The 72,089-nt window shown below is 37.7% G+C and overlaps 3 protein-coding genes, 1 long non-coding RNA gene and 1 pseudogene across 11 annotated transcripts; 4 read left to right on the top strand and 1 right to left on the bottom strand.

The window, feature by feature from the left end:
* The first annotated feature begins 1,654 nt into the window (after positions 1-1,654).
* On the top strand, positions 1,655-3,503 carry LOC126618103 (uncharacterized). The gene is made up of 3 exons (XM_050286199.1): positions 1,655-2,000; positions 2,139-3,102; positions 3,488-3,503. Exons 1-3 carry the CDS (start codon positions 1,655-1,657, stop codon positions 3,501-3,503), a joined length of 1,326 nt encoding a protein of 441 aa, XP_050142156.1.
* Positions 3,504-6,271, bottom strand: LOC126618403 (uncharacterized). 8 transcript variants are annotated; one of them, XR_007621691.1, is made up of 6 exons: positions 5,664-6,271; positions 5,565-5,614; positions 5,241-5,362; positions 4,980-5,139; positions 4,014-4,087; positions 3,504-3,877 (listed from the first exon to the last, which is right to left on the bottom strand). XR_007621691.1 is itself a non-coding variant. In XM_050286455.1 (3 exons), exons 1-3 carry the CDS (start codon positions 5,691-5,693, stop codon positions 5,037-5,039), a joined length of 408 nt encoding a protein of 135 aa, XP_050142412.1. In that variant the 5' UTR covers positions 5,694-6,271; the 3' UTR covers positions 3,504-5,036. The 8 variants fall into 8 exon arrangements, 1 of the variants encoding a protein (XP_050142412.1); XR_007621689.1 differs by having other exon boundaries at positions 5,565-6,271; XR_007621690.1 differs by having other exon boundaries at positions 5,241-5,614.
* A 26,056-nt stretch (positions 6,272-32,327) lies between these two features.
* On the top strand, positions 32,328-34,831 carry LOC126619888 (uncharacterized). Its single transcript, XR_007622175.1, has 3 exons — positions 32,328-32,509; positions 33,516-33,797; positions 34,000-34,831. It is a non-coding gene; the product is annotated as an uncharacterized LOC126619888 (long non-coding RNA).
* Positions 34,832-44,118: 9,287 nt separating this feature from the next.
* On the top strand, positions 44,119-47,458 carry LOC126618102 (subtilisin-like protease 3). Its single transcript, XM_050286198.1, has 3 exons — positions 44,119-44,994; positions 45,326-45,339; positions 46,432-47,458. The coding sequence occupies exons 1-3, from the start codon at positions 44,119-44,121 to the stop codon at positions 47,456-47,458; spliced, it is 1,917 nt and encodes a 638-aa protein (XP_050142155.1).
* Positions 47,459-54,309: 6,851 nt separating this feature from the next.
* On the top strand, positions 54,310-69,062 carry LOC126618101 (subtilisin-like protease 3; annotated as a pseudogene).
* Positions 69,063-72,089: the final 3,027 nt, after the last annotated feature.

Here is a 72,089-nt window from a genome sequence, read left to right as displayed (position 1 = left end):
GTGTTCTTGTCTCGTTCATCGCAGGAATTTTTGTGTTTACAGGGGCGTTCGCCCCTCCGCTCGTCGAAAAACAAAGGTAGGAGCGACGCTTGAACCCCCCTGGTTCTATCGAAAACTGGGGAGCACCGGGTTCTGAAACCAGAAACAGAGGTAGCTCTCAGGGAAGACGACGGGGAGGGTTTTTTTTTTTAATTTTAAAATCCAGGCCAAAACAACGTCGTTTTGGGCCTGGTAAAAAAAATTTAATTTTTTGGTAAACGGCGTCGTTTTGGTTTACTGAAATAAAAAAAAATATAAACGGGGGGACCACTTGTCCCTATCCCCATCTCAATCCCCATTCCGTTTCAAATTAAAAACCCTTCACCCTTTTCCCCATATCCCATCCCGTTAGTCCCCCCACCTTTTCCCCCCTTTCCCCCCTCCCCACACGACAAAACCTTTTGTAGACTGTAGCAGATTTCACTTTCCATTGGTTGTTGGCCACCAAGACCAGACACATCAGTCTGCAACTACAAGCACAGCCACTCCAAATTCCAATTAAGGTAATTTTTTTAATTTATTTCAAACCCTAATTGATTATTGAATATAAATTTTTGTTTAATTGATGTAGGATTATAGGGTTATACATTATATGGTTATTGATTATAGATTATTCATATGAATACTATGATTATTGATTTTTTTTTTTGAAGTACATAAAAGAAGATTGATACATAATATATACATTAACATAATGAACCCCAATTCAACTAACTAAAACCTCATTCAAATGCATTGTTGGTACTTATTAATTACATTCGTAGTCTACATACTCTACTGTAGAATAAAAATTGATTATTCATATGATATGATTGTTGGTACTGATTAATTAAATTCGTAGTCTACTCTAGGACTAAAAGTCTAAGATATATTTGTTTTTCTTTCGTTATACAGTTACGTAAAGAAACAATGCTTAATTCCTTCTCCAAATATTCCGGATAGTCCTCCTTTTCCTTCAAATATTCCGGGTAGTCCTCCTCCTCCTTCTAGTATTCCGAGTAGTGCACAACAAAGTGAGATTACTGAGTTGGATGAAATATTAGCTAATCTTCTGGCAGACCCTGGACTGAGACGTCGAATGCTTGATTATCCACTTAATTTTCGTGAAGCAATTCGTAGATACTACCTTCAAAAGGAACCTTGTCCACCTAAGTCTCACATCATGCCAAGGAAAGCTAGCGACAATCGATGTTTTATTACAGGTTGGTTTGATAATTTTAAGTGGTTGGAGTATAGTATAGTAAAAGATGCTGCATTTTTCCGTTATTGCTATCTTTTTAAATGTGATTTTGATAAAGTGGGTGGTAGTGGAAGTGATATCTTCACTACAAAAGGGTTTACAAATTGGAGGAAAGGACCCGAAAATTTTCGAGTCCACGAGGGAGGTGTTGGAAGTCTTCATAATAAAGCTATGCAACAAGCTAAAGACTTGATGACACAAAAATAACACATTGAAACATTTGTGATCAAGCAAACTGATGAAGCTCGCGTTAATTATCACACTTTACTGAGTGGAGCACTTGATTACACAAGATGGTTGTTGCGACAAGGTTTGGCTTTTCGTGGGCATGATGAATCTTTGAAATCGAGCAATAGGGGTAATTATATAGAGCTTATGCAATTTCTTGCCGATCATAATGAGAAAGTTAGAAAGGTTGTGTTTGAGAATGGTCCCAAGAATCTCAAGTATACTTCTTCCGATATTCAAAAGGATCTTGTTCGTGCTTGTGCTATTGAAACTATTAATGCAATCACTAAAGATATGGAAGGTACATTTTTTTCTCTTTTGGTTGATGGATCACGTGATGCTTCCAATAAAGAGCAAATGGCGGTGGTATTGCATTATGTGAACAAAAAAGGAGAAACAATTGAAAAGTTTTTGGGTGTTCAACATGTCTCCTCTACAACTAGTAGCTCACTTGAAGAGGCTATTGAGAGATTGTTTGCTACAACAAATTTGAGTATGTCCAAGTTATGAGGACAAGGCTATGATGGAGCTAGTAATATGAGAGGTGAGTTAAATGGTCTTAAAACAAAGATTTTGAACAAATACCCTCAAGCATTTTATATTCATTGTTTTGCACACCAACTCCAACTAGCTCTTGTATTTGTGGCAAAGGAAAATGAGGATGTTGCCAATTTCTTCATCAATGCTAATAGATTGGTGAATCTTATTGGATCTTCGTGCAAGCGTCGCGATGCATTGAGAGAGAAACAACAAGAACAAATTCAAAAAGCTCTTCATCTTGGTAATCTTGAAATGGGTAAAGGGTTAAATCAAGAAAGTAGCCTCATGCGTCCATGTGATACACGGTGGAACTCGCATTATGGTACTATAGTAAGTATTATTGTTGTGTTTGAAGCCGTGGTGGAGGTGGTTGAATGGATTAAAAGTGATCGCAACCAAGATAATCTCGGTGAAGTTACTGGGTTATTCAAAGACATACAAACTTTTGATTTTGTGTTTCACCTTTTCTTGATGAGACTTATGTTGGGAATTACAAATGAGTTATCACAAGCATTGCAAAAGAAAGATCAGGATATTGTGAATGCGATGGCGTTAGTGGAAGTATGCAAGCAAAGACTACAATCCTTGAGAGATGATGACTTTGGGGACTTGTTGCATGATGTAGAAAAGTTTTGTGAGGAGCATGATATTGTCATTCCTAACATGGAGGATTTGCATTTCGTACCTGGAAAATCAAGGCGTAAAGCTCCAAAAATCACAAACTTCCATTACTATCGTGTAGACCTCTATTTTCAAGTCCTTGATATGCAACTAAAGGAATTGAATGATCGATTCAATGAGGTAAACACCGAGTTGCTTCTTTGTATGGCATGTTTGAGTCTAGTGAATAATTTTGCATCTTTTGACAAAGAAAAAATTGTTCGTTTAGCCCAACTTTATCCTCAAGATTTTGATCGTATGGACCTCATGAATCTTCCAATTCAACTTGACAATTACTTTCAAGATATGAACATGCATAGTGAGTTTTCATCATTGAGAGGAATCAGTGATCTTGCAAAAGAGTTAGTGAAGACTGGGAAGTGTGAAAGCTATATGTTAGTGTATAAGTTTCTTACATTGGCTTTCACTAGTAGGAAAAACACTTTGCGCGACGTACGCACCTCGTCGCGCAAAGTCAAAAATTGTTGCCTAAAGGTATGCGCGACGTAACATTCGTCGCGCGCTAACCGTCGCGCCAAGGCAGTGACGCTAGACTTTGCGCAACGTACAACCAACGTGTGTCGCGCAAATTGGCTTTGCACGACGCAGGTTGTACGTCGCGCAAAGTGGCTTTGCACGACGCAGGTCGTACGTCGCGCAAAGCCACTTTGCGCGACGTACGTCCTGCGTCGCGCAAAGCCCGCTTGTTCGTAGCGCAAACCTCTTTTTTTGGTCAAAAATGTATTTTTTTTTAATTTTTGATAAATATTGTAATTAAAGTCTGAAGAATAATTAGTTAACCAAGCAAAATTATTTAATTATAAAATATATGAAAATGTATATACAAGATGTCCGAACAAAAAAGAAAAAACTACAAGTGTACTAAGTTTAATACATCAGGCTACTAGGTATTGGCACGACAAGATGGCTCTGAGGTCGAAGGTGGAGCAAGATGAGGTGGTGGTAGCGAGATTTGGAGGCCGGACATCTGTATGTCTTGTACAAGGTCTCTCACCATCCCGGCATAGTTCCTCATCTCCTCGTCCTAGGCCCTCAGCTGCGCCTCAACTGCTCTTCCTAGATCGCAAGCTGACCCTTTAGCGTTGTCACTTCCTCCTTTAATGCATCAACCTCTGCACATATACGTGTTTAGGCATATAACACCACATCCTGAGGCATTCATTGCAAAGAGATGTATATAGTTAACAAGTACTATTATAGGACACAAAATAAATCCCATATTATATGATAGAGAGTGAGAGAAAAGGGGAGGAGGAGGAGCAAATCTGCTGCGAAGAATTTATACCTTTTCACAAAATAAAAACCCACGTCTATCGCTTTCAACTGATTAAAAAAAGATCAAAACCCTTCAACCAAAAACTGCAAAAGAAGAAAAAAATCAAATTAATAAAAACCAAACTAAACCAAATTCATAGCTTCGTTTTCACATTTTAATTTGTACAAGAAGAACACCTCCATGTTCATACACAAAACACACATACAGATGAACAAAATTGCAAAACTTTGTGAGAAGACCGAATGAGTCTGCGTGTATATACTGAAAGATGACATTCTGTTCTTTCAATATTTTATAGTGCACATAGAACAATGTATAAGCAAAGATGGCATTCTTACATCCTTCTAATTACCATTCAGCGTTTGATCAGATGTCTATTTGGTGTTTAGAGCAAGTGCAGAATTTTAAGAAATGCATTCGAGTCCTTCTGTAGCTATCATTTTCTCCATTGCTTCTCCTTAACAGAAATTATCACAAAAAAATAACTGAAAAGTTAACCAAGCCATAAGTATGTCTACGAATTTCATATCAGTCCATATACTCTGCTTCTCCAACAGATTTCATAATAATATAAAAGTTGATCCATCACTTCATAAATTAACAACACTTATCATTCGTCAAAATTGAAAAGATGCAAAACAATTTCATCATGGTCTTTCTATAAATGCCAACAAAGTGGGATCTACTTTATCTCCAAAATACCATGCTGTAAGACATATTACAGATTCCTGTTTTCCGAATTGACAAATTTGGAATTGAGAAACACCAAGTGAGGTTTGGAAAAGCATCAAACAAAGCATAGAGCTGTCTCCACGGCCCAATACTAGGAAGGTTTGCATTAGAATGTATCAGATTATACAGCTACCTCAACAAACATCATAAAAAGAAACTGCTATTATGCTCTTAATGAAAGAAGATTAAATCCATCCACTAAAATAAACAAAAAAAAAACTCCAAAAGAACTGGTTGGTTTACCTTGAACAAATTCTTTCCAGAGAAAACAAATTCTCCAAAAGAACTGCAATTATGCTCTTAATTACTCATAACGAAACAAAATTCTTTCCAGAGAAAACAAAGCAGTGTCACTTGCTCATTTACATGTGAAAGTAATCTGACTGAAAAAGAGTCCTGTACCCTGCCAAGGTGAAGGAAAAAAAGTGCTAAATAAAAAATCATAACAAATTTTCAACATAGGAAACTAACGAGTCGTATATTGCAATGTGAATTAATAATAACTTCTGCAGATGTTCCACGAGCATCACTTCAAGCAGATCAACACATGCCAGGCTGTTAAGGTGTTTCCCATCTGGAGCATTACACATTTCTTGCATTGTGTTGATCATGCCAACCCTCTGAGCCTGTTTAAATGGAAATGTTAATTAAAGATAACATAAGCAGAAGCCGCTTAACAGTGTGCTCAAATAAGGAAATGTAAAGGAAATATAGTGAGGACTCGTCTTTTCCCTAATTTGAATATTACTCTGACTGAGGAAGATATGGACTTACCTCGTAACCCCACTCTTTGTTCCTAATTAGTCCCTTCCTTACCCATGGACTTACCTCGTAACCCCACTCTTTGTTCCTAATTAGTCCCTTCCTTACCCATACACCTACAGAAGAAAAAGAAGAAACCAAAAAGTCCCTTCCACGGCCCAATACCCGATTCGACTCGTTCCGAGTCGGACTCATTGTCGTGAAACCCAGCTGCGGATGAGCTCGGAGAGGCAGGGGGAGTCGTAGTCGCCGGAGTGCTCGCTTCCTTTGCTGGCGTCACTAGGTCCGGAGCTGTATCCTCCTACGAGTCTATCTTTCACCCGGTCGTCGAGCGGCTAAGTGACCCGTTTCGATCTCGTTCTAACAAAACCAGTCATTGATGATCAAACAGTTTCTCCTTCCTACTTTTGTTTCAGTAAATCGAGGGAAAGAAAGAGGGAAAGAAAGAGAGGGAGATTTTGGGTCTGCGGTGAAATGTTCAAGATTGGGTTCGAAAGAAGGGGAAAGAAGGAGGGAAAGAAAGAAAGGGAGATTTGGGGTCTACGGGGAAAGAAGGAGGGTTCAAGATTGGGTTCGAAAGAAGGGGAAAGAAGGAGGGAGGGTTCAGATTGATCACAACTCAGAAATAAAGAGGGAAAGAAAGAGGGAGGGTTCTGGTTTGGGGAGAGAAAGACCGAGTGAGCGAACGGGAGAGAGAGGGCGATATGAGCGAGAGGGAGAGAGAGGGTGATTCACCTGCGTGAGAGAATGAGGGAGACCGAGTGAGAAGAGAGAGTTCGAGTTTATCACAGATAGCGAAAATTTAAACAAAGCGCCTATTTTTAACAAGTGCACCGCCAAAATTATCACACATTGCGCGACGCAGGTTTACCTTTTGACGTCGCGCAATGGGTTTTTGCGTGACGAGTGCACGTGGCGTAGGTAAGGTATTTTTTTTTTTTATAAATATTATAAAATGTACTGAAAATGTAATTTTACTGCCTTCAAATTCAATATTTTTTTACATAAAGCCCACAATAATATATTTTTGGGTAAAAGACTGTTTACTACCCTCATGTTTCGTGGTTTTCAACATTTAGTACATCATGTTTTTTTCGTCTCAGAGTCATACCTAAAGTGTAAATTTTGGGACAATCTCATACATTCGTTAGTCAAACTGTTAAGTTTTTCGTTAACTGTGACGTGGCGCACTGACTGGGCGCCACGTGTCATCCACGTTTTTTTTTTTTTTTTTTTTTTTTCTTTCTTTTCTTTTCTTCTTCTTCTTCCTCCGACTGCAACTTTCTGTTTTTTTTTTTTTTTTTTTTTTTTTTTTTGCTTCTTCCTTCCTTCCTCCTTCCTTTCCCTTTCTTCCCCTTCTTCCTTCTTCTTCCTTCTTCTTCCTCCGAAATCTGGGGAATGTTTTTTTTTTTTTTTTTTTTTTTCTTTCTTCTTCTTCCTCCTTCTTCCTTCCCTTTCTTCCTTCTTCTTCCTTCTTCTTCTTCTTCTTCCTCCGAAATCTGGGGAAGTTTGTTTTTTTTTTTTTCTTTCTTTCTTCTTCTTCCTCCTTCTTCTTCTTCTTCTTCCTCAAAAAAAAAAAAAAAAAACACTTTTATCTTTTCTTCTTCCTCTTCTTCTTCTTCTTTCTCTTTCCTCCTTCCTTCTTCTTCTTCTTCTTCTTCTTCTTCTTCCTCCGAATCTGCCCATATTCAATTTTTTTTTTCCTCCTTCTTCTCCTTCTTCCTTCCCCTTCTTCGTTCTTCTTCTTCTTCCTCCGAATTTGGGGGAAGATGAAAGTGTTTTTTTTTTTTTTTTTTTTGAAGAAGAAGAAGAAGAAGAAAGAAAAAAAAAACATTCCCCAGATTTCGGAGGAAGAAGAAGGAAGAAGAAGAAAGAAAGGGAAAGGAAGGAGGAAGGAAGGAGGAAGGAAGGAGGAAGGAAAAAAAAAAAAAAAAAAAAAGCAGAAAGTTGCAGTCGGAGGAAGAAGAAGAAGAAGGAAGAAGAAGAAAAGAAAAGAAAGAAAAAAAAAAAACGTGGATGACACGTGGCGCCCAATCAGTGGGCCACGTCACAGTTAACGAAAAACTTAACAGTTTGACTAACGGATGTATGAGACTGTCCCAAAATTTACACTTTAGGTATGACTCTGAGACGAAAAAAACTTGATGTACTAAATGTTGAAAACCACGAAACATTAGGGTAGTAAACAGTCTTTTACCCTATATTTTTATAACAATTACAATAAATTTAAAACTACTAATAAATATACATGTTTTTCAATTTCTTAAGTGTTATACGTATAAAATAAATAAATTTAAATTTACTTAATATATTTATACACACATACCATTGAAATTGATGAGATACGCATTGTACGAAACTAATTTGAACGATCAAACCGTCAAACTTTTTTGTATATACTTCGAGATCGCATACACCAAAAATTGCAAAAAAAAAAACATTAAGAGATTAAGTAACGGGACAAAACTTTGCGACGGTTATAAACGAAAAATCACGATTTAACGGTAGTTTTAACTCCGATTTTAATGATTTTTTACAGCTACACTCATTGATCCTATATGAATACAATGAACTAATTCGATCGTCAATTTAGAATATTTACACAAGTGGATACCACAAAATCTTTATGTTATACTTAATGAAAGTATAAATAAACTCTAAGTGTTAATGAATCTATCATTTTGATGGGATACGCATTCTATGAAGCTAATTCCAAGGATCCAACCGTCAAACTTGTTTGTATATGCTTTGAGATCACATACGCAGAAAATCGAAAAAAACAAACATTCAAAGGTCGAGTAACGGGACAAAACTCTTCAACGGTTATAAACTAAAAATCACGATTTAACGGTAGTTTTAACTCCGATTTTGATTATTTTATATACCTACAGTACTTGATCCTATATGAATATAATGAACTAATTCGATCATCAATTTAGAATATTTACACAAGTGGATACTACAAAATCTTTATGTTATACTTAATAAAAGTATAAATAAACTCTAAGTGTTAGTGAATCTATCGTTTTGATGGGATACGCATTCTATGAAGCTAATTTTAAGGATCCAACCGTCAAATTTGTTTGTATATGCATCGAGATCACATACACAAAAAATCGTAAAAAAACAAACATTCAAAGGTCGAGTAACGGGACAAAACTTTTCGATGGTTATAAACCAAAAATCACGATTTAACGGTAGTTTTAACTCCGATTTTGATTATTTTTTATAGCTACACTCTTTAAATCTATATGAATACAATGAACTAATTTGATCGTCAATTTAAAATATTTACACAAGTGGATACCACAAAAGAAAAAGGCAATGTAAGAACCCAAAAAAAAATAAAAAATTAAAAAACAGAAGACTTTGCGCGACGTAGGTACCGCTGCGTCGCACAAAACGGATTTGCGCGACGCAATTATACCTACATCCCGCAAAGTCTTCTGTTTTTTTTTTTTGGCCCTTTTGCTTATAAGTACAAAATAAATAAATGAAAATATACTTAGTAAATACATATACCATTGATTTTGATGGGAAACGTATTGTACGAAACTAGTTTGAACGATCCAACTGTCAAACTTGTTTGTATATGCTTCGAGATCGCATATGCCAAAAATCACAAAAAAAAAAATTTAGAGATCAAGTAACGGTACAAAACTTTTTGACGGTTATAAACAAAAAGTCACGATTTAACGGTTATTTTAACTCCAATTTTGATGATTTTTTACAGCTACACTCTTTAACCCTATATGAATACAATGAACTAATTCGATCATCAATTTAAAACATTTACACAAGTGGATACCACAAAAGAAAAAGGCAATGCAAGAACCCAAAAAAAAAAAAAACTGAAGACTTTGCGCGACGTAGGTACCTCTGCATCGCGCAAAATGGCTTTGCGCGACGTAGTTGTACCTACGTCGCGCAAAGTCTTCAATTTTTTTTTTTGGCCCTTGTGCTTATAAGTTATAAGTACAAAATAAATAAATGAAAATATACTTAGTAAATACATATACCATTGATTTTGATGAGAAACGCATTGTACGAAACTAGTTTGAACGATCCAACCATCAAACTTGTTTGTATATGCTTCGAAATCGCATACGTTAAAAATCACAAAAAAAAAAAACATTTAGAGATCAAGTACCGGGACAAAACTTTTCGACGGTTATAAACGAAAAATCACGATTTAACGGTTCTATTAACTCCGATTTTGATGATTTTTTACAGCTACACTCCTTGACCCTATATGAATACAACGAACTGATTCGATCGTCAATTTAAAATATTTACACAAGTGGATACCCCAAATTCTTATGTTATAGTTGATGAAAGTATTAATAAATTCCAAGTATTAGTAAATCTATTGTTTTGATGGGAAACACATTGTACGAAGCTAGTTTGAACGATCCAACCATCAAACTTGTTTGTATATGCTTCGAGATCGCATACACCAAAAATCGCAAAAAAAAAACATTCAAAGATCAAGTAACGGCACAAAACTTTACGATGGTTATAAATGAAAAATCACGATTTAACGGTTATTTTACTCCGATTTTGATGATTTTTTTACAGCTACACTCTTTAACCTTATAGGAATACAATGAACTAATTTGATCATCAATTTAAAACATTTACACATGTGGGTACCATAAAAGAAAAAGGCAATGCAAGAACGAAAAAAAAAAACTTTGCACGACGACAATCTTCGTCGCGCAAACTGCCTTTGCGTGACGGAACTTTGCACGACGAAGGTTGGCATCGCACAAAGCCACTTTGTGCGACGTAGGAACTTCTGCGTCGCGCAAAGTTGTTTTGCGCGACGCCAACCTTCGTCGCGCAAAGTTCCGTCACGCAAAGACAGTTTGCGCGACGTTTTGTGTTTTCCGTCGCCCAAAAATACTTTGCGCGACAAAATTTTCTCCGTCGTGCAAACATGTTTTTCTACTAGTGTTTGGTGTTACCGGTTTCAATCACTTCGGTGGAGAGAGCTTTTTCTGCTATGAAGATTGTGAAAACACCATTGCGTAATAAAATGGGAGATCAATTGTTGAGTGATAGCATGGTTGTTTACATTGAGAGAGATGTATTTGCTTTTATTGATAATGAGCCTATTATGCGACGTTTTCATGATATGAAACCTCGTCGACAACAATTGTAATTTGTTTTTATTGATTAATTATGGAAAACATTATTATATACAAAGATTTAGTTGTTGCTATTTTTTTATAACCTTGCACTGTTTTAAGTTCGCCCCTCCCCCCGAGAAATCCTGGCTTCGCCACTGATTCCACTCTATTGATGTTTAAACAAACACAAACATCTCATTTGTGTCCTTAATTTTGTGCCCAAAGGCCATTTTTCTTGTAGTGCTTGCAGTTGCAGGCTTTGCCTTTTAGTTTTTTCGTTTCATCTTGGGAACCACTTAAGGTGACTAAATCCGGCTTTTCTGTTTCAGTATATCTGCATTGCCTATGTACTCCTACTCTTTATGATCATACTACGCTTTTTATGTTTACTTTGTATTTGTGTACTGTTTACATGTGGTGATATTATCATACCCTTTTGTAGTTTTTACTTTAGATTGCAATGTTTTGATTTTATATTTATAAAACATTGAAAACTATGGAGGAAATGGGTGAACTTACACGAGAGTGTTTTGAAATGTCCCTTTAGTAGGTTTACTTATGTTTAAATCTTTTCTTTCTGTATGCTTTCTTCTCTTCATGTATTTTCTAACCACCACACACTACATCTGGTAAATGGTTTATTGTTATTTGCAGGACCAAGTATTTTCTGAGAATGATGCCTTCTTTGCATGGACTTTTGTAAAACGAAGGCCTCTCTAGCAAACACTTCTTTCATTTGTCTGGCCGATGGTTACATTGGCAATATGCTTGTTTCCTGTATTTCCGCATCGGTGCAAGCTACTAATACTCTACTCATGTCTCGGGGTCCTGCTACTTTTTTTTTTCTCTACTAGTTTGTAAGTTCTGAACTTCTGGTCATTTGTTTTTAGTTTAAAATATCATTAGGAACTTTACATTTTCTTAAGTCTTATTGGTTTACAGTGATGTGGATATTAGAGTATAAATTATGTTCATACCACCCCTATTCAAAATGGTCACTATTTTATTACACTTACTGCTATGTTGGATATAGCGACAATTTTGCACATTAGTGATGTGGTGGACAGCAATATGCCTTGCAATTGACATATCGAATTTCAGGGTGTCAGAAGGTACTAAAGGGAAATCTAGTCTCTACGCTCTTATTTTTACTCAAGTACTCAATTTCTCTCCATCTCTATGTCCCTATTCAATGTTGTCTCTGTAATTTCTTGAACCATTGGTTTTTTAAATAATCTTGTATTGAAATATCATTGCTCTAATTAAATGGGTTTAGTTATTTTCTGAGCATCATATTTAACTGGGTTAATGTGCATTAACTTTTCAAGTAATTTATTAGTGAATTTTGTAAATACTGTGAAGTTCTGGATGTATTTTGTAAGGGATGTTGATTTGGATGAAGGGGTAGCGCAATTTGTAAGTTTGCGGAGCATTGAGATCCTGAGTATAATCCGCCTGTCCAAAAGGGCGAAACTTCTGTAAGTTTTTTACTTGAATCACTTGTATGAGGACTTAGCGTTACGAAATTTTTGTTTCAAGTTTTAAATGTGTTTATGGGTTTGCATGATGCATACATTATTTGTTTATCTTTCTTTAGCTACATGCTTGCTTGAGAGTTATTAGAGGATGAGTTTTGTCTCATATTTGCAATGCGCCTATGTCGTAAGATACACTTTTAGGATTAGTAAGCAGATTAAGGCAGATTTCCAATATATAAATCATGTACCAATTGCCAACTATGACGACCTTTTATCCTTTCGAACTTTCTTTCTACCTTAGCTGGCTAGGTATGAACTTGATGATATTGTCATGATGTCAATCAATTTAATCATTGAATTATTGCTTTTATTTCAAATGGTAGCTACAAGCCAACCTTATCTTCCATGTAATTAAGCTTTCAGTTTGCTTTGAGAACTATTAAATGTAATGAACTTTGGCATTGCCTTTGTTCCCTTAATATGTATATTGCCTTTGTTTCCTATATCTTTTCTGCAACCTATTGGAGTCTAAGTGAGAAATGGCTCAATTATTACGTTTTATCACATGGCAGCTCATATTTAGAACAAAGAGGGTGTGTGGTTTTGGTGTAGTGATATTTGTATCATAATTAAACTTGTGGTTGTGTGGTTTTGGTGTAGTGAGATATGATGAGTGATGAAGGAGCTACATAAACTGTAGCGAGCTGCGTGAAGTAGTGAGATACATGAAGGAGCTATATGAAGGAGTGATGAAGGAGCTTCATACATTGTATGTACAAAAGGGAAGATGCTTTTATCTGCACGTCTTTGAAAGAATTCAAGTTTGTATTTTTGGAGTTTGAGGACGTGTGTTAATATATTCAAACACATATCTTAGGTTTGTAATGAATGTATTGGCTTTACCACATCGATCTTATATGTATTTGTTTTTATTAATGATAATACAAAATATTCATTAAACAATGCTTAGTGGAAATTTTACCAAAAAACATATATTTCCTGCCTCAATTTCCATTGGTTTATTAATTATTGTGTATAATTTAATTACAATATTTATTAAAAATTAAATAAAAAATATTTTTGCCTAAAAAAAAAATTGCGCAACGAAGAAGTAACCTACGTCGCGCAAACCCTATTGTCACTGCCTTGGCGCAACGATTGCCGCATGAGGAAGGTTCATTAGGCTAATTTTTGCGCGACGTTTTTTTAACTTTGCGCGAAGAAGAACCTGCGTCGTGCAAAGTGTTTTATGTACTAGTAATGGGACGGAGGCCCACACTGTGCTGAAGCATAACGTTGGAGTACTAGTGAGGACTACTTGTCCTACAGAGTGGGAGTCTTGGAAATTGGTGTTAGTGTAGTTGAAAAAGTATTTGTGGGATGAGTTAGCAGTAAGTGCAGATTAGTAAATTAATATTTAATTTTGTTAAATAGGGAATGATTGATTAATAATTAATTTTTTTCCATAACATGGTAATTATGTTATTGATGAAATCTATCCAAAGCTGATAAAGTTCATCGACAACATGTGCAAGGGGTATTTTCGGGAGTGAAAGTATGATGTCGAGCGACGTGCAGAGTTAGACCAAATTTCCTAACGTACCACCACAATAGATGTGTTATTTTATTTTTATGGACGAATATTAATTTTTTTAAAGTATGCAATTGCGGACAATATTTTGAAGTATTTCTTTAATGTTTTCTTTAAATAAGTGAAAAGAAGTAATTTAAAAAAAAAAACAATATATTAAGTGACGAACCGCGCAAAGGGACTAAAGCGCCATGATAATTGTGTAGCGCAATTAAAACACGAGAAGCGAATGATTGGCGCCAAAATTTTTGAGGACATATGTTTTGCGCGACGAGATCTTCGCAGACTGAGTAGTATCCCACAACAGCGGGGTGGGGGTTGGTCCTTAGCCTTATATGTACATGCTCCTCTCTTCTTAGTATGACGCATTTTGAGTAGTGAGATTCTCTTATCCAGGAACAAATCCGCGAGGGCGTGGCCCAAAGCGGACAATATCGTGCTATGACGGAGTCGAAATGTGACAGACTGTCCCTCTCACTTCTCTCTCCTCCCTTCTCCCTTCTCCAGCAGCGTGAGAGGCAGAAACTGCAAAACAAATTTCAAACTGCTTCTCTCCTTTCTCCCTTAACTCTCATTGCCCTCTATCTCCCTCTCTTCATCTCCTCAACCTCCACCTCCATCTCCACCTCATATCATTTCCTCGATCCATCCGGCTATATTCAGTAAGGGATTTGAATTTTTAAATTATGTTTTTATTTGTGAGAGAAAACTAACAAAAATAATTTGTGTTGTATAGGTGTTGTTTTTTACGATTACAGGTGATAAACAAATTTGGAGTTGGGTATATTTTCTTGAATAATTTAATTTCTATTAATTTTGTTAATTTGTGTTTAAGAATTTATGTGATTTAATTTATTTGTATGCAAACATTTTTGTACATGATGCACAAAAAATGTTGTTTGTTGTACGAAGTTAATAGTACTTAACTTTGTACGTTTTTTTTTTCTTCCATAAAAACTTAGTTTCCCGTTTGAGAATTAGTTGGATTTCTCGCATGGATTGTAAGATCCCACATCGCCTAGGGGTGAGGATGTTATAAGCCTTATATGTATATTCCCATCTCTACCTAGCACAAGGCCAAGCTAGGCTTAGGGGCTACGACCCAGCGACGTACTTGTGAGTGGGCAGTTGTTTTATACCTATACATATTTATAGTTTCCATAAATGCGTATTTACTTCACTTTTACTCTTGTTTTACCAAGTATCGTTATTGTGATATATATTGTGATAAATGTTGCTATATGGTTGTGATAATATTGTCATGGCATTCATACATATTTGTACATGCTCATCTTGCTGCACTTGGTGTTAGTACTCGCCCTAGGGCCAGGGCCAGTCCTTCACGTGTATGTTCACATCCGCACCATTCACTCGCCTTGGATCCAAGTTAGGTGCCAGTCCTGTCGAGTAGATTGCACTAGGCAATCCGACTTATATGTGATATGCTTTTGCACCAGTCTTCACATGATCGTAGTACTAGAGCATATTGATTACACCCAGTCCTGTTTGTGTCAGAAACCATATGTTCGAACTTGTGTGTCAGCTTAGATGGATGAGCACTTAACTATACTTGATTATCACATGATTATTACTGTGGCATTCGATACATCATTACTTGGCATATTTCTGATTATTATACTGCTTTAATATTATCGAATTATCGTTTATATACTTGAGTAGTATGTTTGAGGAAACTATACTTGTTTTACGACTAGGGGTTAGTATTTTCAAAGTTAAAGGTTTTCTTATAAGCATTGTTTTGCTGACCCACTCAACTTTGTTTTTCCACCCCTTTAGGACCTAAATAGTTGTACTCTTGTGGCACTCGAGGAATCTCAGCAGTTTTGACATTTCCTTCTGTTTTAAACGTACGAACTTATCACTATTATGTAAAAAGTGTACTTTGATTGCTTTGACTACTCTTACATAGTCTCACTGTCTATTATGCTCTGAATAATTGTAGTGGGTTGAACCCACGAATTGCGCACTCTTTCACTGTTTAGTTCTAACTAGTTTTAATTTTATGTACTTTTTGCATCACTTACACTTATGGTTACTTCACCTCACGGTGATGGCCAGCACGCTTCGACCTTTCCAGGTCGGGATCTGTTAGTTTGGTATCAGAGCATAGGTTTAGACAATCCTGCACTTCCTAGTGTGTTTTAACTCTTGTTTTCTTATGTCAGAACCATGCCACCTCGTAAAGAGCCACGTTCTCCAGCTGAGAATAACTTTCTGGACTTTGGACAGTTTGGTGAGGTTATCGCCACTACTATTCAGTCTTCACTCCGTCCTACCCAGAGGAATACTCTGGATATTGTATCTCGCCTGAAGATTAATGATTTCTTTGGTAATGAGGGATCGGAGAAGTTAGAGATACGGTTCGATCATGTGGAGAAGACTTTTCGAGTTATGCACAGGCAGGGTAATCTTTCCCTAGAGAGATGGGTCTAGACAGCGACCTGGTTTTTTTCGATTAGGAGGAGAATCTTGGTGGGATCATGAGAGGAGATTCTTATCTGATGCGGATGCTATAAATTAGGATGTTTTCAAATGGTTATTTCAGACCAGATTTGTCCTTCATGAGTATTTGGATAGTAAGAAGAATGAGTTCACAGACCTGAGGCAGGGCAATATGTCAGCCATTGAGTATCATCGAAGGTTCACAGACTTATCTCGTTATTGCCCCGAGACCGCTGCTAATCCCCGAGAGATGCTTCATTTGTTTAAGAGGGGAACTTGCAAGAAATAGATTACTATAGCAACCTCTACTCCCTATGCTACTTACCAGGAGTTCTTTGAGGTCTTACTTCGGATTGAAGATTTACATAATGCTCCTAACGATAAGGATGAGGATGTTGGCGGGAATGTTCAGAGGTACAATAACATGGGGCGATCGTCACTTGGCCTGAGAAGGGCTCAGAATTTTAAAAGGAGTGGAAACAACTCTGGATCCTCGAGTGGGGGTTCTAACTCAGGTACACCTCAGAGAGGAGGCAGATTCGCTGGTGGTTCTCGTTTCCAGAATCAAGGAAACTCCAGCAGTTCAGGTGTTCAGTTCTGTCGCAGGTGTAACACCCGTCACTACGGCGAATGTAAGAGAGGAAGTAGATGATGTTTCACTTGTGGACAAACAGGGCACATGGCTTATAATTGTCCTCAGAATCAGAAAAATCAACCTGCTAATCTACCACCTGCAGTCCCTCTACAACAACTTCCAGCACCTGGTTGTCAGCAGATAGGCCACGATGGAGCTTTCCACTACCAAGGGGGCGTAGTCCTGAATTAGGGAGGACCATACCAGTATACACTTAAGGTTCCCTACTATCAGGGAGGCTATCAGCATACTCAGGAGGTTATCCATAGTTCTAGGGAGATTATACGCCTTATCAAGGCGGCGGAGCACATATGTATACTGGAAGGTAATATCAGAACCTAGACGTAGCGTCTAGCAGTAGAGGTTCAGGCAGACAGGCAAATCCACCCCAGCAGAGCCGAGGTAATCAGGGTCGAGGTAATCTGACTTAAGCAAACAGGGGTCGTGGAGGCAGACAGCAAGTTCAGGGAAGAGTTAACAACATCACCCTTCAGGATGGTCAAGCGAATCCAGACTTGATCATGGGTACGTTGAATGTTCTAGGCCATTTTCCTAAAGTTTTAATTGATTCTGGTGCTACACATTCAGTTATTTCCCATAAGTTTGCTCAAACGACTCAACCACATCATACTTCACTCGACTACAAGTTGGAGTTCTCGATGCCTAGGGGTGAAATTTGTTATGTTAGTTGGGAATATCAAGGATGTCCCATCCTTGTCGAAGATGTAGTCATGACGACTAATCTTGTTCCTTTGGATATCGTTGATTTTCATGTTATCTTAGGCATGGATTGGTTACACTACAATCGTGCCAGGTTGGACTGTTATGAGAAAGTTGTTACTTTTCATCGACCGGGCATGCCTACTGTCACGTTTATCGGTGAGCACGGTGGTTTAAAACACAGAGTTATCACTGCCATAAGGGCGAGACGACTATTGAATAAAGGTTGTCAAGGTTACTTAGCTCATGTTGTGCTAGCTTAGGAGACTACTGCATCTATGGTGGACGTCGGAGTAGTTAGGCACTTTCCCGATGTTTTTCCTAGGGAATTACCTAGCTTACCCCTGGATCATGAAGTGGAGTTCACTATCGATCTACTTCTAGGTACTAATCTTATTTCCTTTACACCTTACCGTATGGCTCCTACAGAGTTAAGGGAACTTAAAACTCAGTTGCAAGAGTTAGTTGATAAGGGTTTCATTCAGCCAAGCACTTCCCAGTGGGGAGCTCCAGTTCTGTTTGTAAGGAAGAGAGATGGAACTTTGAGGTTATGCATCGATTACAGACAGTTGAATCGGGTGACGATTAAAAACCGTTATCTGTTACCTCGTATTGATGACCTCTTTGATCAGCTTAAAGGTGCTTGTGTGTTCTCGAAAATTGATCTGAGGTCTGGTTACGACCAATTGAAGATCAGAAGCGATGACTTTCTGAAGATAGCTTTCAGAACTCGATATGGTCATTATGAGTTCCTAGTGATGCCATTTGGATTGACTAATGCACCAGCAACTTTCATAAACTTTATAAATCGAGTATTCCATCCATATCTCAACAGGTTCGTCATTGTTTTCATAGATGACATTTTGGTTTATTCGAAGAATGAAATTGATTATGCCAGGCATCTGCGTTTGGTTCTAAAGACGCCAAAGGCAAATCACTTATATGCTAAGTTCAGCAAATATAAGTTTTGGCTGGATCAAGTGTCATTTTTAGGGCACGTGGTATCAGCTCGGGGTGTGCTTGTGGAACCTCAGAAAATAGCAGCTGTGGAAAATTGGGAACAACCTCGGACAGTTACGGAAGTTCAAAGCTTTCTTGGTCTTGCTGCTTATTATCGACGCTTCGTGAAAGACTTTTCGACCATAGCACTACCTCTGACAAAATTGACTAGAAAAGACGTTCCTTTTGTGTGGAGTAATGAGTGTGAGCAGAGTTTGCATCAGTTGAAGTATCTTCTCACTCATGCACATGTCTTAGCACTTCCCGATAATGGTGGGAACTTCGAGATCTATAGTGATGAGTCTCGGAATGGTCTTGGTTGTGTGTTAATGCAGCATGATAAAGTGATTGCTTATGCATCGCGATAGTTAAAGCCCCATGAGAATAACTATCCTACTCACAATCTCGAGTTGGCAGCAATCATCTTTGCCTTGAAAATATGGAGGCATTATCTTTATGGGGAAAAATGTAAGATCTTCATTGATCATAAGAGCCTTAAGTACATCTTCAATCAGTCGAACCTCAATCTTCGGCAGCAGAGGTGGGTAGAGTTGCTCAGTGATTATGACTGCACCATTAAGTATCACCCAGGTCGTGCTAATTCAGTAGCTGATGCTCTTAGTATGAAGTCTCATGGCCAACTTAATGCTCTTTATGCTAGTCACATTCCTCTTTTGACTAACCTAAGATCCACTAGAGTAGCATTGAAAGAGGGTCGTTGGGGGCCCTAATTGCCAATTTTCAGGTCAGACCGGTTCTGTTGGATCATGTTCTCGAAGCCTAGAGGAACGATATAGAATCTTAAGAATTGATATAGGCGGTGTCAGACGGGAAAAAGAAGGACCTATAGATTAGAGATCATGACGGCATGCTTATGCAAGGTGATCGGATATATGTACTGAATGTTGAGGAACTGATGAGAGACATATTGGATGAAGTGTATATTTCTGCTTATGCCATACACCCTAGGAGCACCAAGATGTATCATACCATCCGACACTTCTATTATTGGCCAGGTATGAAAAGAGAAGTTGCAGAGTATGTTAGTCAGCAAATTGCCAGCAGGTTAATGCAGAAAGGAAAAAGCCATTTTGATTGCTACAACCACTCCCGATACCTCATTGGAAATGGGAAGATACTAAAATGGATTTCGTGTACAAGTTACCTCGTATGTGAAATGGTTACGATGGTATCTGGGTGGTAGTTAATCGACTTACCAAGTCAGCGCACTTCATACCCGTTCGTGAGAATTACTTGTTAAGTCAGTTGGCCGAATGGTTCATCTCTGAAGTGGTTAGGTACCACGGAGTCCCAGTTAGTATCATTTCTGACCGGGATCCCAGATTCACTTCAAAGTTCTGGATAGCTTTTCAGGAAGCTTTGGGATAGAGATTACTCTACAGCACCGCCTATCATCCTTAAACTGATGGGCAGTCAGAGAGAATTATCCAGACTTTGGAACATATGTTGAGATCGTCAGTTCTATAGTTTGGAGACGCTTGGCACAAGCGCTTACCGTTGATAGAGTTCGCATACAACAACAGTTTCCATTCTAGCATTGGTATGGCATCGTTTGAAGCGTTGTATGGAAAACCATGTCGTACTCCACTTTGTTGGTCCAAGGTTGGCGAACGAGTTTTAGTGGGCCCTGTGATCATGGAGGAGATGACACAGAACATTCAGGTGATAAAGGTTAACCTGAAAACGGCCCAGGTACATTGGGTATTCTTGAAATTATCATCGTGGAAAGGTGTTGTACGATTCGACAAGAGAGGGAAACTCAGCCCTAGGTACATTGGACCGTACCAGATTGTTGAATGAGTTGGCGAAGTTGCTTATCAACTTGCCTTGCCACCAGAGTTGGCGAGAGTGCACAATGTGTTTCATGTGTCGATGTTACGGAGGTATGTTTATGATCCATCACATGTAATCCCTCCTCAGCCACTGGAGATCAATCCAGATTTGACCTATGATGAGGTTCCAGTGACTATCCTTGATTGGAAGGATAAGGTTCTTAGGAACATGACCGTGCAGTGGAGGAAGCCACTTAGGAGACAGAAGAGCATATGCGAGATATGTATCCACATCTATTTTATGGCTTTGATGGTAGTCAGTATTGAAGTTTCGGGGACGAAAGTTTTATAAGGGGGTAGATTGTGACGACCCGTCCCTAATTTTCATATGTAATTTCTCCCCGAATATGTACTTTGGCGATTATGCCCTTATTGGGAAGTGACGTGGACTTATCCCTATTGCTTTCCATTTTAGTTTTCGCTATCGTATTTAAATTGTACACGATAGTACGAGTAGGCGTAGATTTTAAAATGTAAAAATATCTACTTCGGATAGATTTCAATTTCCTTTTACTGTAGGAAATCTAAAAACCTATCCATTAGATCCCCTTTTTATCCTACCCGTGCACCCCTCCATTATTTCACTCCCTCACTTATCCCATCTCTCCCTTATTTTTCAGTCCCTCAATCAGAAAAAGATCATATCTCTCTCTCTCTTCTCCCTCTCCCTCGCCGCACTTCTTCTTCTTCTTCCTCTTCCTCTCTGCAACCTTCACAAAAACACACCAAAACACTCAAACATGAAAAACAAATTACACCATTGTGATCATCTCAGTCCCTCGATCACAATCATGTCCTTGAAATCTGGTGTGGACGAGTTTTGACTCACCAACTCGGAAGGTCGACTCGGCGAGTTCGGCATATCTATTTTCAAGCCATTCATGGCTTAGGTAAGCCTTGAGAAACCCTTAGAACCTTCATTTCACTTCTATGGGTTGTTATTGATCTCTTGTTTGTCTTTTGAACGTATGGTTTTACCCAGAAAACGCAAGAGGAAGAAGAACTGCACGTTTTCATTCAAGAACCGTGACCATTTGGTCACTTTCTGGTCAACCTCGACCACATCTGGGTTCCTACTGGTACAAACTTGTTCTCTATATTCCTAACTTAAAAATTTCTTTTGAATCACTGAGTTTGGTTAAGTAACGAGTTAGAAATCAACTCTGGAAGTTAGGAAGAAAATTTCAGTTTTCTGGAAAATTTCAGCCGTGGTCATTTGGCCACTTTCAGGCCAAATTTCTGATTAACACGGACTATATTCGAACTTTTTGTGAATTGGGATCGGTACATCACATTCCTAGCTTTAATTTGGCTTTTGTAGAAGTGAATTTGATTGAGAATCGAGCTTGTTAGGAGCTTTGGAATTTGGCCCAAAAATTTGCAAAAACTGCAGAAAATCGCAAGAAAGGCGAGTACAGTGTACTCGCGGGCATGTAGGCGTTCTATGCAGCCCCTTAGGGTAGCGCTTGAGGGCGCGTCCGGCGTCCTGCCGGCGTGTGGTTGACACGTGTGTGTTTGTGTCGTCGAGTAGATCGATTTCATATATTTAAACCCTAGGTTTGAGCAAACTATGGGGGTTTTATTTAGGTTTCCGTTATGTGTTTTAATTAATGTTATTTTAGCTATTTCACATATAGGGGAGAAACTTATCTCGAGGATTTACGAGGCTTTTTGGGAGCTCACTGGCTTCGGGTTCCGTAGGAACTCCGAAGTTAAGCGAGTTCGCATTAGAGCAATCCCATGATGGGTGACCCACTAGGAAGTTCTCGTGTGAGTTCCCAGAAATAAAACCATGAAGGCATGGTCGGGGCCCAAAATGAACAATATCGTGCTATGGTGGAGTCGAGCCTGGGATATGGTGGGGGCCCGGGCCAGGATGTGACAAATTTGTATCAAAGCCTAACCCTAGCCGTGATGTGCCGACGAGGTCGTCGGGTCCCTTAAGAGGGGTAGATTGTAAGATCCCACATCTTCCAGGGGAGTGATCCTTATATGTATATTCTCATCCCTACCTAGCACGAGGCCTTTTGGGAACTCATTGGCTTCAGGTTCCATCGGAACTCCAAAGTTAAGCGAGTAGCGCACGAGAGCACTCCCATGATAGGTGGCCCATTAGGAAGTTCTCGTGTGAGTTCCTAGAAACAAAACCGTGAGGGCGTAGTTGGGGCCCAAAGCGGACAATATCGTGCTACGGTGGTGGAGCGGGCCCGGGATGTGGTGGACCCCAGGCCGGGATGTGACATGGATGCGGTCTAATTAATTCTTGAACTGTCCCATTTATTGGATAGTTTGGGAATACAAAGTTACGTGTCGTAGTTTGCGGTTTACGGATTAGATTTTGATCATGGGCCACCTCATGCACTTGAAGAACTATAGGGAGACGCTGCCGAATTTTTCAACGTCGAAATCTAATCTGACGGAGCCGTTAATTACTTCACATAACTCTGCATTGCTGAATGGTATATGATCTTTACTGAAGGCATAAGGTGGCATGTCGTAGTTGAAGTTGTTCCAACCATTGTGATTTTTTTATGTGTGCATGTGATATGGATAGACAATGAATAAAGAATCCTAACAGATGTGCTGATGAATACTTAGATGGAGTGAATTAGTTCATTGATTTCGCCATTACACACAACTGGGGTTCAAATCTAATCCATTGTCCGTGTAGGAAGTGTAACAACTTAATGGTTGAGGATTATGACAATGTTCGAGGCCATTAGGTAAGACATGGTATGATGGAGACCTATACTACTTGGAATCATCATGTGGAACGATTAGAACATGTTTTATCTTCACACGTGGCCCAATCACTTGAGATAGTTGAATCTAATGTGGATCCAAATAACAAATTATGGATATTTTAAATGACACTTTTCCAAATGCCTCGACAAATTTGTATCAAGAAAGGGAAGATAACGCCCCTCCAACCATGGAAAGTGAAGCATTTGAAAAATATAAAAAATTATTAAAAAGTGCTAAGCAAGAACTACACCCCAGTTGCGAAGACTTTTCGATGTTGACTGCTATTATGGAGTTGATGCACGGCAAAATAAATTTTGTATGTTGAATGATCTCATCAAGATCACTTGGATCCTCGACATCGGACGGCTGTCACAAAAGAGCAACACAACTCCTTGGTGTACGACATTAGCTCGGTTGTTAAGAGCCATTGCCCTATCCAGTGAGAGTCTTGGAGAGTTTTCTCGACTAAGGTCAAGGCCTCGGTTCTTACTGCCTACATATCTTCACAAAGGAAAATCTAACCATGGGTGTAGTTCTATGAAAGAATGGCGTGAGCCATCCTTGACGAATATCATATAGCGAGGTGTTGGGGGATGATTTCTCCATGGATGTATCTACGCATAGACAGAGGTGTAATGGTCTCTATTAGGCATAGAGACAATATATGTGTAGTAAAGAATATAAGACTTAGAAAGAAAAGTCGAAGGGAGAGAGATGTGATGTCTATAGGTCTGAGAGAGAGAGAGAGAGACAGAGAGAGACAGAGAGAGAGAGAGAAGTCGATGTATATGGTAATCTTGTAGAGAATAAAGTGGTTGTCCCCCGATAAATATCCAATCTAGTGTATTTATAGGGATCTTGATTATGTTGCCCAATCCCTAAGATATCTAATTTAATTTTAATTCCTTACTTGGGAGAAAAGTAGTATCTTTAATAGACCTACCATTTAGTACGACTGTATAGTGACATTCCTTTTCACTTATAAGTGAGAGGTCTTAGTTTTGATTCTCGCCAAAGAACATTATTGTTAGCTCATTGTGAGGCTTAGCCCACTCCCCCGCTCCCTTAGTTTAGATAATATCATTTGTTCAAAAGAAAAAAAACCATAGACCTAAGTCTATCCTACCGGATTATGCTCCACAGGCTTTGGGCATTCCGGTCGTTCTTTCTTCGCATCATGGGCCCAGAAAATCATGGTCCCACAGCGTAGATATTAGCTTTAGCTCGAAGGGCATGGACAAACCCCATCTTATTCCAAGGTGATCGAAGGATTTCCTTGACCACACCCTGAGATGGCTCATGGTCAGCAATGAGTCTTCCAACCAGATGGATGGTGTTATCAAAACGCTCCTCCAAAAATCGAGACTATCTTCAAGAGTGATGTTAAGACAATCCATAATTTCCTACTCAAATTCCATGATTAGATGAAAATAGGCAAAAAAAAGCACACAACAGACACTGGATATAGAATTCAATAAGGATACGAAATACAAACTCACGGAAAGGATACCTAAGTTACCACGAGTGATGTCAGAGCTAATCCCGGCAAGGGGGAGATGTAGCTAGGGGCTTGGGCAAGCCGAATCGAATGTGATTGGTGGATTTGGTATTGGTTTTTTACTTTTGATTTTCAATAACATGAGTTTGGCTGTCAATCGGTTCTGATTAGACCTAAAGTGAGAGGATTTAGGGTTTAGGTGAATACTATTTGCTAAAATTTTTCCTCATCGATCTTTTTTTTTTTATCAAAGCTTTAGAGAGCAACATTTATTACAAACCAAAAACACAAACTTTGCAAAACAAAAAAACAAACACAAACATAAACCATGGACCTTTTGTTACAAGCGCAAAATATTGATTGACCTCATCATCAAACGAATTGTCCTTCAAATGTTTGGAGCAATTCCATAATCTAACTTACTATACACTTTTCTATTTTTGTCTCCCACACTCTTAGATTTCAGTTTCCACAATTAACTCCTTCCAAAAAAATGTTAGGACCAAATCAATTTTATAACTATAGGGAAGTTAGTACTTGTAAAGATGTAGCTAAAAACTCTCTATCCTTAACGAATGCTGCCTGGAAACAAAAAATCACATTAGTAGTGGAACATGCCAATTTCCAAAATGTAACATTGGAAAAAGAAATACACCTAAGCTGTAACATCCCACATCGCCTAGGGGAGTAGATCATGTAAGCCTTATATGTATATTCCCATCTCTACCTAGCACGAGGCCTTTTAGGAGCTCACTGGCTTTGGGTTCCATCGGAACTCCGAAGTTAAGCAAGTTCGCGCAAGAGCATTCCCAAGATGGGTGACCCATTGGGAAGTTCTCGTCTGAGTTCCTAGAAACAAAACCATGAGGGTGTGGTGGGGGCCCAAAGCGGATAATATCGTGCTATGGTGGAGTCGAGCCCGGGATGTGGTGGGGGCCCGAGCTGGGATGTGACATAAGCACTAAATTTGGTTTGTTTTCACTAGTAGAATAAAGGGTAACTTACACAAAACTACCTTCATTATGGGTCGAACCACATTCTTATACCTCATGTTTTAAACATTGCAATGTCATGCATCAACTTATGAATTTGTTGCAATGTCAAACCTCCGTTAAATTTTTTTATCAATTTGGATGTTAAATGATGATGTCGTAGGAGGGGGGACCCACTCTTTTGTCAACTAGAATAAAAAATTAATTAATTATTAATAAATTCAGAATTTTCAATTAAAAATTAAAATTAATTAGTTAAAAAATTAATACTTTTTAATTAATTTTAATTGTTGTAAATTAAAAAAATATTAATTTTTTATTAATTTATTAATTTTTATTCTAGCTAACAAAAGAGTGGGACCCGCTTCGTCGCGTCATCATTTAACAACAAAATTGACAAAATTTAACAGAGGTTTGACATTGCAACGAATTCATAAGTTGAGGTATGACATTGCAATGTTTAAAACATAAGGTATGAGATTGTGGTTCGACTCAAAGTTGAGGTAGTTTTGTGTAATTTACCATAGAAAAAACTATTTGCGCAATAGATTTTTATGCGACGAAGCAAAACTCGTTGCGATAGAGAGTTTTGCGTGACGAAACTGTGACACCGTCGTGCCAAAATTGTCGAATAACGTACGATGGAACACTTTGTCGCACAAATGGTCTTTGCACGACAAAAATTGTCTACTATAAATATCTATTTCGCTTTCCCTATTGTTCAAACTTTTTTTCCGGATGATAGTTCCACTTGTTATTTAAATTTGAGTACGATGGCCGACTCAGGTGCTCATTCGTTGAAGAGAATTGAGGGCGAAAGGTAGTACCCACTAAATTTTGCGTTTTGTATACAATATATATTTTGCATTATTATTTTTAATATATATATATATATATATATTTTTAGTAGACAAGGAAAAAAAGATAGATGAGCCCGTGGTCCGTTACACTATTGGTGGGAGCCGTTATCGAATCAAATTTAAGGAATTAATTGGAATTCAGAAGTCGGATATGCGCAACAAGTTTATGCACGACGTGTAGGTATATGTGCGTGACAAATGTGGGATGGATTGGGAGTCTTGGAGAGCCGTCCCCAAGGAGATAAAGACGCACTTGATCGATGAGTTAGAGCTTGATTGGGACATTGAGAAAAGTGACCCAAATATGATGAAGTGCATCGACAACATATTCAAACCCTCTTTCCGAGAGTGGAAGTTTGATGTTGAACGTGAGGTAGAACTGCACCGAATACCTAAACCACCAGCGGCGGAATAGAATTCTATTTTTATTTTTCTTTTTTGGTTAATTAAATAATACCTTTTGGGTATTAAATTTTTATATATGAACAACACTTTTTAATATGCGACTTTAATGTTTTTGGTTAATGAAATATTATTGTAATAAATGATTATATTAATTAAATATGCATGAATTCTTTAATTTAAACATTTGTTGATTTATTCGGGTGTAATTTATTACTTTGTTTATGAAATATTTATGTGATTTAAAATGAATAAAGTAGTAAATGAAAAAAAAAGTATTTTAAAATAACAAAAAAAAAAATAAAAGCAAAAAAAATTAATTAAAGAGCGACGAAGGTCATTTTGTCGCGTGAAACAACAATGCGTGATGTCATCGTGCAAAGGTTATACAAAACGCAGGAATGTTCATGAGTTGGCACCAGAAAGTGGAATGCATATGTTTTATTCGACAAAATGTTCGTTGTGCATGTCGGTCAAAAAGCGTGGTAAAGGAGAACATATTTGGCGGTAAATTTTCGAATGCATAGGTTTTGCACGACAAATGCTTCGTCGCACAAGAATGTGACAGAGAGGCAGAAACTGCAAATTCATTGTAGCTCTGCCTCTCCTCCCTCAGCTCACTGTCTCTCCTCTCCCTTAGCTCGATCATTGGCTCTCGTTCTCTCGCTCTTCATCACATATATCATTTGGTAAGTGAATTTGTTTTCAATATATTTTTGGAAATTACACAAAGAAACTAAAAAAAAAAAAATTTGTTGTGTGGAGGTGTTTTTTTTTTTTTTTAAACAACTATCGGGAAGGAACGAATTAGGAGGTATAATTTCTTCAACTATTTCATTAACGTTAATTGTAGTTTATTTATTTGTTTATTAGCATTTATGTGATATAATTTATTTGTATGCAAACATTTTTGTACCAAGTTGTACAAAAATTGGTTTTTGTTGTACGAAGTTAGTAGCACTTAATTTCGTACATTATTTTCATGAAAACTTAGTTTTCCATTTGAAAATTAGTTGGATTTCATGCATGGATACGAAAGTATGACTGTAGTCCAATTAACTCTTGAATTATCCCATTTTTTGGACAGTTTCGAAATGCACAATTATGTGTCGTAGTTTGCAATTCACGGAGAAATTTGGTAGCATGTCTATGTGTTCTTTGAGTGCTGCATACCTATTTAGAACATACGTGCTACACTTGAAGAACTGCATTAATATGCTGCCAAATTTTTTCGATGTCGAAATCTAATATGATAGAGCCGTAAAATACGACACGTAGTCGTGCATTCCTAAATGGGATATGACCCTTACCGTAGGCATAAGGTGGCATGTTATAATTGAAGTGTTTGTAACCATTGTGATTTTGTTTTTTCTCAAGCAATATGGACAGACAGTGGATACAGAATCCTAACAGATGTGCAGACAAATACCTGGATGGAATGAATCAGTTTATTGATTTCGTAATGGTAAACAACCACAGTTCAATGGTTGAGTATTATGAAAATGTTCGATACCATTTAGTAAGACATTGTATGATGGAGATGTATACCACTTGGAATCATCATGGGGAACGATTAGTACATGCTTCATCTTCAGACGTGACCCCACCAGTACATGCTTCATCTTCACATGTGACCCTACCATTATGGATATCCTAGATGATGTTTTTCCAAACGCCTCGACCAATTTTGATCAAGAAGGGAAGATGACGTCCGTCGAACCATGGATAGTGGAGCATTTAAAAATTATAAAAAAACTTTTAAAAAGTGCCAAACAAGAATTATACCCCAGTTGCGATGACTTTTCAGTACTGACGACTATTGTGGAGTTAATGCATGGGAAAATAAAATTTTGTATGTCCAACCAGTGTTTTGATTATTTTTTGGGGCTTTTCAAGAGGATGCCTCCAAAGGAAAATTGTTTTCTAAGAATCACAAAAGTACAAAGAAGGTGTTGAATGGTTTGGGATTTGGCTATGAAAAATGTCACATGTGCAAAATAATTGTGTATTGTTCTATAAGGAGAATGAAGCGCTAGATAAATGCCCTATATGCAAAGAGTCAAGGTTTAAAATGGTAGCCAAGATTCTAAAAGATGCTAGGTACTAGTCGGGTGGCACTGGGGCCTAGAGCCAGGGCGGATTTAAGTAAATATATTATGTTTCGTGTAAATAAGTGTCTACTTATACTTAAAATATATATAATTTCATCATAATCTACAAAATAGAATTACATATATATTATGAAGTATTGGAACATGATGAAAACATGGGCAACAAGGATATAATGGGTGTTCATTTAAGTATGCAACAAGTCTCTTACAATTTATTGAAAAAAATAAAATGCAAAATGAAAGTTATCTATTTTCTATCTAAGTGAGTCGCGACCTAGTCGGGTTTGGGCGGGCTATGTGGGTGCCTAGGTAGTTTAGGTGGACTATAAACAATTAGGCGGGTTTGGGTAGGCTAGGCGGGTGCCTCATCAAATCGTCATCCTCCCTTTCTTAATGTTCACCATGCGAGCTGTAGTGATATGGACTATAAACGATTTTCCCGCATATGCTATGATGTCTGGGTGGAGTACTAAGGGTTATTTGGCATGCCTAGTTTGCAAGGAGGACATAACGTCTTCTTGGCACAGCGGGAAAGTTTGTTACCTAGGGCATCGTAGAATGGTTGTCGTATGACCACGAGTGGTGTCAGAATGAGACAACATTCTTCAGCTGAACAGAGACTCAGCCAAGACCTAGAGAATGGTCCAGTATAAATATTTTAGCTTAGTTGAATCGTTTGGATTTTGGTCCTTTTGGCAAATCTGTAAATAAGACCAGACCAGACACTCATCTAAACTGGACACACAAGAGTATGTCGTTTGAGCTGCCATACTAGTCAAAATTGAAACTGTGTTACAAACTCGATGTTATGCACGTTGAGAAGAACGTGTTTGATACACTAGTCAAAACTATATTAGCATCAAAGGAAAAACGAAGGGCAGATCAAAGTTCGCATTGATTTGGAGTGAATGGAAATAAGGCCACATTTATGGATGACGAGGGAGGGTGAGATAGCCAAAAAAGGCCTAGCACTTTTTTCAGTAACACTGGAGAAGAGGAAAGATTTTTTAAAGTTTGTATACTCCGTAAAGTTTCCCGATGGGTATGCTTCAAATATCAAACATTGCGTAAATGTGGATAGGGAAAATTTTAGGCTTAAGAGTCACGATTATCATGTCATATTGCAATGCCTGCTCTTGGTTGGTATTTGACACCTCTTGCCCGAAGATGTAGTGAAGCCAATTCTGTTGTTGGCGAGATTTTTTTGTCAATTATCTGCTAGGACGTTGTGAAAGTCCAATGTACAACAGTTGGACACTGATATTATCGATATCCTATGCAAGTTTGAACAAATATTTCATCCTTCTTTCTTTACAAGCATCACGTGGTGATTCACTTACCAGATGAGGCATTACTTGCCAGACCCGTTAACTATCAATTAATGTATCTAATAGAAAGGTATAAAGTCCTTAGTCATTTATTAATTTGTGATTAAGTGACGATTTAACTTATTTGAATCATAACAATTTTATTTTTGCAGACTACTCGGTGAGTTAAAGAATAATGTAAGGAACAGAGCTAAGCCCGAATGATCAATTGTGGAAGCTTGGGTGACATTATAAGATGTTGAGATGGCATTCAATCGACCACAACATAATAATGACGGTGGTGTGAAAAGACAATAGTTTTTGCCCAAAACGCACGACCCTTTGGAAAAACTAGTATGAGGTGACTCGTGCACCGAAAGGGACATGTAGGTAGCTCATTGGTTCGTACTTAACAATTGGGATGAGATAATGGAGTACGTAGATGAGCATGAAAAGTTGATGAAGCAGGAACATCCTTCGCATTTATATGTCGTGAAGCACCGTACGAACTGTTTCCTTGTTGGTTTCGTGAACAAGTAAGTTGTTTAGGTTTTTTATTGGGATATTTCGAAAAATATAATACCATGTCGCTGGTTTTAAATTTTTATAAAACCTAACATGTTGATTGTTTGTTATAAATTAGGTGAAGAAATTGAAGGAAACCAACTCTCCTACATACATTGAGGAATTATACAACTTGGCCATCGAACCCCTCAGCGCTGAACTGAACTCAGGATGTCATGTAAATGGCATAAAGTTTTTGGGAGCTGAGCACAATGACAAGCTGTGTACTCAAAATTGCAGGGTACATGTACCAGAAGCGAGGGATATTGCAGATATTGATTTCCATGGCAAATTAATAAGTGTTGTGCAATTGCTTTACAAAGACTGTTGCTAAGTAATCTTTTTAAGTGTCATTGGTTCGATACAGACCCTTGTAGGAATAGGACCGTTAAACGGGACAATGGTTTACTGTCAATGAACCCTAATCGATGTTGGTACAGTGAAGAGCCATACATTTTGACAACGATGACCAAACAAATTTTCTACATCGATGACCCAAAGGCCAGGAGGGGATGGAAAGTTGTTCAGAGGAATGAACATAAAGGGGTGTATGATATTCCGGACCAAGATCCTCTTGACAACGACGATGACGACAATTTTGCCAACCAACTCCTCGAAACTTCATTAGAAATTGGTGCAGAAACACTTTAGGATAGAAATATTGTCCAAGAACCGTTTTAAGTAGTTGGAGGTCCTCAAATCGAAATTCCTATAGACTCAATTACAATTGATTTCAGGAATCTCCCAAGATACAATCCACCAGAAGCCGTGGACGACAATGATGATGCCTAACCGACAAGGATGAATAGGAGACCAAAAATGATCAAAGTGAGGATAATGATATGTATTGTACTGAGGATGAGGATTAATCACAACTTTGGACGTATATGCAATGAAATTAATTGTATTATATTTATGATTTATGTAAAAAAATTTGCAATTAAATAAGTGATAAATTATACATTTTAAAATAACATTTTGCTCGACGCCAATATCAAATTTGTCGTGCAAAACACCTTAACGCGACGAAAAATGTAATTTGTAGCCTAATGACCGTCAAATTTTGAGTAGAAGGAAAAATTGGGATTGTGAAAATATTTTCAATTTTACATTTTGCGCAACGAATTTCAAAAATTTTGTTGCGCAAAGGTCTTATGCGTGACAAAATACATGCAATTCGTCATGCAAAGTTCTGAACATTTCACAAAATGAAATTTGGGCGGAGTTTTTGAAAAATATCATTAAATAATGCGCGACAAAGCCATGGTTTTGTTTCTTAAAGTCATTTTGCGTGACAAAGTGTTATAGTTTCGTCGTGCAAAGGTTTTCAAATATTTCAGCTTGAAATTGGGCAGGTTTTCAAAATTTTCATTAAAGATTGCGCAACGAATGGCCTTCGTCGCTCAAACTTCATAATATTAGAACTTACAGAGAGCACCACTCTTGTCATTCTTCATCCATCTCTCTCAATTGTCTTCCCATATCCTCACCTCTCTCTCTAACACTCACCACTCTCAAGCTTTCCCTCTATCGCTATCTTTTTTGCCCCTGTCACCTCTCTCTCCATCGCCGTCTCTCTCCCCCTCTGTCACTTCTCTCTCTGTCGCCGTATCTCGCCGTCGAACCAACTGCATCCTTCGACCGACCAACACTTCGTCACAGGTATCCTCTCTCGTTCTCTGTCACCTCTCTCACTCACTATTTTGTAAATCGTTATTTAATTTGAAATTTAACCAAGTGTTCTAGAATGAAGGAATTTGGGCAATTTGATATAGGAAAAATAGGATTTGGGAGAATTAGGGATTTGGGGAATTAGGGATTTAGGGGTATATGCGTTAGGGTTAGGGGTAAGGGTGGCTTGGGGTGGGGTTAGGGATGGGTGGTCCTTGGGAGTGGGTGGGTAGGGGTGGCTCGGGGTTGGGTTGGGGATGGGTACCATTAATTTGTTAGATTAATTTGTTAAATTAGTTAACTTAATTAAATTAGAAATCCTAGGTTTAGGAGTTTAGTTTGATTTTATAATTTTAGGTAGTATTTTATATTTTTAGGATTATATATTAGGGTTTAGGGTTAATTTTATAAGTTTTGGGTTAAGTATTACTTATTACTTTGTTAACTTTTAAATCCTCGGTTTAGGGCACTTAGTATTACGGTCTGCTGGTATTCTTTTTCGCTTGTAAGTGAGAGGTCTTAGGTTCGATTCTCGCCAAATGCAAGTTTGAACTACATTATTGCTAACACATTGTGAGCCTTAGCCTACCCCCTACCCCTTAGTACACATAATATCGTTTGTTCAAAAAAAAAAAAAAAAATCCTAGGTTTTGGAATTTAGTTTAATTTTCTGAAGTATTACTTTTTACTTTGTTAATTTGTTAACTTTTAAATCCTAGGTTTAGGAATTTAGTTTAATTTTCTAAGTTTAGGATTAATATTTTAGTTGTAGCTCTATTTTTCAATTTCAGGGTTGATTTAATAAGTAACAGGTTAACTTTATAAGTTGTGTTAATTTCATAATTTTTGAGTTGTTAAATTTTGTATTATATAAATTTTGGATTTTGTATTTGTTGTATAAATTAAGGATTAATAAAATAGTTTAGTTCAAATTTATAGGTTTATGATTAGGTAGCCAACTATTTTTAAATGTTTGTCGTTCAATTGGATTTTGTAGATGTCGCAGTTGATTAGGGAGCGTAAGTCAATGAGTAGGTTCCTGCCGATACCTCCACCACCTACTACTACTGCCGCCACCACTTCACCAACACTAGTCTCGACATCGAAGGCTGTCGTACCTCCACCCAACCTCCGATGTCTGCAGTGTCCGAGTCATTGACTTCTTTGGTGACTCATCTGTTAGTGAGTGCCCATCAATCTCATCAACGGCCCAGGAGTGGCGACGAGATAGAGGAGTCTACATCAACTTCCACTGCTAACAGAGAGGGAGCCGACATGGGTAATACATCTTTTTGTTAAATTTAATAAATTTAATATACTATTATTCAGTTCCTCTATGTGTGAATTGTTGGGTACTTGTGTTGGTTGTGTTGTTTATTTGTTTGTAGGTTTTGGAAATTGTTGTATTTTTAGGGGAAGTTATGTCAACTTTTTTGTAGATTATTTATTTTGTTTTGACACTAGCTTATTTCATTTTGCAGCTCGTGAAAACACTAGGGGGCCCTGCAGACTCCTGGGTAGGTCACAGCTCACCCACACCACCCAAGAGCATATAAAGATTACGTGGGATGTTTGACATCTGGTGCCATCAACAAAGGAGCAGCACAACCACTTAGTCCACGACATTTGTCACAGCCTGTCCCAAATTATTGTTATCGATGGCGTGTAATGACTAATTTTCCCTTGGACGTCGAGTGCGTTATGTGGTGTTGGAGCTTGAGTTGGGTATTAAACTAAATTAGTAAGTTCCTAAGTTTTTGGAACTTAAAATTAGTGATTTTGGTTGTGATTAGTGACCCAAAACTGGACCACACACTCACACACACATCCAAACTCCCGTTGACCTTTCTATCTCCTCCCTCTCTTGGATTTTCTTCCATTTCTGTACAACTTGTACGGACAACCCTCAAACCTTTGCAATCTTCACGGATCGAGGTTGTGATTGCTATTTTTAGACTCCTTGCAAGCTCATGAGTCAAATGGTGGTGGTGGTTGGAGGTGAAAACCTCGAAAACTCGAGAACTCAGAATCTCAAATTTTGAGTACTGTTCATACACTCGTGATTTCGAAGTTTTTAGGAGATTTTAAGCTGCTAGTGAGCTTTAGGACATCTTCACGAAGCTCGGAGAAGAAAAACGAAGTGAATTAGACGTCGGGAAGTTGAGTTTGGCAAGTTTCAAGTTTGGCCGGATTATCGAGGGTTCTCTGGCGAAATCCCATGGATTTTAGGGCTTTAAATTGGTAAGGTTTTGTTCTTCTCGTTGTAAGCTTCATTTTGGTACAAATTTCATGGATTTTGGTGTAAAAATGAAGAAGCTATGAAGGTTTTTATATTTTCTAGTTAGGTGCACAGGCTTGTCGTACATACCACTTTAGGTGGTTCCGACTCGTAGGTGACCTGCAATTATTCGCACAGCCTTCACGTGATCGTAGCACTAGAGCATATTTACTTTACACCTAGTCTTGTCGTACATACCACTTTAGGTGGTTCTGACTCGTGTGCAGGATTTGATTTGATATGATTGAGATTGGTTATGAGCTATATATTCAACAGTGCAGTTTGAGTTAGAGAGATTTGGCTGCTGTGAAATTTGGCATTGATATATTATTGCTTGGATTACTTGCAGCATAACATTGAGATACTTTGCCATGGTATACTTCTATGGATTTTCATCTTGAGTATGATTTCTGATATAGCATATATTATATTATCTGGAAAATTATACAAGTTTTATGGCGAGGGGTTAGAACTTTTGAGAAATGAAATGATTTTGAAAAGCTTTGTTTTTTCCCACTCACACTTTCTGTTTTGCGCCCCTCCAAGTTTTAGGTAGAAGTGCTTTGGTGGATAAGGAGGATTCGATGGTGGTTCTGACAGAACATCATAAATATAGGATCACCCGTGGGTGTTGTATAATTAGTATTTATCCTGCTTTACTGCTTTACTGCACTTAGGCTATTTATGCTCTGGTTGTGTATTTTAGACTTCATCTCGTTCTAGCACTTTATCTTAGCTAGTACTGCTAGTAGTTAATTTTTATTCAGTTGTATTTCCCTTGTATCTCTTTTTCTTCGCACTGTGCACATGGTTACGTCACTCTCACGTGACAGCCAACATGCTCTGATTTAGGTCGGGGTGTGTCAACATTGGCTCTGTTGTTCGTCACCACTACCCAATGCAATAAGAGTCTTGGAGAGTTGTCCCAAAGGAGATCAAGGCCTCCGTTCTTCATGAGCTATCTGTTAGCAATGTTTATTTATTTTTTTCATAATTTTTAAGTAAAGTTTTGAAAATTAATAACTGTGAACTTTGATTAATTTTTATCCTATTCCCAGCATCACTATGAGCTCGAGGACCTTGATGCCAATCAAACCAAATACACCCAAGAACTTTTCATTGGCCGGCTCAATTAGTGGAAGAGCGACCTCCACAAGCATTTCGAAAAATTCGATGATTTGGCAGTCACTCTAGCACAGGGGTGCCCCTTGGAGTTGGTGACGTACCATGAAGATTGGGTGTGGCTAGCCACCCATTTTCAGGCCACTTGGTAAGTGAATTATATATATTATTATTATAGGTTAATAATATTTTATTAATACTTTAATTTGTTTATTAATTTATTTGAATACTTTGTAATTAATATCTGCATTAATACGAATTTGTTTCTATTTAACAGAAAAGAGCCAAGGGCAACCTAATAAATAGGTCGAAGAAAAAGCTTATCCACCGCTTGGGCTCTCGATGCTTCTCATATAGAATGGAGGAGCGACGTCGGGCTACCACATTTAACAAAAAAATTATTATTACTTCTACTCTAAATTGCACAACTAATAACTAAATTTTTATTATTTTTTAAGGCAGGAATGGTCAAAGTTTCCTAAGATAGACACGTTTAAGGCGGTGTACGTGAGGCCCAGGAATTATGATGGAGGAGTTCCATGTAAGTTTTTGTAATTTTTAAATTTATAATTCTTATTCATTTTAAATAAATGTTATATAAATATTAATTAACTTGCCTTTATAATTATAGGCTATTATGGTGGAGAGGTGCCAGGTTGTCCTCGAGAAAGTGGCTTCCCAGCATCCCTTTGACATCCCAATCGAGGAGGTGGCACCCCCCTGAGTGTAAAACCCCTCCCCAAATTTTTGTGTAATTTTATATCAAAGACTATAAAATTACATTTCTACCCTTGAACTTTTACCCTATCTTGATCCCTTTTGGGATTTCCTAACATTTTTCCTCCTTTTTCTACTTGCCACGTGGCAACCCCTAACCCATCCCTTATATATATCTTTCTCTCCTTCCCCCAAGTCAACCTTCTCTCTCTCAGCTCACACTCTCTCTCAATCTCACAGAACTCTCCCTCTCTCACTCTCCCTCATTTCTCAGCGATCCACACCCACACACTCAACTAAACACCCCGATAGCGACGACGACTCAGCAGCAGCACCACCACCACCATCATGGGTCTTCTCTCTCTCTCCCTTGTCTTTTTGAAGCTCGGTGAAATCGAGAACCCAGACTCGGCGAACCCCCATGGGTTCGACCAAGATTCTGGCCATGAGAAAGGACTCTAAAGGTATGGATCTCTTCCCCTCACCTTTACCTTCAATTTCGTACCTAGATTGTAGCCTAGGTTTGAGTTTCGACGGCGACAGGAGCTTAGGAGGCTTCAGCCTTCTTCTCTTGCGAGAAACGGGCCTTCAAGCCTAAACCCAAAGAGACCAGGCCTTTGGGGCCATACCAGCTCAGGCCTTTGGCGCGCTAAACCTTAAAGCCCAAACCTTTTAGAACCTAGGCCTTTGGGCCGAGGCGACACGGGCCTTTCGCCCATTAAACCAAGGCCTTTAGGCCTTAGAATCCAGCCCAATGGCTTAAGCCTAGAAACCCTTTAGGCTAAAGCCCAAATCCGTGTTGGAAATGTGCCCTAAAGTTAATCATATAATGATACTTTATGAACATTTCACATGTTAAACTAATCTAGTTTAATATAAAGGGCAAGGATTATTGTTTAAAGCTGTCTCGTATAAATGTTATATGCTTAAACGATAAGTCTAAGAAATATGTAATTGGGATAATGTAATCTAAAGACGTTAGATTCATGAGATCATTCTATTTCGTATACATACCATAAACGTTCTTGATCATAGGATTGCCAATTGGGCATTGACAGTCCATCAGTACGTGCGATGACTTCTCTTAGAGAAAGTGACTGGCCTCAAGTCATTAGTGTGACTAACACCAAGACAAGCATGTAGGTGCTTAATAGAGAATGAATTCATTGAACGCGATCAATGAGGAGTTCTCATACTCACGTCACATGAGAACTCATGGTTGGGATAATGCAAAGTAATCCTTTGACCTGAGGCATCATAGTTGTCTTGTGGTTAGGTCCTTGATCTTTGACTATATCAAAGTCACTCATCAAATGGTGTCCACAACGTAGTTGGGGTTAAGCCACTTAGCCATGAAGGCAAGTGAATGCACAACAAGGGATCTCAAACCTTCAAACTGTTTGAGGGAGAATACTCTATGATATGATTACGAATCTCTAGCCCGAGAATACTCTATGCCATGACATACTACTAGGTGTCACTCATGGTTTGTGAAAGCCCTAAAGGTGTATCATCACTAAAGGGAGAATTGAAAGTATGTTTCAATTCACAATCGATTTAAGGAGTTCTAATTGTTCACTGCCTCGCTAAAATGAACCTAATGGATCATACACCATGTAAGGTAGAGATTGAAGAAACAACGGAAATAAGTAAGGATAATTAAATGGTTTAATTATTTATGGCTAGGATTAATTAATATGTTAATTAATCAAATGAATAAGTTCATTTTAGCTTTTGAGTAATTATTGGACCTCAAGGCCCATTGGGCTTAGAACCATCAAGCCCATTAACTTAAGTTGTATGACAACTTAATGACTAAAGACTCAAAAGGGCCCAAACAGCCCAACGCCTTTAGAAGGCCGGCCATATTATGAATGAAAGGGTTTTGGTTCTTTTTGTCACTTAAGTGAAGTGACTATATAAAGGACTTTATAGCTAAAATTCATTAGGGTTTTCTCTTAAGGAAATTGGAGGGAACAAAAGCTCTCATTTTCTCTCTAGGAGGCCGGCCCCCTTAGAGGGGATTTACTAGTATGAATCCTCCTCCAAGGTCACTCATCTCTTCTTCAAGTTCCTCCTTGGTGTGGAAACTTAGAGGTTCCCTTTCTTAGGAACTTGGAGAATCCATTCATCCATCCTCCTCCAAAAAATCCATGAAGCTAAGAAGTAAGGAATTAAGACCATCTCTCATGGGTGATTAGCCTTTGCTTATGCAAAGAGGATTCAACAAAGATATAATATTTCTCAACTTACTTTGTTCTTGAGTTGAGTCTTGGTTCACCACAATTACTAGGCCTTGAATTTCATGGTAAAGTTTTGTTTTTGAGTGCATACAAGCATGATTCCACCTTTAATAGTTAATTGCATGCATAGATGTTGATCAAATGAACTAGTTTTCACAAATATTTTCTTTAATCCGATCCAACTAGAAGCCCAGCCACGCGCGAGCCTGCGCATGGGTGCCTGCCGGTGTCGGCTCTTGGAGCACATGCACCACCATCCACAGCGACGTCGGTGAATTTTTTGGCAACCCACAACAGTGCTTGGCGGTGTGTGCGGCGAGGCATGGCCACCAGAGCAACCATCTTGCGGCAGTGCATGAGGGCATGTAAGGTAGCACGTGGGGGTACCCGAGGTCCCCCTCTATGTTTTTCAACGTCCTGAATCCGTTTATGACGTCCGTTTTCTGAAATTCAATCGTTTGAGTATAGTTTTGTTAATTGGACCCTTTATGTGCTTAGGTGCAATTATTAGGGGCGATTTTGTCCTTCCCATTTCATACGGCTCTTCGATGACGGAGTATCTGTGAGTGGACCCCTTGTAAAATGCATGTTTTAATAGTAGAAATACATACATAAAAAACATGATTTAATGGTTATGTTTTACGAAACATTTTATGAGTAAATTAGATTTTACTTATTATGATTATCATGCTTTACTGAGACTATTTTGGAATACCATACTTTATCGAACTTATGTTCTTTGTAGTATATATGATGAATGACTATATACTATTTATGAACATGTTTTTACATTTCTTCGTAGTTGTTTGGGCCCAAAATAATATTATTGGGCCGAACGAACGTTTATGTTCGGTCCAAAGCTTTTCCAAGAATACTATGGGCTGCCTAGTCAGGTCGACCAAGTCCTATTGCAAGAAGGATTGATCTAGATAAGAGCGAATGGGTCGAGTCCTAGTATGATAAGAAGTCCTATTGGAATGATGATGCTGGGATTTGAGAAATGAATGTGGCCGGATAAAGAGTTTGGTTCAGGGTCCTAATGGAGGTAAGATTGGCCGAGACTTGGTCAGATTAGGATAAAGAATCCTAATCCGAGTATAGTCCTGGTTCGGCCATGATGAGATTGGCTGCTATAAATAAGAAGGGGTGCATCATTCTTGGGTCCTCTAACTTAACACACAAACTGCCCTTTGCAAACTCTCGCTCTACGCGAAACCTCTCAACAACCTTGAGATTTTTATTTCTTTTTCACCAACACATCTTCAGTTTGGATAAACATCACTATGAAGGCAACCGGTGAACACCTTCAGTTTGGATAAACAACATTGTTGTCGTAGCATCAGCCAACCGTGAAGTATCTTCAGTTTGGATAAACAATACTGTGTCGAGGCCGACTGATTATCTATCAAAGTCTCGATCGAGAAGGATTTATGAATCCTTATTGGTAGAGGTAATCTCATTAGCCTTCTCGGCGAGGTGAGGTGTTACGTGTTACTGGCTTGGCGCATCGAACACCGAGTTATTTTATGATTGGGTACTCACAAGTGGGATTTAGAGTTCGACATTCTGACGGTCAAAGTACATTTACGATTAAGACGCACATTTGCTTTAAGTACTTGCGCCCATATAGTTTGGTGTCGATTCGACGTTCTTATACTTTTACGAATATAATCACTGTGATCGAATTCGGCGTCGATGATTTGTGAACTTCGTAGAACTAACATCCTTGTCTTTAGGCTCTAGAACCTGAAGGCTGAGACGTCTTACTTCCTTGGTCGCAGTCGCAAGATTAAAAAGTCAGCAGCACACCCAACGCATGCAACATATTCTACTCTCTGGCCGAGCTCGGTGGACGAGTTAGCACGCCCAGCACATAACTGAAGGACGTAGTTAGCTCATTAGTTACTTGGTTTGCGCGCCACGTAGACTTGGTAGTTTTTAGGGTCAATAGTAATATATATGTTGGAAAGATTATATTCAACGTTTTATGCTTATCTAGTGGTCATTGTTCTACCTACGAGCGATGATACGCATATAGACTTCGGGCGAGCACGTGTAGGGCACTATTATATGCGTATGGGAGATGATACTTATATAACGGGCGTATGTAGGGCACTGTTCTGTGCGTATGGGAGATGATACTTATATTGCCTTCAGGCGAGTGTGTGTAGGGCACTGTTATGTGCATATAGATGATACTGATACCACTAGTTAACACATTATATACGATATATGTTTTATGAAAGGTTTTATGGCATGCTAGGGTTTTCGGCAAATCTATCACCTATTATGCTATTAGTCTTCATAAAATTTTGTGGATTAGTATGTTGAATAACTGTTTCAATATTATTTATATATATATATATAACTTGGTCCACTCATGTTTGTTTTGTTCCCCCTCAGGACATAGGAATGAGGCTTACAATCCGAGCTACGAGGCATTCCTCTACCAGTGATATCGTGCCTTCATCTTTGCTTTGACATCATTGTAATAGCACATTCCGTTGTATTCCAAATTAGATGTATGCTCTGAACATGTCATGCACTATCACTATCTTTATTATTGTTGGCAGTTGAATGAGTATATTATTTTATGTAGTTCGAACGAAATTTATACGCATGATTTACATGTTCTCAGCCTATGGATTCATTAAATGGCTTACGTCACGCTCGGGTGTCGCCACCCGAAATGCTCATATTGCTGCCCAAGAGTCTAGGATGGCCCAGATGATCATTGTGTTTCAAATGTTTGGCTTCAACATCCTCACTGCTACACCTCCTTTTACTACACCTGCGACCTCCCAAGCTCTTGACCCAGCACAGCCGACAGCCATAGCTGACTCTGATGACTTTCTATTGGAGTTTTGTTTTTTAATTAAACATTTGTACTTTTCTTTTTTTTTTAAATTCCGCTTGTATGTACATTTACATATTTATTTTTAATTAATTTCCTTCTTTATTAATTATTGTTCCTAATTAAATTTAACCAAACAAAATTATTTTCTCGCGCCATGAACTCCTTTGTCCCTTTAAACTTCATGTGACGAGTTTTATTTCGTCGCGCGTTAATGTCTATGCGAAGATTGGGCTTCGTCCCTATTCTGTTAATGCGACAAACTTTATTTTCGTTGTGCAAAACTGTTTTTGGGACAACGGCTCTTCGTCGCGCAATACTTTTCTTTACGAGCCTTGCGCGACAAACTACGGATGACAAAGTTTTCGCCGTGTATCATTTTAGACGGCGAAATTCTGGTTTACATGAAGATTTCAATTTCGTCGCCAAAACTGTTTTATGTAGTAGTGTTTGTGATGATTCCACTAATCATCACGTGCCTCACATGTGCAATTTCATTAGGGCACACTTCATAACCAATTTCGATTTTGTTTTTTGGCTTTCACTTTTTGTGTTAGTGATAACGGGATGAAGAGTGGATGAAAGATATCGGAAGAGGTGTAGAACAAAACACAAATGAAAACTAATTGTATTAAGTTGTTTCTACTTTCAAGATTTTGTTTTTCTTATTTTCCTTATTTCTTCCCTCTACCATTCATCTCTCATTTCTTCCATATACATCTCAAGCACAAAAATGTGAGTATGTGAAGGTAAAAGAGTCTCACATCGGTGAAAGTAGAAACCTTGCAAGAGCTTATAGGAAGTTGGGCTACTCTCCACATTACCAATTAGTTTTAGGGCGGTGCGGACCTTGCCTTCAGACCAATTGCATGCAGACCGGAATCCAACGGTCGTGATTTGACCAACTCACGTGTAGAACCGTGCTATATTGTCACCCGGTGTAATTCTAAACTTTTTAATTTTTTTTGTTTTTTTTGTTCACTGGGTATGTTTTGTCAGAGAGAATGGGGGAGCTGTGGGATTAGTAACATGTCAAAGAGGGAAAGAGAGGCAGAGAGAGGGGAGCTGGATTGAAGCTCCGTAATTTTTTTGTTCACTGGGTATGTTTTGTCTGAGAGAAAGAGGGAGCTGTGGGATTAGTCACGTGTCGAGAAGGAAAGAGAGGCAGAGAGAGGGGAGATGGATTGAAGCTCCGTTTCGATTGTGACCCAGTGATCCTATACCGGAAAGCGCTTATGTACTTTGCCTATTATATTTTTTTCATCAACGGAGAGCGCTTATTGAAACTTAGAACCTCTTCTAACATCATTGAGAAGCAAAGAGAAGAATCATTAAACGAATAATTAGTTCGTTATTATCGTTTATGTTTTGTCAATTAAATTTGTATTGCTTCATCTTTGTAAACAAGAGAAAATACACGGTAGTTCTAACTCCTAAGTCGTAACAAAACCTTCCCCTAATCTACTTGTTAATTTAATTCTTAAGCAATACTGCATAACTGGTCTAGTTATATGTTGAGTGGAAGCATCAAATATGAAACCAATAAACTCATACAGAAAAATATGACAAGACAAATGACCCAAGGATTTATATTGGTTCGGCTTAAACCTACATCTAGTTCGAAGACGGTGAGGAAATTCCACTAATATCGAATTGGAGATTACAAATAAAGTTTAACTCTCAAATCCCAAAATTTACATACACCCAATGACTCTCACTCATACAAAGAACAAACAGAAAAGATGAAAACACATACCAAATCTCGTCTCTCCCAAAAGCCATAAAATGTAGCACCAATATCTTTGACCGAGTTACTAACAAAGGGGGACCAACAGCTCCCTTTTCTCCTTAATTGGAGCTATCTGCCGACAGCTCCTTTTTCTCTCATCTGCTGCCGCCCAAACCAAAAGGCATAAAGAATGCCTTATATCATGTTGTCAAATTAAACCCTAGCCCATTGTGGGCTATTAAACAACCAATCATTGGACTGTAGACAAAACAAAAGGCCAATCAGAATTGAGCCATAATCCAGCAGTATACCGGTCACTGACACAAGAAAACAACTCACGAACGGATTTAACCCTTATTTCTGCGCATGCAATACAAAGTGTAAGGAGAAAGACATAAGGTCCATCGCCACAAGTGAGCATTACTATGTCCTGAATTTCTGCCAAGTTTCCTAACGAAAGCACAACAAATCAACCTTCATAATTTAATTCTAAAAATCAGAATGATCAACAAGAAAAGCTGGCAAAAAACATCGATTAAACCGCAAGGTTATCCCCAATAATCATGTTTATCTACTATAAATAGGTGCTGAAATGGTATTAGATTAGCTATAACACACAGAACTAGCACCTCCAAGTTCATCTTAGCCATAATAAAGATGGAGAACAAAAGAGGAGCCGCAATGCATGTTATTTACCTTCTCGGTTTTACATTCATGTTTTTTTTGTCAGTAGCAGTTGCACAAGAGAAAAATGGCATGCAAACTTATATTGTTTTCGTAGAAAAGCCAGTTTCACAGAAGTTTTCTGATCAATTGGATTTGGAGAGTTGGTATCAGTCATTTTTGCCTGAAACAGCTCAAAGCTCAAACCAGGAGACAAGTTCGCGAATCGTTCATGCATACCGCAAAGTGGTAACTGGCTTTGCAGCAAAACTGACACCAGAAGAAGTGAAAGCAATGAAAAACAAAGAAGGGTTCGTGTCAGCTCGCGAGGAGAGAATTCTACCTTTGCAAACTACTCATAGTCCTGACTTCTTGGGATTACACCAAGGATTCGGACTATGGAAACAAACAAACTACGGTGAAGGTGTGATCATAGGACTTTTGGATACAGGAATTGGACCTGATCATCCTTCATTCAGCGATGAAGGAGTATCCCCTCCTCCTGCTAAATGGAAAGGCAAGTGCGAATTCAATGGCACAGTCTGCAACAACAAGCTTATTGGTGCACGAAATTTCATAGGTGCAGAAGAAGGGCATATTACAGGAACTCCATTTGATAATCACGGCCATGGTACCCATACTTCTAGCACTGCTGCTGGAAATTTTGTGCAAGGAGCCAGCGTGTTCGGAGAGGCCAATGGTACAGCTGTTGGAATGGCACCTTATGCTCACTTGGCAATGTACAAAGTCTGCACTGAAACTGGTTGTGCTGATGGTGACATTTTAGCTGCTCTTGATGTCGCTATTGAAGATGGCGTGGATGTACTCTCCCTCTCACTTGGTGGTGAATCACTTCCTTTCTACAATGATGTGATTGCAATTGGTGCATGATGAGTAGATTTTATATTATATATTTTACCCTAATCTTAGTATATTTTGGTTAATATTTTAGAAGAATTTTGATACTTTGAATTGTATTTTCAATATAGGACTTTCGACTTCCTCTGGAGCAAAACAGGACCAAATGGACGAATTTTGGAGTAATTTCAGTTGGAGGACGTTCGTGAGTCACTTAGCTTGATCGTATCAAAATTTGGGATTTTTCCACCAAGCGGTGATTTTCTGATGATGAAATAAAGAAGCAGTGCGCAGTGCTGGAAAATGACGTTTTTGGACTTAAATTGCGTTTTTGGAGCCCAAGATGACATCGGATGGGTTCGTGGCCTTCTGGAAAAGTGTTCAGAATATTCCAAACATTAAATCCAGCTATATTGGGCCAGTTTTGGAGCAGCTTATGGGCCAAAACGTGGCTGTTCAGATTTTAGACAAATTTTTATCATTTAATTTAGGGTTATGTTTTCTAGGGTTTGTGTGGTGGCTTGGCAATATATTGCTTAGCCGTCTATAGTTTTGGGGCTACGCTTTCTTTTATGCAATTTTGGAGACAGAGAGAATTGTTAGGGTTTTGAAGACTTTTTACTTGAAGGTGCTTTCAATCCTTTTCTTAATAGATATTTCTATGATTTCAATTATGAATATGCGGAACTAATTTCTTTTGCTAGGGTGAAGCCTTGAGCCTTAGCATGAATATGTGATTTTTATTTAATTGCTTATGATTGATTGCATGCGTACTTTGAATTGTTAATCACCGAGATAAAAACTATCTAATTGTTTTAATGCCTGATCACCATTAGGATCTTTAGAAAAGTAATTTGATGCAATTTTGGTCGGAAGGTTCCCTGAAATTGACGCTGGCTTCTTGTGATTAATAATTGTAATTTCGCTTAGGATGAATATCACGTCTTAAGGATTGCATGGTTTTTCAAAGGATTTTCATAAAGCATAATGAGTCTTTCATGTTCATATTTGATCCGAACGTCCGGACGGGTTGCATGTTAGATATACGTTATATGTTGGAGGTTCCAAGTAGAATATGAATTAGGAAAATCTAACCTTCACAGTGGCATGTGTAGATCATAAGTAATTGGTAAAAATTCATAGGATTGTTAGGTGATGGTGGATCCCTAGTGCTTTCTTAATTTTATTCTCACAAAACTGTTTTATTTTCTCTCGGATTGTCTTATCATTAATAGTTAAATTCGTTTTTAATTTAAGTAGGATATAAAATCAATCATCTAAATTTCTACTTTACAATCATTAATTGGAATCTAATTTGTTTCGAATTATTTAATAATCCCTGTGGAGAATGACCTTGCGAGATCCGTTTATACTACAATAACCTTGTGATTCTTGCAAGTAAAATAGGAGATTTAAACCCGTTCGCATGAGTACTAAAAATCCTATCAGTGCATTTGCAGCAATTCAAAAAGGAATTTTTTTCAGCTGTGCAGCTGGAAATTATGGTCCTTCCTACGAGTCTTTGTCAAATGAGGCCCCATGGATTCTCACAGTGGGAGCAAGCACCACTGACAGAATACTAAGATTGGAAGGTGAGAAGCTCAACATATACAACACTGTAATTGGAGATGCACTTGCTCCCAAGGTTGCTTTCTTTTCTTCAAGAGGACCAAGCATTGCTAGCCCCGGAATTCTAAAGCCAGATATCATTGGACCGGGTGTTGACATCCTAGCAGCATGGCCTGAATCAGTGGACAATGCCACACTTCCTAATCCAAAGTCAACATTTAACATAATTTCGGGTACCTCAATGGCAACTCCTCACCTAAGTGGCATTGGAGCTCTACTCAAGAAATCACACCCTGATTGGTCTCCGGCTGCTATTAAATCTGCCATTATGACAACAGCTAATGTACTGATCCTCGCAGGCTCCCCCATTGTTGATCAACAACTTCAACCTGCAGACATTTTTACTCTTGGTGCAGGCCATGTCAATCCTGCAAAGGCAAATGACCCAGGGCTCATCTTTGACATAAAACCTGAGGATTACATACCTTACTTGTGTGGTTTATATCACAATGAAACACAGATAAAGATGATCACCCAACGAGCAGTGAACTGCTCTCAAGCCGGAGCCATACCAGAAGCACAGCTTAATTATCCTTCATCTGCTATTACAATAGGTTCAAACGAGACTCAATCTCAGTATTATACAAGGACTGTGAGGAATGTTGGTCCGGCTAGTTCAACTTACAGCTTGGATCTTTTAGTACCACATAAAATGGGGATGAGTGTGAATCCTCAAGTGCTTACATTCACAAAGGTTAATCAGGAGATTACATACCATGTTGAATTTATCGCAGAAGATGGGGCTGGGAAGGATGATGTACCATTTGGTCAGGGTTATTTGAGATGGGTTTCTGATAAGCACAATGTTACTACCCCCATAGCAGTGGTGTTTACTCAACAACACTAAAATTTTGGTCTTGTAGAACTGTTAGGGTTAGCTTAAGTAATAAGGGAGGGTTTGGTGTCTAATCAGTTAAGACCAAATTGATGTAGATCCGATGGTACGATGGATTGAACATCAAGCAAAAAAAAAATGCAAATCCGGCAGCAGGAACAAATTAAGCTTCATAGATTTGGGCTCTGGTGTCTGTTATGAGCTCAGGATGTGCATCAAACTCACTGTTTCCCGGTGATATATAAGCTTTTTCTGCCAAATTTTATCCTTTACACTGTTCTGTTAGGGTTTTAAGTCTTAAGGATGATTTCTGTATTTTGTTAATTGTGGAATTCTAGTCCTATTTGGACTCCCAGGGCTTCCAAGGTTTGGAGGTGTAATAAAGCGGTTAGTTTTCAATAGAATCTTTTGCATTCGCAGGTTCTGTCGTTCCCACCACTCCTCGATTAATGATTAGGTCTGAATTTAACAACGAAGCCTCCAATTAAAATTATTCTTGATACAACCTTCTCAGTCTTTATTGGCTCAAGGCTCTTGATTTTTTGTTCTATGTACAGATTTGTCTAATTATGAAGTTTGTTATCTTAAGAATTATCAACCAAGAAAACTTTGAGGTTTTCTCATGTTTTCTAGTGAAAGCTTTAAAATGCTAACCTAAATATCCCAAACCTCATTCATGTATCAGTGCTGGCAATATGACGGATGAATTGAACATGTAATGTAAATATCTTTCTTCCTCAATTGACTCAGATCCAATTTGATCACTAAAAACTTCATTATACTAAAATCACCAAATTTCAAAGCTTCACTTCTGTGCATTTCAATTTCAACTTCAAACTTCATATAAACTGACAGAAACATATAGAGACTCGCTCCTTGTATAAACAAGCCAACATCTACGACGTAGGGACATTAATATACTTACACATATTTGTATACATACACTACTAGAATTATGCTTATATAGGACACCATTTTTTGCACACCATTTGCAATTGGTGGCCATAGATATAAAGCACTCACTCTTACTATTTTTTGGTGTCTTTACAATGGGATGCCACTGATATGGGTGACCTTCAACATTGTGACACCAATGATTGGTGGTTGTTAAATAGCTTTATTTCTTAAAAAATAATTTCTTGTGCATTTGTGATTAAATGGGTCACCAATAGAATTTATTGGGCACCAATAAAATAAATAAAAAAACAATTAACCTCTCTCCCCTTCACAAAATCCAACTCCTCCCCTACTGTAAGTGATTTCTCAAAATAAAAACTTTTAGTTTTTGGATCGATTCTAGATTTCAAATTTTAATTCCATTTTCTCTATGAATGTCGACGATTGGGGACAAAGAAGGTTAACCAAGGTTTTTTCCAACCTGGGTAGAGAAGAATGGAAGCCTTGGAATGTTGCGGGTGAAACTAAGGTGAACATGGTTCTTCTAAAAAAACTAAGGTGAACAGGGTGATTTTCTCCTTAACCACAAGTGATAGGAGCATATTTATGCGACTTAGTTAACTTGTTTTCTTGTATTTATGTTATTAGTTCCTAGTTATTTTAGTATTTTAAGCTATTTTCGTGTGTTTGTAGGTCCAAAGGGCTAAAGTAGCAAGAAAGTGCATTTTGGTGCCTTTTGGAGCATTTTTGGGCTTGGAATGGATAGCATATGCTTGGAGCAAGGTGGATGGACGAAATTGAAGACTAAAGAGGCTAGGAATGTGTTAAAGAGAAAGAAGAATTCATTTAAAGAAGATAAGGAGCTTAGCAAGAAAAGAGGAAACATTAGTCAAGTTACCTTATTTTGTTCCAACACTTTCCTAAACCTAATCCAACTAAGTTTCAGCTGAAAGGAGGGTTCCCAAATATATTAGGACACTTAATGTTAGGTTCTAGAAGACCTAATCCTAGCCACAAAGGGATGCCACACCAATGCCCTCTAGAAACCTTTTCCCTTTTTCCTTGCCGCACCCCACTTACCCTTTTCCTCTTGGGATTCTGATTTGTTACCCTTTTCTTGGAGGATTTGGAGTCTTAAACTCTTCCCAAATTAATTCTCAACCATGCCCTTTCCTTCCCCTATAAATAAATGCCTTAGCCGCAGCAAAGAAGAAGAAGGATGACCCTTGGACGTGCTTGCCATTCAAGTTTGGATTGCTGGAACATTCTTAGGTGTAATCCATCTTTTGTTCTCAATGTTTAAGTTTATTGGTACTTGTTTTGCTGTGAACATGAGGAGCTAAACTCGTTTTAGCTAGAGGAGACTTTGAAACCATAATTATATATGCAATATGAGTTGGTTATTTCCAGTTATAATTTTGTGAATTGTGAATGCAATTTACTTAACTGTTTGATTCAGAACTTATTCTTGTATGTTGATTAAGGAGGCCTACTTAGTTTGCATGCATGAATTTGATGCTAGGATATAAGGGAGTTTCACATAATCGTTACCAACTTATATTCACAAGTAGTGAAGGTCGCTGGTCACGATCGTGTTAAGTTAAATTCCTGGCATGAGTATCATGATGTCATAGTTACGAATGCCTTGTCAATGCTTATGATTTTCACAGAGCTTAATGATCTTTGCTTGTGTCTCTATTATGCAGTTCATTAGGGAACTTGGGAAGAATAATTTGGTTGCCGATGCGTTGTCCGTCCAATTCAATGACTTAAGAAAATTGGAGGGTTAATTAGTGATGACATGGTTAATCTGGGGCATTGTCATTCATGGTTTATTAAAAGAGTAACCGGAAATCAATTCGTGTGCATATGTGTAATGTGCGGAGAAGGACCCTCTGGCTAACCCATCATCCACTAATTCACCCAATTCCGTCCAAACTTTGTTTAAGTTTACAATCTGCTTGTTTTTACTTTAATTTCATTCAAAACCCAATCCCCCTTTACTTGGTCATGTCTTTTAGTTAGAATACGTCCAATTTTGTGTCTTTTAGTATTTTGAGTCAAGTTAAAATTAAAATTTGTTCAAATGAATCCCTACTGTCTAGTTTGAGTCAGTTTCATTGTTTTGTGCTGTTTTGAGTCATTCTAGTTTGTTTTGAGTCTTTAGAGTCTAGTTAAGTGTTTTTAAACCTAGTTTTGTGTTTTTGAGTCCGTTTTAAGTAGATTAGCAATCCCTCCTAATCCCCGGCCTAGAACGATCCCTACTTACATCTTTACTACAATTGTCAATAAGAGGGTTTAATTTGAGTGCTAGTTTATATCACATCAACAAGGTAACTGATATTACAGTTAAAGTTGAAGCTCCCAATCTTGAATCTTTTAGATCAGTAAGTTCTAGTTATTCTTTTTTTTTTTTTTTTATCTATAACAATATTGCTTCTTGTGCAGCACTTAGAAATCTCCTTTTCTTCACACTGTCATATTAACAATTTTCACTAACTATTGGCATTTCTTTTTGCAGTTCCAATTTCAGTTGTTGCTTCTTTTAGAAAAATGAAAAAGCTCGTCTGAAACAATTTGTCAATAGCGACTGCATTGAGGGAGTCTTCCCTCCTTGTAATGTTCTAAGTTTGTTCTCTTTTATAGAATTAAGTGCAAGTTGAATGGCAAATATGCTAAAGATAAGCATAAATCTCTTTCTTGTAGGTTGTGAGTTCGAATGGGAAGGTGTAACGGATTCATCCCTTCCATTAACTGAAAACAGGGATCCAAAGGTATCCTTTCGAACTAGATTTAAATTTTTTTTAAGTATTATTTTTTGGAAACTTCAAGCATCTAATTTGTGCATTATAGTGCATTGTTTTGGTAGAGAACCTACCTGAGGATCATTAAGTGGAGAACCTTAAGAGTATACTTGGTGAAGTTGGGAAGTATGTTCTTTTCCTTCTTTTCCTCTCCATTCTGTGACATTACTGTTCTCTTCAGTTTTGGTTATAGCATGGTTTTCAATCTTCCAGTTAAGAGTATACATATCAAGTTGTAATTCTTAAAATAAAAGTGTAACATCTGTGTCTTTCTATCTCAATCTTGCTCTCAGTTGTTTTTAATTTTGGGCGATTATTCTATCCTTATTGTATAGCTTGTGAAGCAAAAAAAAACCTGAGCATGATAAAATTACTTAACAAATTTATCTTATTACTTAGTTTTCAGAGCCACCAAGTCTATCAATATTCACCAAGTCTATCTCTATTTCCAGTGCCTAGTTTCCAAAGGCGAAGTTAAGCTAGGTTGGGAACTCTCTCTTTCTCTCTTTACCTTTTGTTTTATTTCTCAAGGAAGTTGATTGGGTTGAACAAAAAGGAATAAAAAGAAATGAAAACAAATTGAAATTTGTTGGTGCTTGTGTTGATGTTGAATTTTTAATATATTAAGACCCAAAAATTAGATAAATGGTGCACTTTGATGTAAATTGATAACATCAAGCCACTAGTTCAAAACAGTGAGTCTTACCTTTAGAATGTTTTTGTGATCTCATAATTGATAACCATATCCACTGATTGAAAATTTATCTACTTGCAAGTATATCACTTGTGAAATGTTGAGACTCATGAATTTATCTGATGAAAAATTGATCTACTTGCCACATCAGTTTTTCGTGTGGAATGTTAAAGACTCATACTCGCAAGTATATGCTTTTTATGCAGGTTGTAGGAAACAATAAAACTGTAAAGGCATACTTTTGTGTGTATTTTAGTCATTTGATCCATGTGCTTATGTGTTTGCAGGTAGAGATAGCAATTACTGAGGCTTAAGCATTACGAGGAGCATGTCACTCTTAAAAAACATGTTTGGAGGTGTTCAAGAAAATGTGAAGCCTTTTAAGTGGCTATTTCCTTCAAATTTGGTGCCTGTTTCGTACTTTGACAGATAGTTTCATATTTTTTAGTATAGCTCATTGGTTTTAGACTTGATTTTTTTTTAATATGTGATTAGTTATGGAAGACTACAGTAAAACTGCAGTTCTGTGTAGTCTATTAACTATATATATGTATATTTTTGGGTGCCCAGATTAATGGGCCTTTTTTTATTCTAAAAAACATATTACAACATGACCACCGATGTATAAAAATTATATAATATTTCAAAGGTGTAACTATTCATTGTGCCACTATTATCTAATTGATGTTTGTAACAATAGAGTCCTCTACATAGGACGCCATCTCTAATTTAGTGGTTGCTTGGTGGCCATTGAGGTTTGCCACCAATGAGAGTATCCACAATTGACAATAGATACCAATGAAAAGGGTGTCTTTTAGCCAAATTTCTAGTAGTGATAATCTATAATGATTTTACATATATGTCTCACTTAGTGTGGCTTCTTTTGGCATCTATATGATCTTCTCTCACTTTAATCCATAAGGTTTTAGGAACAAAAATGAGAAAATGATAAATATATACATCAATACCCGTTTGCGAAACCCAAATCAATTTAGCTTCTGGAATATGATGAGAGGGTGTTTAAATAACTCGTGGTCCAAGAAATCTAACTACAAATGAAAAGATTGTGATAAAAGTGGCAAACTGGCTCATTGTATCTTTTCTCTACCTTGAATCAAATAAGTAGTTTAAAAATTGGTTGACAAATAGTCTGAAGTACACGTTGTAATAGTCTAAATATAGATGTACAAATGAAGGGACATGGATCATCTCCGGATCCAATTGTCCTAATCCACCTAGTCAAATCATCCGAACCATTGAAATTTGATTCAACGGTTACAAATAGGGGCTCATTTTAAAAATTATAATAACTTTAGCCGTTGAATCAAATTTCAATGGTCTGAATGATTTGACTAGATGAATTAGGATAATTAGATCCGGAGAGCATCCATATCCCAAATGAAAGGCAACCACAACCTGGAACATGTTCAGAACTTGAAGTACAGAACGGGGAAAACCCACACTTTACTGGTAATAATAAACTGGGAATCAGTGCCATAAGCGAGGTTTGGCGTACACCTCAAAATTTGAAACCATGTTTGTACAGTTAACTGTAGCTATTTGGTACAAAAAAAAACTCGGAGAACATCTTCTGTGGCCAATTTGACGGTGGTTTTTTTTTTTTGGTAAGTAATTTCAGTGGTCTAAGGCCAGTTTTCTAGTAGTGCACTAATCCACAAAATGCTTGAAACCCACTATACCAAACCCTAAGCTAGAAAGTCAAGCTCTCTCTTTGTAATCAATGAGAATAAAGGTATTTAAACTTATGACCTCTTTCAGCATTGATACCTATAAAATAACAAGTATATATTTAAACTAATAATCTTTAGCCCACAATACGCAAATATTATGTGTCTCAAAAAAAATACATGAATGATAGGGCACCTATTTCTCCTCGTTTTAATTTCCTTTACAAATTTCAACATACTGAAATTTTGATATATATTTCATATCATATGTGATTTCTCAATAAATAATGGTAAATTGGTGCACGCTTGCTCAATAAACAATGGTGAACTTAATTAGGACCTCTTTCAATATTGGTAAATCTGACTAGATTTGCAAGTTTGCACCAGATAGAATATTATTCTTTGTCATTATACATTTATACCAGCAACAATGCAACTCATAAAATGAATTTTAACTGTTGTCCTTTTCCTCCTACTGTTCATCTTTGTCGCCTGCAACATCAACTAAATGAAGGTTTTAACAAGAATAATGAGGAACCTGTTCGCACTACACTATGCCAGAAAAGCTTCCAAATCAAATCCAGACAAATTAATCTTTTCTGTCACATAAGCGGCATCGCCGCCTGCAAGCATTACAAAGTCCACCAATTTTAGCATGCACAGCCACTTAATTAACCAAGTCAAAACAAGTCAAGCAATTCACAATTATCTCTAATAACCACAGTTATCTACTATAAAGGTAGACTAAAACACACCAAGTTCTTTTAACCAATTTAAAAGATGGAGAACAAGAAGGGTGCAGCAATGCATGTCATATATCTTCTTTGTTTTACTTTCATGTTTTACATATCACTTGCAATTGCACAACAGGACCAAAATAGTCTCCAAAATTACATTGTTTTTCTCTAAAAGCCAGTCTTCTCGAAATTTTCTGTAGAATCAGATTTAGACAAATGTTATCAGTCATTTTTGTCTGAAACTACAACAATCTCAAACCAGCAGAGGATTGTTCATGCATACCGCAATGTAGTCACTGGATTTGCAGCAAAATTGACACCAGAGGAAGTGAAAGGAATGGAAAACAAAGAAGGGTTTTTGTCTTCTCATCTCGAGATAACTGTGCCTTTGCAAACTACTCATAGTCCTGACTTCTTGGGGTTACACCAAGGATATGGACTATGGGAACAAGCAATCTATGGTGTGTTGCGAGTTATATATTAGTTAAAGTGTAAATAGTAGTTTATTGTCCCACATTGGTGAAGTACATATGTAATACCAATTGTAACTCCTATATATACTCCACTTAGGAGATTAATGAATATATAAGAAACTACCAAATATTGTCATATATATTTTTGGTATTTACCATGTTTAGTTTAATATGGTATCAGAGCAGTTCGCTCTTGGTGACCTGTGTGCTTTAATTTTGGGCTCACATTTTTTGTGATTTCCTTCATTGAAAAGAAAATAAAAAATAAAAAAAATAGTGTCACGCTACTGTGTGCGTGAACAGTGAACAGTGGTCTGCTTTGTGAACAGTGATCATCTACAATGCCGTAAACAGTGATTACTACAGTGCTGTGAATAGTCTCTGCTACAGATTGCTACAGTGTTCTAGTAAATTGTTTTCATTCCGCTGCGTATCTTTTGTGCCTTTATTGTTCGTGATTTTGTTCAATGGCTTAATATAATCATAGTGTTGTTATGCATCTTGGTGGAGCAAATAAATGGATAATTGATACTGGGGCCACTGATCATGTGACTAGTGACCCTAGAGTGTTTAATGAGTTATGTGACTATGTTCATGATCCGTATATTACTAGTGCAAATGGAGCACCTTCCCCTGTGAAGGGTGAATGTACTATCTCTCTGATTTCAACCTTATCACTGGTCTGTGCTTTACTTGTTCCTGATGTTAAGTGCAATCTTTTGTCGGTAGGAAAACTTCTTGATACCTTATATCGTTCTGCTCACTTCTACCATACGTATTGTTATTTTCAAGACATTTATACATTTAAACTCATAAGATAATTCGTCGTGGTAAAAGAATAGGGGGTTTGTACATCTTAACTATGGAGGATATTGTTGTTTCCGGTTCAAATACTCATCAAGTTTTAAGTGCTAAAGTGGATGACAGACATCAAATTTGGTTGTGGCATTGACGATTGGGACATCGACGATTGGGACATCTATCATTCAGTTATATGAAGCATCTATTTCCTTCTTTGTTCCGCACTTGTAGTGATTCCGAGTTTAAGTGTGAAACATGTGTCATGGCTAAGAGTCATCGTGCTTCCTTCTTGTAAGTGATTCTAAAGCTACTTTGCCATTTCATTTAATACTTTCTAATGTGTGGGGTCTGGCAAAAGTTATTTCTAATGGATTCCGTTGGTTTGTTACTTTTATTGATGATTGTACTCGGTTAACTTGGGTGTTCTTGATGAAGAATAAGAGTGATGTTCCGTTACTTCTTCAAGAATTTTGTACAATGGTGTCTACTCAGTTTTAGACCAAAGTTAAGGTTTTCAGGTCTGATAACGGAGGAGAATATGTGAATCACACTTTGGCATGCTTTTTTCGTGATCATGGTATTATTCACAAGACGACTACTCCATTTACACCCCAACAAAATGGTGTGTCCGAACGGAAGAATCGTTAAATAATGGAGGTTGCTCACTCCTTGATGTTGGATAAATGTGTTCCTAATCATTTGTGGGGTGATGTTGTTTTGGCTGCTGTGTATTTGATCAATCGTGTTCCAAGTAGGGTTCTTGATTTTTAGACACCGCTTGATGTGCTACAAAAACATGTTTCTCTTTTTTCTATATCAAAGCTTCCTCCGAAAGTGTTTGGGTGTATTGCATTTGTGCATGTCTACTCTCATCAGCAGAGTAAACTTGATGCATGTGCTATCCGATGTGTCTTTATTGGGTATGTTAACAATAAAAAAGGCTAGAAGTGTTATCATCCTCCAACTCAAAAAACTTATATTACCATGGATGTTACCTTCCACGAGGAAGTTTCATATTTTGTGAAGCCCTCTTCCGACTCTCCACTTCAGGGGAGAGTAGGAGTGAAGTGCAGATTCGAAGAGATGGTATGGATGATGTGTTACAAGCAGAATTGGGAACATAACCTATTATGTTGCGTGATACTGATCAGTCGACTACAGATAGTCATCGGTCACTTGTCATTCCCAGAACTATTTCTACTGACGACAAATCAGATATGCCCAGCAAGTTGCCTGCTAGTATGTCTGACGAATTACCTTCTAATGATCGATTGCCTGCTGCTGATATGTCTAACGAGTTGCCTGATGATGGTTCGTCCAGTGATGATTCTTCTAACAATTTGGTACAAGATGGTGACATACATGAGGTAAATTCTGACGATTCTTCTACTTATCAGTTGCCTCCATGAGCTAATCGTGGAAAACCTAAAATACAATATGAGCCTGATATGCATGCCAAAGCCAAATATCCTATCAACAATTTTGTGTCTACTCATCGCTTGTCCAAACCATATGCATCTTACATATGTCAGCTGTCTAGTGTATTAATTCCAACAAAATTGCAAGATTCTTTGTCTGACCTTAAGTGCGTTAATGCCATGAAAGTTGAGATGCAAGCTTTGGAAAAGAATTCTACTTGGGATTTGGTTCCTTTATCAAACAGGAAGAAAGCCGTTAGATGTAGATGGGTGTTTACTATTAAGCACAAAGCAGATGGTTCTATTGATAGGTATAAAGCCAGATTAGTTACTAAGGGTTATACTCAAACCTATGGGCTGGACTATCAGGAGACTTTTGCTCATGTTGCCAAACTTAATATTATGCGTGTTCTTCTGTCCTTAGTAGCAAACCAGGATTGGCCTCTGTTGCAGTTTGATGTTAATAATGCTTTCCTTCATGGTGATCTTAAGGAGGAAGTTTATATGGATCTCCTACCTAGTATTGGAACATCTCCTGAAAAAGGTGTTGTATGCAGGTTACGAAAGGCTTTGTATGATTTGAAACAATCTCCTAGAGCGTGGTTTGGGAGGTTTACAAGTTCAATGAAGAAGTTTGGGTATATCCAGAGTCATTCAGATCATACTTTGTTTTTAAAGCAACAAAATGGTAAGCTATCTGCATTGATTATTTATGTTGATGACATGATAGTGACTGATGATGATCAGAAGGAGATACAACGCCTTCAAAAGTATCTAGCTACTGAATTTGAGATGAAAGAATTGGGTGAATTGAAGTATTTTCTTGGAATCGAGATTGCATTATCCAAGCATGGTATTTTTCTGTCTCAACGGAAGTATGTTCTTGATTTGTTAGCTGAAATAGGTATGTTAGATTGCAAACCTGTTGATACTCCGATTGAGCATAATCATCGTCTGGGATTATTTCCAGATCAAGTTCCTTCTCATAAGGAACGGTATCAAAGGCTTATGGGGGGATTAATTTATTTGTCTCACACTCGCCTTGACATTGCTTATGCAGTTAGTGTGGTAAGTCAGTTTATGCACTCACCTAGTGAAGCTCATATGGATGCAGTAACCCGTATTTTGAGGTACTTGAAGATGGCTCCTGGCATAGGCTTGGTTTTCTCCAAGAATGTTCATTTGAACATCGAAGGGTATACAGATGCAGATTGGGCAGGTTCTATCAATGATCGGCGATCTAGATCTGGATACTTTACATTTGTGGGTGGTAATTTAGTTACTTGGAGAAGCAAGAAACAAAAAGTGGTGGCTAGGTCAAGTGCAGAAACTGAGTTTCGTGGTATGTCTCATGGTGTATGTGAGTTGTTGTTGTTGAAAAAATTGTTGAGAGATCTTGGGTTTAAACCCAAGGGTGTTATGAAACTTCATTATGATAACAAGTCTGCTATTGAGATTGCTCATAATCCAGTGCAACATGATCGAACAAAACATGTGGAGATTGATCGACATTTCATTAAGGAAATATTGGATGCTGGAATTATTATGTTTCCATTTGTGGGATTTGAAGATCAACTTGCTGATGTTCTTACTAAGGCTGTATTTAATAGTGTGTTTTCAAACTCGCTTGACAAGTTGGGCATGCGTGGCATCTTTGCACCAACTTGAGGGGGAGTGTTGCGAGTTATATATTAGTTAAAGTGTAAATAGTAGTTTATTGTCCCACATTGGTGAAGTACATATGTAATTCCAATTGTAACTCCTATATATACTCTACTTTGGAGATTAATGAATATATAAGAAATTACCAAATATTGTCATATATATTTTTGGTATTTACCATGTATAGTTTAATATGGTGAAGGTGTGATCATAGGACTTTTGGATTCAGGGATTGGACCAGATCATCCATCATTCAGTGACGAAGGAGTTTCCCTTCCTTCGGCTAAATGGAAAGGCAAGTGCGAGTTCAGTGGCACAGTGTGCAATTACAAGCTTATTGGTGAAAGAAATTTCATAGGTGGAGACAGGAAATATTACAGGAACTCCATTTGACCAGAATGGTCATGGCACCCACACTTCTAGCACTGCTGCTGGAAATTTTGTGAAGGGCACAAGTGTGTTTGGAGAGGGGAATGGCACGACGGCGGGCATGGCACCTTATGCTCACTTGGCAATGTACAGAGTCTGCAAAGGGCCTAGTTGTACGTATCATGATATCTTAGCTGGCCTTGATGCCGCTGTTGTGTTGAATTATAAGTTTATAGCTGATTAAAAATAAGTTGTGATGTTAATATGTGTATGCACTTAGATTAAATACTAAGTGAGAAGGTATATAGATGTAAAGGCCATGAGTGCCATGTGTGATGATCTTAGTTATTAGCTAAATGAGTGGCTGAGATCTGTTTTTGAATGTTTTGATCCAGCTCAGTTTTTTGTTGTAAAGCTATATCTCTCCTTGCACGTTGTGTGTGAATGAGAGAGGCAATTAATGAGAAATTATTCCTCTGTGTCTTTGCAGAAGGAAGAAACCACCACGTTCTTCTCTCCCTGTTTTTCTCTGAAACTTCATCTTCTCTTCTCTCATTCGAATTAACTCTATTAAACGTTAACATGGCCTCAGAGCCGGTTTCGATCAACTGAGTCTGGGCGTGAAGCTATGAAATCACTGAGCTAAGTCAAAGCTCGGTGAAGGTCGCCGGAGTTCCATTTGAGAAGAGAAATCAATAGTCGGACCAAAATGTCTGGATTTGGAAGCTTGGAGGTGAGAACTCCAATTTTCTCCGGTGAGAACTACGAGTTCTGGAGGATTAAGATGGTAACAATCTTCAAATCGCTTGGGTTATGGAATCTGGTGGAGAAAGGGATTACAACCCCTCACTCGAAAAAGAAGAAGGAAGCTGAAGGGTCATCGGACGATGCAGTCGATGAAGAAATGACTGCTGTGTTTATGAAGGATGCGAAGGCTCTAGGAATCATCCAGAATGCAGTCTCGGATGCGAGATGATGAGTCTTTATCTAGCTATCGTACAAGGTTGAATGAACTAATTAATCAGATGAGAACATTTGGTGAATCTCTTTCAAATGAAAAACTTGTGCAGAAGGTTCTGATTAGTCTCAGTAAACCTTATGATTCTATTTGTTTGGTTATAGAAAATACAAAGAGTCTAGAGATTGTAGAATTACAGGAAGTAGTTGCAATCTTAAAGAGTCAAGAACAGCGGTTTGATCTGCATACTGTTGATACTACTGGGAAAGCATTTTCATCTTTCTCAGTGAGTTCAAATGAGCAAAATAGGGGTGGAGTTCAATATGGTTCATCTCAGTTCTAGAGGAATTAGAATCATAAGGGTAAGAAATGGGATTCAAAACTCAAGTTTCAGCAGAACTTTCCTGCTAATTCTGCACATAATGGACAGTCAATGGGTCAGATAGGTACAAAACCACAGTGCAGGGTATGTTCTAAGTTTCATTTTGGGGAATGTAGATATAAGGGGAAGCCTAAATGTTTCAACTGTGAAAAGTTTGGACATTGGGCTAGAGAGTGCACAGTAGGCAAATCAGTGCAAAAGGCAAACAATGCTAATCAAGTAGAGGTGACAGGGAATCTGTTTTATGCAAATAGCACAATCACTGAATCAAAGGTGAATGGAGAATGGTATGTTGACAGTGGTTGTAGCAACCATATGATAGGGGATTCAAAATTATTAATAGATATGAAGACAAATGTGGTTAGCAAAGTTCAAATGCCCACAAGAGAACTCATGAATGTGGCAGGTTTTGGTACACTTGTGATAGACACAAGCAAAGGCAGAAAATATGTCAAAGAAGTAATGTACTTACCTGGGTTGAAGGAAAACTTGCTAAGTGTGGGTCAGATGGATGAACACGGTTACTACCTAGTGTTTGGGGGAAAAATGTGTAGCATCTTTGATGGTCATTCTCTGGATTGTTTGGTACTCAAGGTTGAAATGAAAAAGAATAGGTGTTATCCTTTGACACTGGTACCAAATGATTAGGTTGTACTGAGAGCAAGTATTTCTAAGTCTACTTGGGTATGGAACAAAAGACTAGGTCATCTGCACTTTAGAGGTCTTCAACAGCTCAAGAACAAAGAAATGGTGCATGGACTGCCATTTTTAGAATGAATGGATGAAGTTTGTGAAGGTTGTCAGTTTGGGAAGCAGCATAGAGAGTGGTTTCCAAAGAATCAGGCATGGAGAGCAAGCAAACCTCTAGAGTTGATACATGTAGATCTTTGTGGTCCTATGCAAAATGACTCTCTTGCGAGTAACAAATACTTTATGCTTCTTGTAGATGACTGCACAAGAATGATGTGGGTTTATTTTTTGAAATACAAGTCAGATGCTTTGATCTATTTTAGAAAATTCAAATCCATGGTGGAGTTACAAAGTGGTTTTAAAGTAAAATGTCTGAGAAGTGACAGAGGGGGTGAATTCACATCTAGTGAGTTTAACAAAATGTGTAAAGATGCAGGGATTCAAAGACAGCTTTCTATGGCGTATACTCCACAACAGAATGGAGTGGTAGAGAGGAAGAACAGGGCAGCAGTTGAAATGGCAAAAGCTATGCTTCATGACAAAGGATTACCTTACTATTTGTGGGCAGAATCAGTACTCACAGTTGTCTACATACTGAATAGGTGTCCTACAAGAGCTCTTGGAGATGTAACTCCATTTGAAGCATTCAGCGGTCGAAAACCTGGAATTGTACACCTTAGAATTTTTGGTTGTTTGTGTTATGTACACACACCAAGTGAGTTGAGATAGAAACTCGATGCAAAGAGTGTCAAGGGCATATTTGTAGGTTATGCAACCTGTGAAAAGGGGTATAGAGTGTATGACCCTCTTAATAAAAAGCTTATACTCTCAAGAGATGTAGTGTTTGATGAGAATGCAGCCTGTGAGTGGAAGAAAGCCTCTGACAATTATGTAACTGTGTTGAGTCATGATGAGTTATCTGAGATGCCTAAAAGTATTTCATCGAAGATAACTCCAGAAGGTCGTGACTATGTTTTGACACCAAGTTTGGTATCTTCTCATGAATCAGTAAGTGATGTGAGTAGTAGCATGAGAAAGACTCAAGCCTTTAATCACACTCCATTGAGATGGAGGAATCTGGATGATGTTCTAGCACAATGCAATCTCTGCATTATGGAACCTGAAAAGTTTGAAGAGGCAACTAAAGATGAATCATGGATGAAAGCTATGAAAGATGAATTGTCAATGATTGAGAAGAATGCAACATGGGAGCTAGTGAATAGACCAAGTGATAAACTTATAATTGGGGTTAAGTGGGTGTTCAAGACCAAGCTTACTCTTGATGGGACAGTGCAAAAGAATAAGGCAAGGCTGGTAGCCAAGGGTTATGCTAAAAAACCAGGTGTTGATTATAATGAAACGTTTGCACCTGTAACTAGACTTAATACAATTCGGACTCTAATTGCTTTGGCAGCTCAGAAGAGTTGGAAACTATACCAACTAGATGTGAAATATGCTTTTCTGAATGGAGTACTTGAAGAAAAGGTTTATGTAGAACAACCAGATGGGTTTGTGATCAAGGGAAGTGAAGACAAGGTGTACAAGCTTCATAAAGCTTTGTATGGTCTAAAACAGGCACCAAAGGCCTGGTATAGTGAAATTGATACCTATTTTGCTCACTGTGGGTTTGTGAAAAGTCAAAGCGAAGCTACTCTTTACATCAAGGCAAGGGGAAGAGAAATTCTAATTGTTTCAATCTATGTGGATGACATAGTGTATACTGGAAATAGCAATGAGATGTTGAAGGAGTTCAAGGAAGACATGATGATAAAATATGAAATGACAGATTTGGGACTTCTTCACCATTTTCTTGGTATGAGAGTCATTCAAACTCACACAAGCATATTTATCCACCAAAGAAAGTATGCAGCCTCTTTGTTGGATAAGTTTGGTTTGAGTGAATGTAAATCTGTGTTCACACCTCTTGTTTCATCAGAGAAGTTATGCAAAGATGATGGCAGTGGTTCAGCAAGTAAGGAACAGTATCGAAGAATTGTGGGAAGTTTGTTGTATCTCTCAGCCTCTCGGCCAGATATAATGTATGCCGCAAGTCTTCTAGCCCGATTCATGCACTGTCCTACAAACAAACACTTTGGAACAGCCAAAAGAGTGCTTAGATACATCAAGGGAACATTAGATTATGGTTTGAAGTATGTAAAAGGAAAGAATGCAATGTTAATTAGATTCTGTGATAGTGATTGGGGAGGATCTGTTGATGACAGCAAAAGCACTTCGGGTTATGCATTTTCTTTTGGCAGTGGAGTGTTCTCATGGGCCTCTGTGAAGTAAAATTGTGTAGCATTCTCTACTGCAGAAGTAGAGTATATCAGTCCCTCTGAGGCAACTGCTCAAGCTATTTGGCTTTGGTTTGTTCTTGAAGACTTTGGTGAGTTACAAACTGAAGTAACTCCAGTGCATTGTGACAACACTGCTGCAATTGCAATCACCAAGAATCCTGTGTTTCATCAGAAAACTAAACACATTGACAGGAGGTATCATTTTATCAAAGATGCATTACAAGAAGGCATCATTGATCTAATCTATTGTCCCACAGAAGAACAATTGGCAGATATCTTCACAAAGCCTCTCACCAAAGATCGATTTAATCTTCTCAGAAGCAAACTTGGAGTGAAATCAGCTTTAGACTTAAAGGGGAGTGTTGAATTATAAGTCTATAGCTGATTAGAAATAAGTTGTGATGTTAATATGTGTATGCACTTAGATTAAATACTAAGTGAGAAGGTATATAGATGTAAAGGCCGTGAGTGCCATGTGTGATGATCTTAGCTATTAGCTAAATGAGTGGCTGAGATCTGTTTTTGAATGTTTTGATCCAGCTCAGTTTTTTGTTGTAAAGCTATATCTTTCCTTGCACGTTGTGTGTGAATGAGAGAGGCAATTAATGAGAAATTATTCCTCTGTGTCTTTGCAGAAGGAAGAAACCACCACGTTCTTCTCTCCCTGTTTTTCTTTGAAACTTCATCTTCTCTTCTCTTTTTCGAATTAACTCTATCAAACGTTAACATGTTGAAGATGGCTTAGACGTGCTCTCCCTCTCACTTGGAGGCCCTTCACGTCCTTTCTATAATGATGCAATTGCAATTGGTGCATTTGCAGCAATTAAAAGAGGAATATTTTTCAGCTGCGCAGCTGGAAATTCTGGTCCCTTCTATGAGTCTTTATCAAATGAGGCGCCATGGATTTTCATAGTCGGAGCAAATACCACTGACAGAATACTAAAATCACAAGAGGAGAAGCTTAACTCCAATGGAACTATAATTGGAGATGCGCTTGCTCCCAGGGTAGCTTCCTTTTTGATGTGAAAATTAAGTTAACACACAAATTAAACCCTATTGATGACAATTGTAGTAATGATGCAAGTAGGGATCGTTCTAGACCGGGGATTAACTAGGGATGCTAATCAACAAATATAAGATAAAAAACACTAAACTAGACTTTATAAACTCAAAACTAACTTAAAACACTCAGAACAGCAAATAACAATAAAAAATACTCAATTCTAGACCTAACAAGTGATTTGGACGAAAATAGAACTTCAAAGACTCAAAAGACTTAAAGGAAACAAGTTTTTATTCTAAAAACAAGACTTAAAAGCAAGGGGTTTGGTTTTGACGAAATTGAATTTTTAAAACATAAACTTTGAAAACAAACTTATCAAAAACGATTTTGGATGAAAAAAAAAATGGTGAAAGGCTAGTTAGAGGGTTCCTTCTCCACACATGAAACATATGCATACGACTCGATTTCCAGTTACTCTTTCAACAAACCATGAATGACAATGCCCCAAATTAACTAGATTGCACCAATTGAAGGGAAATCTATGAGATTCATGTATGGGATTTCAAAATGACTATCATGCATATACAAATCAAATTTAATATACGAAAGCAGCGGAAGCATTTATAACAAATAATCAAAGCTATAGCCATGCAAATCCCCTTCAAGGTTCATAGGTTTATATATAATGCATCAAAACATTTAACTTAAGAACAAAGTCAAGGAATAGATCTATACCTCTTGATCTTGATTTTAGACCAAGGATGGACCACCTCCAAGCCCTTTGCTCCTTGAAGTCCTTGAGCCTAGCCTCCCTCCTTGCCTCCTCCACTTTGTTAGTAAGAGTGCTCCAAGGTTCTCCTTAAGTCTCCAAAGGAGAAGACCTCTAAAGATCCACACCCACTAGTGTAGTGAGATGGATGGAGGAATAACCAAAAGGGTGAAAGATGTGTTAGTAAAAACACCCCTAAGGTGGCCGGCCTTTGTAGTGTTTTAGAGAAATATTTCTTTTGCCTCTTTGTTGTTTTAAACACACAAAAACCCTCTTGAACAATATCTCTATGAAGTTCCTTATATAGACAAAAGAAACCTAGTCAACAACTTGACTAAATATTTCACCATCTTCACCTTAAAGTGGCCGGCCCTCTTTGTGTTGTTTGGGCTTTGGGCTTTCATTTATTTCAAGTCATCCAATGCTTGAATAAAAGCCCAATGGGTTTAGGCCCAATGGGCCCAATTAAACCCGAACGTTTCTTTAAGCCCAAAACGATCTTTATCGCTTTTATGATTTCTTTAGACTTTCTAAATTAATCACAACACTTAATTAATCCAATTAATTATTTCCATCATCCATTAATTACTCACTACAAGAGTGTATCGGTGGACAATCATTTTAGGTTCTAATTAGCAAGGCAGTGAGGTGATTGGGATCAATCCAATTGATTATATTTAATTCAATCACTTAGTGAATTAAAACTTCATTTTAATTCACCTTTCTTCTTTGATGACTACATTTAATCATCTAGAAAAAATCACAAGCTATGAGTGACATCTAACCATATGTCATAGCTACCCAAGCTAATGAAGAAGTTGTTCGGAGAACCTATTCATTTGGAATAACAATGTAATTCGATCCTTCTCTAAAAAAATACTCTCAATCACATTACTAGGGTATGGATATATTATGTCAAACCCTTAATGTGATTATTCCTTCTTATATGATTCAATTGAGTCGTATAGGAACGCTTTCCTTTATTACGCTCGATACTTCGGCCGAAGATTCCCGAATCATATCTTAGAGTATTCTTCCTCTCTTATCGAGGATTAGAGATTCCTTGTTGCCCATACACTTGCCTTCATGACTAAGTGGCTTAACCCCAACTATGCCGTTGACACTCTGATAGAGTGACTTTTGACATAATCAAAGATCAAGTACTTAACCACAAGACAATGACGATGCCTCAGGTCAAAGGACTACTTACATTATTCCAACCATTAGAGTTACTTGCTTGACATGTGAGTAGACCTCCATGCAAGTACTCTCGTTCGATTGTGTTCAGTGGACTCATTCCCTTAATGAGCACCTACATACTTGTCTTAGTGTCACCACACGAATGGGATGAGACTTTCCATCCTTCCATTTGAAGCGGACACAGTATGTACCGGTCTAAGCATTGTCAGTTTCCCTCCGACAATCTAATGACTAGGAACCTTTTGGACATAATGGTTATGTGAAGAAGGTCTCTGTAGTCTAACATCATTAGATTACTTCTTCAATCAATCCATTGTCCATGGATACACTATTTAGGACATATATCATTTATTGAGATAGTCCTAATTCGTGTCTTTGCCATTTGATGTATAAGATTCATCTATACATCGATTTATTTGTCCTGAAAGGTTTCTTCCAAAGATTGACTTTCAGGGCATATTTCCAACACCAATTAATTCTCAGATTTCCCTAGATTCATTGAATTGAATGGAATACACATTACAACCAAATTATTCTTATCAAGGACCCTAACTATGGAATACGCATGATAGAGACACATATCAAAGATCATTAAGTTCAATGGAAATCATAAACATTGACGAGGCATTCATAACTATGGAATACGCATGTTACTCTTGCCAAGGATTTACTTAACACATTCGTGACTAGCGACTTTTACTACTTATGAATATAAGTTAATAACGATTAGGTGAAATTCCCTTATACTCTAGCATCAAATTCATGCATGCAAACTAAGTGTCGACCCTCAATCAACATACATAAACATGTTATCAATCAAATAGATAAGTAGACCACATTCACGATTTATGAAATCATAACTGTAGGAAATCAAGTCATATAAAACATATGATCATGGCTTTGAATTCCCCTCTAACTATAAAGAAATTAGTTCCTCATGTTCGCAAATAAACAAAGATAAATAAATTTAAACATTGACATAAAGATAGAAAACACCTAGAAACGCTCCAACAATCCAAGCTCCTTGAATGGCATGCACGGCTCCAAGAGTCTCATTCCTTCTCCTTTGCAAACTCACGGCACAAGAGGGATGTTTGGGTGAATGGTGTAGTGAAAATATGGTAGAGGGTGGTGACTAAATGGTGCAGCAAAGGATGGTATTTATAGGCTGAAATTCGCAGCCCCTATGTAGCAAAGGAAAAGGATTTAAAGGCCTAATTTGTATAGGATAATAACACACAATCCTTGAAGGAAAAGGCTAAGGCTTTTAGAAACCAAGGGGGAAAGGAATAATCAGGTTTCTAGAAGTTCTAGAAAGGTTTGGGGCGTCACTTTTGTAGGACAAGGGATAAGGCCTTCTAGAAAGGTTGTTTTGTGGCTAATTTCTAGAAAAACAAGGGATAAGGTGCAACACCTTTGTAGGAGTGGATAAGGGCTTCTAGAAACCTATTTTAATGTGTTTTAATATGAAAATAAATCCCCTTTGCAACTGGAATTAAGTTAGGATAGGATTAGGATAGGATAAGATAAGATAGGATAAGATAAGATAAGGTTGGATAAGGTTTTAGATAATGTTCCTTCTTTTGAGCTGATTTCTTATCTTCCTTGACTTGGATTTATTTCTTCACTCTTTTCAGCACATTCCTAGCCTCTTGAACTTCAAATTCGTCCATCCATCTTGCTCCATTCATAAGCTATCCATTTGGTGCCCAAAACTGCCTAAAAATGCTCCAAAATGCACTTTCATGTCACCTTTGTCATATGGACCTACAAACACACGAAAATAGCTTAAAACACTATAATAAACACAAACAAACTATGAAAATGCAAGAAAACAAGCTAACTAAGTCGCATAAATATGCTCCTATCACTTTTTGTCAAGAAGACCAAGCAGACCAGGCCCCGGAATTCTGAAACCTCACATCATTGGACCTGGTGTTGACATCCTAGCTGCATGGCGTGAATCAGTGGACAATGCCACGCTTCCTAATCCTAAGGCAACATTTAACATAATTTCTGGTACCTCAATGGCAACTCCTCACCTGAGCGGCATTGCAGCTTTGATCAAGAAATCACACCCTGATTGGTCTCCAGCTGCAATCAAATATGCCATCATGACAACCGCTAATGTACTAAACCTTGCAGGCACACCCATCGTGAATCAAGATCTTACACCTGCGGACGTTTTCGCAATTGGTGAAGGCCATGTCAACCTTGCAAAAGCAAATGACCCGGGGCTCATCTTCGACATAAAACCTGAGGATTACTTTCCTTGTGTGGATTGAATTACAATGAGACAGCAATAAAGATCAGCACACAACAAACAGTGAAATGCTCTGAAGTTGGGGTCATACCAGAAGCATAGCTCAATTACCCTTCATTTTCTATTAAAGCAGGCCCCAACCATACTCAGTCTTAGTATTATACAAGGACTGTGAAGAACGTCCGCCCGGCTATGTCAGCTTACAACTTGGATCTTTTAGTACCACATCAAATGGGAATGAGTGTGAATCCTCAGGTGCTAACATTCACAGAGGTTAACCAGGAGATTACATACCATGTCGAATTTATCGCACAAGATGGTGCTGGGAAGGATGGTGTTCCATACGGTCAAGGATACTTGAGATGGTTTTCTGATAAACATAATGTTACTACCCCTATAGCTGTCATCTTTGACACTCCGCAAGATTAAAATTTGCTGCTTTAGATGCTTATAATTTTAATAGTTTTTTTTCATGATCCACTTTAGAGAGGAAACAGAAAGTTTTCCCTGCGATTTGCTGCAGGATTAGAAATCGTGTGAAAAATTATGTTTCAATGGTATAAACACATCAACTCATATAACATCTAATTAAATACTGGAACAACATATTGACGCACTTGATATGGAAATTCATAAACTATTTAACAATATGAAATCAAATAATCTCATAAAGGATGACAAATGGATCCTAGAAAGTAGAAATCCTACCATATATACATATTAATACAATTAACCAATTCTCATTGAATGATAACAAAAAAGGTATAAAAAGTAATTCAATTCAGCCATATGCCTTCAATACCAGCCAAAACAGGTCCTTTCACTATGCAAGACCTGTTAACCCTTTAACAAATATGTATATATATATAATGAATATACAGGTCGTTAACAACACTGCTTATGAACTATGTACTGTAATAAATGCATGTAGTATTACTAACCCTAATTGCTTCTTAGTATCATGTTATAATCATTTAATGGAAGGGACTCACTCGAAGATGAAGCCATGATGTTTGAGATGTGATTACAACCTTCCCTTCTCTTGGAAACATGTTGGAACTCTTGCTCTCAATAGGATGAGCATTTACCTTATGAGATCCGGGTAACTCTCCTGAGAAAGGGGGTCGAAACCCTTGTTATAAGGATGCAACTGCTCCACCTATCATGGTGGCAGTTGCCATTAGTTTTCCAACTCCTTATAACTGCCCACTACATAATTTTGTACAATATTTATAGTTTTCTCACTTTATATTATACATTAATTAACATGTATAAGATTCATTAACTTATATCTCCTTTTAGTTATGTTATTTCATATCTTTATTAGGTGGTTTGATTCACTTCTTCCTTATACTAACAAGACCTGCCAAATATTCACCACTCATAAACTACAATCATATGGAAAACCTGAAAACCCTAAGTCAAAATCCAACTCATTTTCTTAAAATCTGAGACTAACGTAAACAATTCTTCCCGTAAAGACTTCCACCGAAAAAAATCTTTTCTTTCTTTTTGTGGCAAAACAGCTTCTTTCATTTTACTAAATAAAACAGTTTCTTTCAAATGTTCCTTTCCACATGAGAAAAAACTGTAATCAGAGGGTCAACACAAAACATTCAAATTACAATGATTCAAGTTACGGGACACTTTAGTCCTAACACTGATGCCAATCACAACACACAGAAACAATGCAGCCGATTCAATCACTAAACCAATTCCCAAAAGCACACACAGATACATCACTGAATAGTTAGCATTTCACCTCAATAAACGATTCCAATTCGAGTCAACTCATTGTGATCCGGGCTTAGTCAATTGAGTCCACAGACTACCAACTCGGCCAAAACAAAATTTAGAATCTGGAGCAAAGCAATATTTTAAACTACTCTAACATACACATCTAGAACGAAACTGGATTTCAAGTGCAAGAGATTCAAGAGATGGCATGCTACCCTGATCAACTGACCTAGTTCCTTTGCTAAGAAACCTACAACTATTCTTTGCTACTAAAGGCCATTGTTAGGTTGATATGATAGGTATATTTTGTATCTCTTTTACCTTTTAATTTAGTCATGGTTTGATATAAAACAGTTGGATTTGATGTATTTTGTGTGAATTTTATAGAAGTTATTTTTTCGGAGAAAACTGGATTTTTAGAAGAATTACAAGGAAAGCATGAAAGAATAACGAAGTGGACTGATGCTATGTGAGAGTGGTGCTGGAATTTGGGCTTTATCAAATTAAGTCCAATTTGGGCTTCATAAAAACTGGCGTTGGACTATTCCAAGGAGGAGAAGGTTTTTAATCCCCTTATCAAGAAGGTTGCGGGAAAGAAAAAGAGGAGGGGGATTTTAAAGGAAAAGGAGGGCAGATTAAAAGGAGAGGAATCCAGCAGCCGCAAGGTAGTGGGAGAAAAAAAAAAACAAAAAAGAACACAGTGCAGACACATACATAAGCCGAGAGAAAGAAGAAGCAATTGGAGAATTCTAGCTTTGCTGTGGAGTGGAGAATGGAATTTCAGTTGTTTCCTTCTTTGTTTTCGAATTCTAGCGTGGTGTATTTTAATTCGATCATGAACTAAGTCCTTTTGCTAGGATTAGGGTGTACTCTTATCATGAACATCTAATTCTTATTATTTCATATTGATCTCGGTTGTTTTCCATGTTGAGTAATTATTATTGTGCTTTATCGTTATCAAATAACTGGCCATTATTTGTGTGAAGAACTAAATTGGGACTGACAGGTTGAGTTTAGTAGATTGCTTCTCATAACGATTACCATGAATTACATAATTGAGTAGACATACTGGTTATGATTTGTGTAGTATTGTGAAATTATCCATTTAGCGTAAAGGGCTTCGATTATCTACTTTTGTGGCTAGACATAGCATGGGTAGATAGTTAGAAACACAGTTAGTATATTCTGAAAGGAAATATTGACGAATCAAGGGATAATTGCTAGCAACATGGGAATAATTTGAGTTTAATATGAATAACGGGATTAGATGGGATTGAGAACGAGGAACCTGATGTCCTAGTGCTTCAATAAATTAATTTTTCATAATTCATTCACTTTTACTTCGTGTTTGTTCAATTGATATTTTCACTTTCGTTTGGGTTCTTTGCATATTTGAATTTGTCATCGTAATCCATCTTTTATTTAAGTTTAGTTTGAAGTCAATCTCAATAGTAAATTTAGGTTAATCCGATCCTTGTTTGAACGACACTCTACTTATCACTATATTACTTGGACGATATTGTACACTTGCAATTATCAACAACAGTCATCAGTATAAAAGAAGATTAAACCTCATTCTCTCCACTAACCCTTGCAATGAAACCATCAGCTCTTTGGTTTAATTTTTGATCTTCAGCTCATTATCTTCATATATATCCTCTTTCACCTCCTCCACTACTTCCTCACTTTCTCCAACCAATCCTCACAAGTAAAAGCATGAAGAAAAAAATTGATATTGTAGTTAAAAGTGACGGGATTCTGGTAAAACCTATGAGAGAAAAGATGAAGAACAAAAGAGTTT

The sequence above is a fragment of the Malus sylvestris genome, chromosome 4 (genome assembly GCF_916048215.2).
Source record: "Malus sylvestris chromosome 4, drMalSylv7.2, whole genome shotgun sequence".
In the NCBI taxonomy this organism is placed as follows: Eukaryota; Viridiplantae; Streptophyta; class Magnoliopsida; order Rosales; family Rosaceae; genus Malus; species Malus sylvestris.
This window is presented reverse-complemented; position numbering and strand designations above follow the sequence as displayed.

What these genes read in the sequence shown, in the direction of transcription:
- LOC126618103 (XM_050286199.1), top strand. Translation starts at nt 1,655, where the DNA reads ATGCAATTTCTTGCCGATCATAATGAGAAAGTTAGAAAGGTTGTGTTT. An exon ending in GTTTGCTACAACAAATTTGA is followed by an intron (nt 2,001 to 2,138) that starts GTATGTCCAAGT and finishes AACTCCAACTAG; the next exon opens with CTCTTGTATTTGTGGCAAAG.
- LOC126618102 (XM_050286198.1), top strand. Translation starts at nt 44,119, where the DNA reads ATGGAGAACAAAAGAGGAGCCGCAATGCATGTTATTTACCTTCTCGGT.
- LOC126618403 (XM_050286455.1), bottom strand. Translation starts at nt 5,693, where the DNA reads ATGAGTCCGACTCGGAACGAGTCGAATCGGGTATTGGGCCGTGGAAGG. An exon ending in ACAAAGAGTGGGGTTACGAG is followed by an intron (nt 5,363 to 5,510) that starts GTAAGTCCATAT and finishes CCATTTAAACAG; the next exon opens with GCTCAGAGGGTTGGCATGAT. An exon ending in CTCGTGGAACATCTGCAGAA is followed by an intron (nt 5,140 to 5,240) that starts GTTATTATTAAT and finishes TCACCTTGGCAG; the next exon opens with GGTACAGGACTCTTTTTCAG.